This window comes from Mesoplodon bidens, assembly GCF_964165515.1.
Source record: "Mesoplodon bidens genome assembly, chromosome: 2".
Lineage (NCBI taxonomy): Eukaryota > Metazoa > Chordata > Mammalia > Artiodactyla > Ziphiidae > Mesoplodon > Mesoplodon bidens.
In genome coordinates, this window is record NC_138177.1 from 167,518,779 (window position 1) to 167,589,389 (window position 70,611).

At 53.1% G+C, this 70,611-nt stretch overlaps 1 protein-coding gene across 1 annotated transcript; it reads left to right on the forward strand.

Moving 5' to 3' along the window:
* Positions 1–23,312: 23,312 nt before the first annotated feature.
* On the forward strand, positions 23,313–53,618 carry RUNX3 (RUNX family transcription factor 3). The gene is made up of 5 exons (XM_081225855.1): positions 23,313–23,665; positions 25,551–25,707; positions 33,730–33,834; positions 45,364–45,522; positions 50,519–53,618. Exons 1-5 carry the CDS (start codon positions 23,381–23,383, stop codon positions 51,061–51,063), a joined length of 1,251 nt encoding a protein of 416 aa, XP_081081981.1. The 5' UTR covers positions 23,313–23,380; the 3' UTR covers positions 51,064–53,618.
* Positions 53,619–70,611: the final 16,993 nt, after the last annotated feature.

Sequence of the window (70,611 nt, forward strand, 5' to 3'; positions counted from 1 at the left end):
AAACTCTGTAATCTCAACACCCAGAGAAAACCACTAACATTCAGTGTATTTCTGTCTAGACTGTTTTTCCCTGTGTCTGGTTTTTGCCTCTAGAGGGTCTCTTCCCTTTATGGGTGAGGCCATACGGAGACTTATGACATATCCAGGAACTTCACCAAAAATATTAACAATCATTATGCATATATGTCGGGATATGTCTTGGGAGAGTCTGGAGCAATGTTGTCCAATAGAACTTTCTGTGACAATGAAAATGTTCCGTCTCTACTGCCCGATACTGTAGCCACTCACTGCGTGTGAACACTGAGTACTTGAAATGTGCCCACCCAGGTCCACAACGAGTGTGACTGAGAGACTGAATTTTTAATATTATTTTATTTTAATTATTTTAATTTAAATAGCACATGTTGGACCATCCAGATCTAGAAGAGTGTATGTCCCACTGTTAACCCAGGTTATCTCTTGAGGTGAGGTTATGGAGTTTTTCATCTTCCAACTCAAAATGTTCGAAAAGTTTTATACCCAACCATCATGGATTGCTTTTGTAAGCAGAAGAAAGCTGCTGAAGATTTAAGTTTGTAATATATTCCATGCTATAGGGGGAAAAAAGGCTTTAGATATTTAAAAGCATATCAACCAGGGAAGATTGATCCTGGCAGAATGAGATCTATTTTTATTGTTCTTATCAACGTACAGAAGAAAGAATGTGGGGTTTAGAATCAGAAGTTGTGGGTTTGCCTCCTGTATCTGCCACTTACTGGCTGTGTGGCCACTTAACCTCGTGACCTCAGTTTCCTCACCTGTGAGATGGGGATATTGACGCTACTGACCTCGCCAGGATGCTGTGGGGACTGAATCAGACAGTGGCAATGAGAACACAGGGAACCAGCTGAGCAATGGAAGCAAGTTACTGGAGATGATTTCTGTAGAGGTGGAGCCACTCGTCTCTGTGAGGGGCGCTGCTCACAGCTCTGTCATTTCCTAGAAACCAGGAAATGAGTGGGGCATCTCCCAACGTGTGTTCAGCAGATGTTATCAGGTGTTGAGCAGAGATAAAGGGGGCTCATAAAAAAGAATGAAATAATGCCATTTGCAGCGACACGGATAGACCTAGAGATTGTCATATAGAGTGAAGTAGTCAGAAAGAGAGAGAGACAAATATCGTATAATATCACTTATATGTGGAATCTAGAAAAATGGAACAGATGAACTTATTTGCAAAGCAGAAATAGAGTCACAGATGTAGAAAACAAACTTATGGTTACCAAGGGGGGAAGGGAAAGTGGAATGAATTGGGAGATTGGGATTGACATATACACACTACTATATATAAAATGGATAACTAATGAGAATCTACTGTATAGCACAGAGAACTCTACTCAGTGCTCTGTGGTGTGACCTAAATGGGAAGGGAACCTAAAAAACAGTGGATATATGTATATGTATAACTGATTCACTTTGCTGCACAGCAGAAACTAACACAACACTGTAAAGTAGCTCTACTCCAATAAAAATTAATTTGAAAAAAAGAAATAAAGGGGGCTTTGTGACCAAATAAGGTCAGGAATGACTGTATCAAGCAGTGTTCCACAGAGGGTTTTACTGCAGGACTTTTCAGAGCCTTTGATATGCTAACGAACACTGGCTTCTTGAAGGAGCTGGTGTGTTGAGAGCCCACTTTGGGAAAATCTACTCTAGGGAAAGCTATTAAATCCACCATAGCTGCAGGCCTGGGGGAGCAGAAATTGTATGAAACTTGAAAGGGAAATTTGCTGGATCCTAAATGCAAAAGGAAAAGTACAAAATTGGAACTAATAAATGCATAATTATCTAGAAAATATAAATTATGACAATTCAACTCTTAAATAGTCACATTGGCAGTCAACACTTACATGGCTCTTACTGTATGCCAGGCACTAAGTGCTTTACAGATCTTTGCTCACTCGATCCTCACAACCCTACAAAATAAGTGCTGTTATTAAGCCTGCTTTATCCATGAGAAAACTGAAGCCCAGAGAGGTTAAACCACCTGCCCAGGATCACCCACCTGAGGTTCAAACCTGCATCCGGAGCCTGTGCAGCTCACCGCAGCACATTAGCTCTGAGTTAATTGAGGTTTTCCCAGATAAAGGAACATCTCTTGGCTTCCACTGGCCTCCTTCCTGGGAAGGTCTGGTGGCACTTCCATGAGCCTGGCCAATCAGGATCAGCTCTGCTGCTTTCTTGCTGGGTGAGTCATTGTCATTTCTGGGCTTCAGTTTCCTCCTCTGAGAAATGGGCCAGTAATCATTTGAAGACCAAGAGAGGGAGGTTTGTAAAACACAGTGCACGGTCTACTTAGAAAGCACTTGATGTATGGTGGTCCTCTCCTTCCTCAGTGCACAGTTGGGGAAACTGAGGCATGGAGCAGTGGGAACGGGGAGGGGCATGGCGGGGGGAAGTTGAGCCAAAGTTGAGCTCAGAGAGTACTCCAAGGAACTAAGCCCAAATCCCATAGTTGGCCCAGTCCACGCATGGCACAAGCAAAGGGCTCCTTCCTCATTTGGCAGGGAGGGTCCCCTGCTATCTCTCTCATAACAGCACTTTGAGCACTTTGGTGGGGGCCTCTCCCTCTGGGCTCCTCTCCCTGGGATGCCCAGCTTTCCCAGGGGTCCCTCCCACCTAGTGTAGGTTCTGTGTGATCCAGCACCATGCCCCAAGCCTACTGCCTGGGCATCCTGCAGCAGTCCTCTGGAATTCCCCTCTTGGGTCCTCCAGGAGTGAGGGGCACACACAGACATGCCTCTGCCCCTATTCCTGGACCCCCCTGCTTACCGGGGGGTATATTCCTCTGCCCTGGGTCACCTCTGAAATTGACTTGTGCCAGTACTGGGCTCAGCACTTGATATAATCACTACTAACTCTGACAAACCCAAGCAGTTGGTACTTTTGTCCCCATTTTGCAGAGGAGGAAAGTGAGGCCCAGAGAGGTGAAGTCACTTGCCTAAGTTCCCAAAGTTTGTAGGTGGTGGAGCTGGGGTTCAATCCCAGTCTCTGCTCACCACTGCCACGGTGTCCCCCATGGGCACAGCCTAGTGCACAAAAGGCAGCTCCTGAGTACACATGCTGGACACACACCCCCACACTCCCCCTGCACCCCTGCATGTCAGGGGCTTTGTTGCTGGGGTGGAAGTTGGGTGACTGACCCTCCCATCTGAGCTGGGTCCCTCCCTCAGGCAGGGTCAGCTTCGTGAGCTGTAACCCATGGGGTGCTGCAGGGCTCCAAGCTCAGAAGGTCCCCACACTTGCGTTTAATGCTCTGCGGTTGCCTCTCAACATTCTTAATACCTTTATCTTTGGCTAAAAAGGGGCTGCAGCGGGGTGCACACCAGCTCAGACTCCGGGGTGGCCCCATGCTCTGAGTGGAGGCTTGCCCTTTGGCCAAGGCAAGAGGGGAGCTGGGCTTCTCTGCCCCCTGCCCGGGCAGGCCCCAGGCCAGCACACAGCCCCCCTACCCCAAGGAGGCTTGGCCTAGTGTGGTGGACCTGGGGTGGTGAGTGGGCTCCTGATGGCCTCCTTGCCCGAGCAGACAATGGACTGGTGAGGCAGGCACCCGCCTTGGCTTTTGAACACATCGTGGCCCATGAAAAGCTTGTAAAGGCCCCTGCTGACTGGGGGAGGCGGGACTACAGCTCGTAGGGGGTCAAGCTGTGGTCAGGGTTGGGGCTCAGTCTGTGACCATTTGGGGGCTCCGATCAGGGCCTGTCTGTCTTGTTCAAGGCCAAGTCCCCAGTGCTGAGCTAGATCTGATTCCTCGGAGTGCTCAGAAAATACCGCTGGAGGAATGAATGAATGAACACAGTTTTCCCGGGGGAGCTGAGCCCTGGACCCCGGGAGGATCTGCACTTGCAAATTAGCCAGACCTGGGTTCGAATCTTAGCTCCACCACTTACTCCCCGAGGGTCATATTTAAGCTCCCTTTCCCTCAGTTTCCTCATCTGTACAAGGGAGAGAACAACAGTTCAGACAATTAACTAAGACAGTATTTCAAGCGCTTAGCTCCACCCCCGGCCCCAGTGAAATGCTCAGGGTATGAGAATTAAGATGATTTATATCAAGAGGCTCTAGAGACACCTTCCTCCTCAAAGATGCATGGTATTCACTCTGGCTCTAAGGTTTCAGGCTTCAACATTTTTAAGGTGTTTTTCTGTATTTGTACAAGTTTTTTCATTGTGCTTATTCTACTTGTATCACGGGGCCAGGGGTATGTTATGTGAGACCCTCAATTAATGTTATTTATTAACAGTGGTGTTTTAAACAGACTAAATAAAAAGGAGGCAAGTCAGAGTCAGCTCCCCTCAGGCCTTCACTGGGGTCCCAGCTCCTGGAGGCCCCGACAGTATCGGGGCGCTGGGCCCAGCGTGCCCCCCGACCACATGATCCCCTCCCCCACATGCAAACCTTCCCCATATATACCCCCTCGTCACATGTGCCCCTCCCCACCGTACGCCTGCCCTGCATGCACCCCTCCCCCACGTGCATTCCACCTTCAGGTTAGACCAGCCCCAGCCAAGGGGTTCTGGGTGGGACCTGTGGTTGTGGTAGGGCCTGACACAAGCTGCCCCTGTTCAGCAACCAAAGTCTGGTCCCCCCAGGCCCGTGTGCCCACTGGCCCCCATGTTCCTCCCACCCCCACCATGTTCGTGTGAACACACATACACTCACAGAGGCAAACACACATCAGCGGCTGCACCCACTGTGGCAGACACCCGACTTTTCAGGAACCCCTGTCTGTGGGGACCAGGGACACCTGGTGGTGTGGTCTGAGGGAGGCCACAAGGGAAGCGGCTTTGCCCCTACCCAGGCTGGTCCCCGCTTCTCCAGCCAGGAATTTCCTCCTCTTCCTGGGGGGCCCCCAGACACCTGCCACTGGCCCCTGTCCACAGGGCTGATGCTTCTCGAGCCTCACGGGAAACCCAGGGCTGATGGGACACAGTGGAGGCCCCAGCTCAGAAGGAGGTTCTCCAGCTGGGAGACGCTTCAGAGATGCCCAGAGGGGACTCATGATCTGACAAGTGGGAAAACTGAGGCCGAGACAGGAGGGTCTTGCTTGCCCTGGGTCACCCTAGGAAGGTGGAGGCAGAGGAGGTGGAAACACACAGCAGAGGGGGCGGTGAGGAAGGCAGGCCTGGTCCAACCTCTCTGGGCCTCGGTTTCCCTGCCTATCACACGGGGACCACTCAGGGACCTTCCAGCTCCAACAGTCTGATCTGCTGGGAGTTCTGGAAGGCTCCAGGGAGCTCCAGGTGAAGTCCACTCAGCTCCCTGGCTGGTTGGGGAAAGAGGATGCAAATAGGAGGGGCCCCCAGGGACCTGGGTTAACCCCCTGAACTCATTTCTGGCCTCTTCTTCCTGTGGGGTTGGTTAAAAAATAGCCTCCCATCTGCCGGGGCTGGGGGTGTGTGGTGGGTAGGCTTCATCTGGGGCTGTCAGGTCTAGGACTGAGACTTGCCCACTCCAACCCCGCAAGACCCAGGCTTGGCTGCCTCTGATGACGTGGCCCGTCTGACAAGAGTTCTCTCTTCCTTTGACTCAGCGGTGAGTATCACCACGGCTGTGCTCAGAGAAGCTGCATGCCCAGGAGGCTGTCATCTGAGTCCCTGCTCTCCCGTTTTACAGATGGAGAGGGTGAGGGCACACACAGCATCAGGACAACAGACAGAATCTGGCCCACCCAGCTTGTAGGCCAAAGCTCTCTCCTTACTTCCCAGTGATGCTGGGACTCTGCCCCGTCAGGTAGCAGGCAGCAGGGGCAGGGGGGCTAGGTCTTTGCACCCCCAGATTACAAGGCTCACAGCTCTTCAGGGTAGAATCAGTGGTCTACACAGGTGCAGCCCCTGGAGGGCAGAAGACTCAGCTTTACACTGAGTCGGGCAAACCTAGGGTGAGTCCCAGATGTCCTATTTCCCTCCTCTGTGAGCTCGGCCAAGCAACTTCGTTCTCAGACCCTCAGTGTTCTCATCTGTAAGATGGGAGATAGTCACCCCTACTTCCAAGGGTGATTGTGGGGATGCACAGAGATGCACAGGGCCTGGTATGAGGTAAGTTCAGTCATTGAATTATTAACACACATGATGTCTATGCAGGCCTGAGGTCGTGAGCACCCTCAGAGATGTCTGAAGCTGTTTCAGTTGGAACCAAGTGTTTGAGATGGAAATCATGAGCCTTAGACCATAAAGCGGACAAATGGCTAAATAAATGGGTATCTTCAGCCTGGATGGAACCAGTGGGGCCTTGGATGTAGAGGGGGTTTCTCTTCCGAGTAGGTCAAATAACTCCCACAATTTCCTGCCAAGGCGAATGGTAGGAGTGGGACTGGGGAGCAGCAGGCAGGTGGTGTCGAGAGCCCGAGTGTCCACACGGGGCTCCCCATCCTGGAACACGTTCCAAGGGAGGAGCCAGGGACGAGGCTAAGACATCCACACTGGGGTGTTCTAGCAGTGCCTTCATAACTGAGATCCAGAAACACCCCAAAGGACTCACCACGAGGAAATACCACGGTGGTCCAGCTGGAACTGGGGGGGTCTCTCCACACACTTACTCCCACCATGCCCGATCAGTGTAGTTTTGTCACCTGCCGTCAGGGAGAGGATTAATATCAAGGGGAAATGCACACTGTATGTTGGTGAGTTTCAAAAGCAGGTTCAAAACATGGACTACAGGTTCCCACTGTTAGAAAAGAAAAGAAGGAAAGACAGAGGGAGGGGGGAGGGAGAGAAGAAAAAAATCTATACATATAGTAAGAACACCAGAAGGCTGAAAACCAAAACATTAACAATTGTTCTGGGTGGCAGGATTATGGGTGGTTTTAAGTTTCTTCTGCATAATTTTATTATTTTCCAATTTTTCTTTAATGAATGCGTATTATTCTCATTATCAGCAAAAAATGTGTTTTGTTTCAAGAGATGAGGGGGTAGGGATTAGAGATTGTTCTTCCCCTTTCATAGACTCTAAAACTGAGGCCCAGAGTGGGAAAGATGTTTGTTCATTCCCTCGTTCATTCATTCACCGCTCATTCATTCATTCATTCATTGGTCCTTAAAGGCTTCTGGAAAGCCCCTTAGAGCCATGCTCAGTTCTAAGTTTCTCGGCCAAAGAGCTGAAAATGACTCAGTTCTGTCGTCAGGGAGGTCACAGTCTGGGGGAGTAAAGGACAAAACAGCCAGTCCTTACATACAGTGCATTCAGACAAGGGGCCAAGTCCTCCTGGGAGCATCAGAGACAGTATCACAATGAAGGGGAATTAGGACATGGCTTTGGTGTATGAGCAGGAGTTCTGCAGTCAGAGAAAAGGGGGAAGCCACCCCTCAGAGAGGCACCATGGTCTATTAGAGAGAAAGAATCCACTATGTGTAGGGAAGTGAATTAGGAGATAAAGCTAGAATGTTCTGTGAGCCAGGGTCTTCGAGGGCCCTGCACTGCCTGGCTCTGCCACTCGTGGGCCTCAGTTTCCTCGTCTGGGCCTCAGTTTCCTCATCTGTAAAGTGGGTTAATGACCCCATTCGGTTACTGCAAGAACTGAGTAAGTTAGTAATTGTAATGCACTCAGAATGCTACCTGGTATATAGGAAGGGCCATGAAACTGTTTGCTTTCATTTTTTGCTGTTATTTATCCTGTAGGAATTCTGGAAGCCAAAAGGATTTTTAAGCTAGAATTTAATGTTCATTCGTTCATTTATTTATTTCACTCATTCAACAGATATTTATTGAGATCCTAGTATGATCCCAAGCACTTTTTTAGGCACTGGGAATAGAGTTGCCAGACAAAATACAGGACACCCAAATTAGTTGAATTTCAGATAAACAATGAATGACTGCAATCGTTGGGACAACTTTACACTAAAAACAGTATTTGTTGTTTATCTGAAATTCAATTTAACTTGGTGTTCTGTATTTTTATTTGCTAAATATGGCAACTCTAACTGGGACTGTGAAACCAAATGAAAAAAAAAAATACCCTTCCCTCCTGGAGTTGGCATTCTGGTGCTGGGGGAGGGAAAAGACAATTCGTGAGTGAAAGTGTAATTTATCATGCAATGATAACCGTGCTAAATAAGTATAAATCAGGGAAGAAGGATGTATTAGTTTCCTATTGCCGCTGTAACAAATCACCACAAATGCAGTAGCTTAAAGCAACATACATTTATTATCTTACAGATCTGGGGGGTCAGAAGGCCTACGTGAGTCTCACTAAGAGCAAGGTGCTGGCAGGGCTGTGTTTCTTTCTGGAGGCCACTGGAGAATCCATTTCCTTGTCTTGTCCGGCTTCTAAAGGCCATCTGCTTTCCTCAGTTAGGGGCCCCTTCCTCTGTCTTCACAACCAGCAACACTGGGCCAAGTCCTTCTCATGCTGCCATCTCTCTGGCTCCCCAATCAGTTTTCCATCTCACGTCTCCCTCTGACTGTCCTCTTCTGCCTCCCTCTACCACTTGTAAGGACCCTTGTGATGTATTAGGTCCACCCAGGTAATCCAGAGTAATCTCCCCATCTCAAAGTCCTTAACCTTCATCATATCTGCAAAGTCCCTTTTGCCATGTGAGGTGACATATTCAGTTTCAGTGGTTGGGATGTGGGCATTTTGGGAGCCATTACTCTGCCTATTGTTGGGGCTCCAAGAGGGCCTCTCACTGGGGTGTCAGGGACCTGACTGAGGTGGGGAGTTGAGCCATGCAGACTGAATGTAAAGACTTTCCAGGCAGAGGGAACAGCATGTGCAAAGGCACTGTGGTGGGGGTATAACTGTGTGTTTGAGGACCAGCGAGGAGGCCAGTGTGGCTGGAGTGGGATGAGGGAAGGAACGAGTAGAAAGAGATGAAGACAGACAGATGGAGGAGTGGGGGGCCGTCGTACAGAACCCCATAGGGCTGATTGGAAGGGGAGAATCAGTGATGCCCCTTCCTACTCCTGGCCCTCAACTGCCCTCAACCCCTGCCCCCAGTACCATCCTGTTCTGCTAAGCTGACACCCACGCACATCAAAGGCCAAACTCCCCTCAGAAGTATTGCAAGATGAGAAGGAAAAGGGATTCAAGGGAGTTGGACTCAAGGATCTTCAAGGTCTTCCCAATATCAACCAGCTGTGATTTCCACACTCCAAGACCCTCTGATTCTAGGGATCTTATATTCTAGGACAAAAGCCTCATAACTCTGTGACCTTAGGTAGGTTACTTAACTCTGATGAGACTCAGTCTCCCCACCTGTAAGTGGGGGGATCATAGAACCCAGGATGCATGGAGTTAAACCGTATAACGTGCTCAGCACTGTGCCTGGCACACAGTGAACACTCAGTAAATGTGAGCTCCGATGACAAAGATTCCACCATTCTCGCAGTGTCTCAGAGCCTGGAGTCTGTGACCCTGTCTCCGGGAGCCTGACATTGGCCGGCTGTGGGGTTCCAAGTCTCCGGAAGGCCCCTACACTGCCAGCATGCCCCCGATGCCCTGGCCTCCCCCACGTGCTGGGTGGCATGCTTACCCCACAGCCACATGAAAGGCCATTCCCCCAGGGTGTTCCCACACCTGGGAAAACCGGCAGCCTGCCCGGTGCTGGCCCCACCCGGTGGCTAGAACACCAGGCAAGATCAGTGAAGCCCGGCTGGGCTCCCAGGCCCGCCACCTTGTTCCAATCAGGGCCGGGAGCACAGCCCCCAGCGCCGTCCCTCCCAGGCCCTGCCCAGCGGCCCACGTTTCTAGCCCCGTGACCCCTGAGGAGCGGTGCCCATGGCCTGACTCCACTCTGGCTGCCGCCTGCCCGGACTTGGAGGTTGAAGAACATGCTGGACAGTGGGGCCGTCCTGAGGAGCACCAGGCCGGGTATGGGGCCTGGTGGGGTCCTGGCATTGGGGCACAAAGGAATGCAGTACGAGCCCCTCTCATCTCCAGCCTCAGTGTCCTCATCTCTAGGTCAGGCTACTTCAATTCACCCCATCTGGTTCTCAGGGCTATTGTGGGAGAAGCAAAAAGGGATAAAAGGGGAAACAAGTTTTAGATTCATGGACATGCCCGGTGCAGAGGAGGTGGGAGAAGGCAGGTGGGAGAAGCTGCTTCCTGCCGTGCTGTGGGCCCTCCCACCATCTCCCCTCTCCCTTCCTCCACCTGAGTCTCCTCAACCTTCAGGTCTCGGCGCAGATGTCACCTCCTCCGAGAGACCTTCACTGACCCGCCTGTCTAAGGAATGAGTGACCACCCACTGTCTATCTTCATGTTTAGGTATTTGCCTCCTTGTTTATCTTGTGCCTTCCCTGCTGGAGTCAAAGCTATCGTGTCCATTGCTGTATCCTCAGCACCTAAAATAACCCCTGGCACATAGTAGGTGCTCAAAAAATGTTTGTTGACTGAATGAATCTAGCTAGAGCCTCCTCCTTCCTTTGCTTATTTCTCCTTGTCCTTTCCATCCCAGCTCTTCCCCCATCAAGCGCAGGGCTCCCCGAGGATAGGACTGGGAACATTTCCCCCTGCGCTTCTAGGATGGGACCAGGCCTCTGTGAGCTAAGGACTTTCAGAGCATCAAGCCCACCCCTGATTTGACTGAGGTTCAGAGATGGGGCAGTAAGAGGGTGCGGCCCCCACCCAGGGTCTGAGCACATTTTATGATCCCATTCCAGAAGTCACTCAGGGGCACCCAGAGATGCACAGGTGACGAACGTCACATTCTTGCCAGGGACAAACTCATGCCAGCAGCAAATGACAAAGAGTGCCTGGTGTCTGAGCCTGTGGCCCAGACATGCCAGGCAGGGATTTATGAGCTTGCTCTGGCCTCTGTTTGTCTCTGCCCACATTCTCAGCACCTCCCCAAGGGCCACAGGCCTGTTAGGCGAAGAGGGACAGGCACAGCTCGTTGCATAGGGCTGGTGTCACTCTGGGAACAGATCTCCCTACTGCGTGCCCCAACCCCAGCCATCCATTCCTGCTGGCCTTTGGTTCCTGGGGGTCATCTGTGGACCCCGGGCCACAGCTCTGTCTTGTGTCCATGATGTCTGTACTCCCCATGGGCCTGGCAGGGCAGCACAGGCTGCCTAGGTTCAAAGCTCACCTCTGACATTCACCCGAGGTGTGAACCGGGGCAACTTATTAAGCTTTCTGTGCCTCAGTTTTCCTAGTGCTATAATGGAAGTAATAATACGGGCACTTAACACATAAGGTGGCTGTGAGGATAAATGAAGTAATACACGTGAAGTGTGGATATCATCAGTTATTATATTGAAGGGCCTGGCCCCTGGGGTGAGGCTGCTGCGTACAACAGGGCACAATTTCAGCATCAATAGATCTTGATTCAAATCCCAGCTCTGTCCCTTCCTAGCTGGGTCCAGGAGACTTACTCAATGAACTTCAGTCCCTCGCCTGTAAAGCAGGCCCGATGACATGTACCTAGAAAGCTGTTGGTAAGATTTAAGGAGCTCAGTAGGGAGCATGCTCAGCAGGGGCTGGGTACCCCAAAATGCTCCACATGGGGGGGCTGCCATGATGAGGATGGCTTCAAGGCCACCAGGTGATTCAGCTGAGTGAGCTGGTGGATGGGACAATCTGGTCGAAACAGTGATTTGGCCAAGAATACACACTCTCCAACTTTGATGCACCATGGGCAGTTTTGCAACTCTATGCAAATTTCAGCATTTTTGTCAATCATTTTTTCAGAGGTTTCGGGGAGGGATGGCTTTTTCGGGGAGGGAGGGCTTTTTTACCTTTTGCTTTTCTCCTAAAATACTTTATTGTAAAATATAGTAACAGGGAGTGTATATAAATATTGTTTAAATGATAATAATAAAACAGACATCCATAAACCCACCACCTAGCTTTTAAAAAACCCCACTAAGTGAGGTGGATGGACCTAGAGTCTGTTATACAGAGTGAAGTAAGTCAGATAGAGAAAAACAAATACTGTATGGTAACACATAGATATGGAATCTAAAAAAAATGGTTCTGATGAACCTAGGGGCAGGGCAGGAATAAAGACACAGATGTAGAGAATGGACCTGAGGACACAGGGAGGGGGAAGGGTAAGCTGGGACGAAGTGAGAGAGTGGCATGGACATATATACACTGCCAAGTGTAAAACAGAGAGCTAGTGGGAAGCAGCTGCATTGCAACCACCTAGAGGGGTGGGATAAGGAGGGTGGGAGGGAGACGCAAGAGGGAGGGGATATGGGGATATATGTATGCATATGGCTGATTCGCTTTGTTGTACTGCAGGAACTAACACAACACTGTGAAGCAATTATACTCCAATAAAGGTGTTAAAAAAAAACCAAAACCCCACTAAGTGGACCTTAGGGCTCCCACCAGTGTCCCCTTCCCAATCACATCCCTCCTTCTCCCTCTCCCTGCCACGGCAGGGCAGGGGAACCACTCTCCTGGTCTTTGTGTTAACCATCATCTTGCTTGTCTGTATGCTTTCTGCTTTCAGTGTCATTTTCTATTTATAAGAGCAGTCATTTTGGAATGAACTGAAAGGCAGCAATAAAAGATGTGAGCTATTGAAACTACTAAAGTTTACTTGGAGGGAAGAGCATGGAAGGTGGTCAATTCTCCCCATTTTACAGATGAGGAGACTGAGGCTTGAGGAGGCCCAAGGTCACACACTAGCAGGTAAAGATGCCAGGGTGAGAACTCAGAGCTGGTAGACCCTGCATCACACACTGTCAGGTCACAGATGGAACTTTGGTTTCACTCTATCGTTTGTTCAATAAATGTTTACTGCAAGCCAAACCTAGGCTAGACACTGGTACCTGGTCCAGCCTCCAGCCCCATCCAACATTTAAATTCCCTCTACACTATCCGGGCCTCAACTTGAATACCTCCCATGACGGGGAGCTCTCTACCTCTAGAGGAATGTCTCATTGTGTCTCTGCTTCTTTTCCTCATATGGAGCCCAACAGCCACTGGCCATAGTTCCACCCCCAGCATTCGCATGGCCCCTGCCACGCATGGGCTCTTCAGAGATCTGAAACCAGAGTTCTCAGCCCCAGGCCTGCTCTTCCCCAGGACAAAGTTCCCACTTGCTTTAACAGTTCATCAAATGACATGGCTTCAATACTCTTCCCCATGCTGAGGTCCCTGGGGGTGTCACCTAGGCCCTAAAAGAGGGGGCTCAGGGTGACTCACCCTCCAGCGGTGGTCAGGCTGTGGCAGCTGCTGTTTCTGAGTTTGCATGTGAGCCAGAAGCCCCTTCACGACCCCCCTTGAGCAGCAGTACTTGCCCCGTTTTACAGGTGAGGTGGCTGAAGCTCAGGAAGGTGATGTGTCATGTCCAGGGCCTCTCAACCTGAACCTGACCCCAGGGCTTTGGGGCCCCAGGCTCATGCTCTGCCCTCCAGCCCAGGCTGCCTCGGGGACCCTCCCTGCAACCCTCATATAACAGCTACCTTTTTCTGGACCAAGAGGGCAGGCTCCCCTCACCTCCATGGAACATTTGGGAAGGAAGGAGTTAACAGTTAGGTACTGGGGAAGTGAAAGCCCTGGGCTCACAAACCACCTAGAGAGTCAATGCCCCTGAACTAAGAAGAAGCAGAAACTTCCACAGCCAGGGTTCAACTCCTCCCAGAGCTGAGCTAGAGAACAAATTCAAGCTCTGAGCCCTTACTCCACACCTGCCTCAAAGTTTGCATGTAGCTCTGTCCACAGCATGGTCTGTGTCTACATGCACTTGACGTGTGCCTATGGAGGCCTATCTGCGTCTACACTAATGGGTCTGTGAGTGTTGACACAGACAGATGTGTCTCCTTGTGAGCGTCTTTGCACACACATACACTTAACTGTTTACATGTGTGGCTGTGACCTAGCAGTGTTGGCCTCCATGAGGACTTGTCCACATAGATGTGTGAGTGTGAGCTGCCAGTGAGTGTGTGTGAGAGTGTGCCCCTGAGCATGTGTGCTGTGAGTGTGCCCATGAGAAGAGGGGTGTGTGTGTGTGTGTGCGTGCACACACGTACCCTGTGTGCCTTGGGTCCAGTAAGATCTTTCTTCTCCTGGCTTTCCAGCGCTCTATCCCTCACCTGCCCCTTGGGTCCTAGAGTTTGACCCTTCCTCCCCATTTTCTAGCCAAATTATAACACCTGGAATAGAGGTCTTTATTATGGAAACAATGACACAACCTAAATGTGAGTGGGAAAAAAAGGACATTACCATCACCAGGCACGTTTTTTCCTAAAGAGGACCCTTAGCTGAGGCTTCCAGACCTGGGCACTTAAGGTGCCTGACAGGCCATGGTGGCCTGTGGAGCAGGGGAAGGAGGACAAGACCAGAGTTGGTCCCTTCAAAGGTTTGCGCAGAGAAAAGCTAGGTTATCAGGCAGGAGCCTCAGAGTTGGGTCCGGCTGCCAGTGAGCATCCTGTGTGAACTTGAGCAAGCCTATGACCTTGCCTGGGCCTCAGTTTCCCCAGTCATAGATTAACATGGAATTCTAGAACATTGAAGATGGACAGTCCTCCTGAGGATCAAGTGTGGGCTAATACATTTCTCTCCCTGATGGGGTGTCTGAGGCCCAGAGAGGGAAGGGGCTTGCCTGAGGTTATCCAGCAAGGAATAAGGGGATGGCTCCCCTGGGGCCAGCAGCCAGGTCATAAGTCATGACCACCTTTAGGCTCCATTCAGCCCCAACTTTCTATGATTCATAGAGGATTGGAAGCCCTTTGAGTTTATCAAGGTATAAGGCACAATTGCTTCCCCAACCAATGAGGGTAGCAGAGGAAAACTGGAGCATGAAAGAGTGGAGGAAGTCACAAAGAAGGACTTCTAGATGTTTAGGATGGAGAGCTGGGGAGGGGGGCCAGGACTCCCACTACATCCAAGGCCAGACTCAAGGCAATGACCCACACAGAAGAGCTAAAAGTTTACAAGTGCAACAAACAACTATAAAACTGGGACACCCCTCCCCCTCAGCCCTATGGGTCCGGGCCCAGGTCCACTGTTGCCCAGTCCAGGACCGAGGGACCCATTCCCCACTGACTGGGTATGACCATGAGTACCTTCACTTGTCAGGCCTCAATTATCCCTTCTGTTATTTGGGAATAAAAAAGCCTGACCATGTGCATCACCAATCCCACTGGGCATGATGAACATGAAAGACTGCAGAATGGGGAGTGGTTCAGACACTTGCTTTGGAGTCAGAGGGACCTGACTCCAAATCCAGGCTTCCTTGCCGCATGGAAGCCTCTTTGAGCCTCAGTTTCCACGTCTGCCCAATTCACGAGGTTGCTTTAAAGTTCACCTCAGACAATATAGGTGCTCAAAAAACACTCTCCCCAGGCCTGGGCCCATGGAAGGGGCCAGGAGACATGAGGCAATGGGCTGATGGGGTGACCTGTGGGCAGGACCAGTCATATCATTTGAGGGGCCTAGTGTAAAATGAAAATGCAGGCCCCTTGTTCAAAAAGTATTAAGAATGTCAAGGCAGTGACGGCAGAGCATGAATCCAATTGCAAGGCCCTTTTGTGCGACTGCATGGGTCACGGGCCCAGGAAGCTGGCCCTGCCTGTGGGACATCTGGGGCGGCTCAAACTCAGTTCAGGTTGAGGGGCTGAGGTCCTGCCACTGTGGCTTCTACCACCTCGCAGAGGGCTACCCCTCTCCGCCGGGGTTGCAGCTGGGATCACGACCACTGGGCCCTGCCACTCTCGGTGGCCATCGGAGCCCACATAAAAGACCAACTGTTCCCCACCTCATCCTGCCCCGTTTTTATCTCATGCCATGCATACAGCACATAGTTGATTTCTTTCCGCAAAGGGCTGCGCTTTTTTTCTTTTCCAAGGGCGACGCTGGAAAGCCATGTGGCTTTTATTGCTGGCAGGAATGTCTGAGGCGTTCCTCCACCACCACATGAAATGCAGCCGTAATCTTCATCTGCGTAAGGCCAAAGCCCCCAGTCTCCTCAGAGCCATCGGCCTCTGAGATTAATTAAGGCTTCACAAGGACTGATAGTCATTAGGACCTTTTTGGGGCGATGGAAAATCCCTAATGGGACTGGCTGGGCCCGGGAGGCACTGGGTGGGCAGACATGGGGGGAGGTGGCATGGAGAGAATGGCACCCTGGAGCACAGTCAGTGGGAGGTGGTGAGAGGGGGCTCCAGACTCTGCTCCTGGCCAAAGCTGCGACCTTGAGTGAGACCCTTCCCCTCCCTAGGCCTTGGTTCCACCATTTGATAAATAGGAGATTTGGATATGATACCTCAGAGCCCTGTGGAGTCTGACATTATAAAATTCTGAATCCTACCCACAGTTCTCATGCCAGAATTCTAATTCTATTCCATGACTGTAACTTCAAGCAACTGATTCTGGTCCATGAGAACAAGAGCGTGGTGGTTAGGAACGTGGGCTCTGGGGCCACGCTGCCTGGTTGGAATCCTAGTTCCACAGTTTCCCAGCTGTGTGTCCTTGGGCAAATTACTTAACCTCTCTGTCTTCAGTTTTCTCACCTGTAAAATGGGGGTGATAACTGTACCTCCCCCATAAAAGTATTGTGAGGCTAGATGAGGTTTAACTGTTGTCAGTAATGATTAATAAAGCTCAGCATTCTAACCCTGTGGTTCCAATCCTATTCGAAAAATTGGTTTTTGGACTACCAATTTCTTGGACTCCTATTCTTGCCACCTGATTAAGGTTTGGAGGCATTTCGAACCTGAAAGCCCTCCTGTGTTTCCTCTACTATAGGGGATGCAAGAGGCAACAGCCACTCAGAAGAGCCCTTTCCTTAACTGCCAGAGCGGAACCTCCATCCTGGGCCTGGGGAAAGGCCACACCCTTCCCTGAAGCCCCCTTGGGCTCCAAGATATCCAGGTCCCTCTCACCATTCTCCTGCTCTTCCCTGCCCCCCAACAGAAGAGTCCTCTGATTTGATGGCTCTGCCAGCAAGGAGCTTGGCACCCACCCAGTGCTGTGGATGGAGGCCCTGTGACCAGCCAGCAGAGCAGAGACAGAGCCCTGCTCTGTGGCGAGGAGTCATGTTAAAAGAAGGGCCCTCGAGGGACTTCCCTGGTGGTCCAGTGATTAGGACTCAGCTGTGGCCCCAGGTTCAATCCCTGGTGGGGGAATTACGATCCTGCAAAAAAAAAAAAGAAGAAGAAGAAGAGCCCTCGAGACTCTTGTTTGAACCTCTCAGGTTCTAAGGCCCAAAGGGAAGAAGCTCTTTACTCTCTGAGCCTCAATTTTCCCACCTGTAAAGTGGAGAAAACAAAATCTCTACCCTGTGGAAGCCTCATAAGGGTTAGTGATAATTGGGGTAGCACTCCCAGCACACAGCAGGAGTCCAATAAATTAGGGCAACTGCTAGTCATAGACCACAGCGCTCTGCCAAAATTATTTCCGTTTTATAGATGACCAAAGTGAGGAACAGGGAGAGTGGTAGGAAGGCCAGACCCAGTGGTGGGAGCCAAAGCCAGAATCCACTTCCCTGGCTACTGATGGGGCCACCTCCTCTCCCCTGGTCAGGCTTGTGCTGAGACCACCCCTCTGCCCTACATCCTCCCTCTCGCATTCCCAAAGCTGGGCACCCTCTCTCAGGGGAGCTACAGCAGGGTGGAAGTGGGAGTGGGGGGCTCCGCGGCTGCAGGGACAAGGGGGGAGCCGGCACCTCCTGAAGCTCCAACCTGGGGTCACAGTGAAAATCATCTGGGGTACTGCGGGGAGCAGGCCCAAAGCCTAGAAGGCTGGTGAAAGTGAGGCCTGCAGCGAGACGGGGCACTTCCCCTGGAGCGATGGGTCGCACCTGGCCGGGAGGGGGCGCTGGAGGGACGCCCTGTAGCCCTGGCTCGCGGCTCCATCTGCGGGCTCCAGCAGGGTGGGCGGAGGTCAGGCCGCCCGGCTGTGGTGCTGCCCCCTGGACTTGCAGGAGCTCCGTCCAAGTCTCCCTTCTTCCTTGGTGACTCAGGTCAAGTCTCTCCGCGTTCTGGACCTCAGTGTTCCTATCTGTAAACTGGGGACTACAGCTGAGTCAGCCTCCTCACAGGAGAGTCGGTTCCAAGGTGAAGAGAGAGCAGGCTGTGGGAGCGGACAACCCCAGCACCCGCTTCCTAGAGTCTGAAGGGTCTGCTGATTTCCAAGTCCACCACTGTTTAACAAATTTTATTGCCTCTAGCTCCCCTACCATCATCACAGCTAACCGTACTGAGCTCTTTCAATATCTGTACACTGGGCTCTTCCATTTCTTCATTTAACCACTGGTGGGGGGAGGGGGGAGGAACGTATATAACCATTTGAGGTGCCTCCTCCCCGAATTTTGAGTCAGATTGAGTTTTTAATCTGGTGCTTGTCCTCCTTGGCCCAGAAAACCCTGAGCAATGTTTCTTTTCATTTAAATGGGTGTAACACCTACCACGTACACATGAGGATTGAAAGACGCACTTAAAGCCCAAACACAGTGCCTGGACATGATAACACCTCAGCCAACATGGCTGTTACTGCTCTTCCTACTTTATTGTCCAGGGGACCAAGGCTCAGAGAGGTGCAGACCCTGGGCAAAAGTTACAGCCAGTTAACGGCAGAGGCTGTAGCTGTGTCCTATTCACCATGCTCTCCCCAGCTCCCTTTCCCGCCCCTCAGAGTCTGGTCCTTTCCAAAAGAGAAAAAAAAAAAAAAATCCTGCAATTTGAGAAGCCACTTGTCCTCCTCCTCCAGCCCCATCAGCAGGAGCCTTCCTGAGAGGCTGCCCAGGAGGGACGGCCTCAGAGATGGATTCTTGGGGGTGAAGGCTCCCAACTCCGAAGGCAGCAGCCCCTCAACCATATTACTGTTTTTCATGACCCTTTCTCACTAATTATATATGTATATTTTAATATATGATATATAGGTAGCATATATAATAAAACTTACATATGTATAAATACGTATCTGAAATAAGGATACAGACAAATCCTAGTTTAATTAGCAGCATTCTCTTTCTTTTTCTTTCACATGGAACAATTGATGGTATTTTTGATATGGTGAAACACAATGCCCCTCCCCTCCAGATTGTGAAATGGAGCAATTAGAATGACCTCCATTCACAGAAGAGGAAACTGAGGCTCAGTGAGGGACAGGAATGTTCCACCTTGGGTTCCAGGGCACTAGGAAAGAAACAGGTTTCACCATGGGTCTCTCTGGAGTGGGTGTGGAGGTCGGGCTGGGAGAAACCATTAGCTTCTGGATGACTGTCCTCTGTCTATTCACTGGACTAGGGCTCCCATGAGACTCAGGATAAAGGGAACAGCCGCCTCCTGGGGAGGGCGTGAGGGCTGACAGTGCTGGCTGAGGCCAGTTTCTACTTGGGAAAGTGTCTGTGGGGAGGTAGGGGGTGAGGCGAGTGGGTTTCCAGAGTGAGGGTCTGAGAGCCCTGGGGAAGGTGAGTCCTCAAGATCCAGGCACCGGCAGCCCTATGATGGTTGCTGGAAAACCCTCCTGCAAGCTGTCTCTGCCTGGACATTCCTTAGTTCCCCCAGGCCACCCCCAGGAGAACCAAGGGGGACAGGATTGCCAAGGACTAGGTTCCAAGTCTGGGGAAGCTTTGAATTTGGGAACTGGGTATTTCACAAATGGGAAAGGTGAGGCCCAGAGAGGGGAAGGGACTTGCCAAAGGCCCCGGACAAGGGGTGATCAGGACTTATATTTTAGTATAAACAACAGTGCCAGCTCGAATGCATGGAGCACCACCTATGTGCCAGGCCTGTGCTAAGCACTTTACACACAGTTCTATGAGGAGGCCACTGTTATTACCCCCACTATACAGACAAAACAGATGAGGCTCAGAGAGGTTTTAAGCAATTTTCCCTAGATCACGGTAGGTGGTGGAAGAACTCAGGCAGTGGAACCGCAGACCAAAGCTCCTTCCACAGCCAATGGACCTCTTAGAAGATTTTCCAGAGCATATACGTCCACTATCTGGCACAGCTGGGGGGTCCTCACCCCTCCCCAAGCACTGGGACTCCCTAGGAATCAGACCTGCCCTCAGAAGCGCTCTCTCTGGTGGGAGGGGAGAGACGTGCAGGCACCTCACTACCGGAGTGCACTAGGAGCGCACTCTTAGACATTCTCCTGCAGCAGGACGAGGGTGCCCGACACAGGGTCATTCTGACCCCATGGATCCCCTTCCAGGTGTGGAGGACACTGGCGGGAGGAGTGGCTCCCACAACCCAGACTCTGCAGGCTCCAGGTTGTGTCCCTGTTTACCCAGCTCTGGGCCAAGGTAGGTCCAGACCTCCTGGCTTCCTCGCCCTGCTGCGGACAACTTGGCGTTCCCTTAGGTGGGCTGTTTGTCCATCGGTCCCAGAGAAGAAGGAGAGGAGATGACTGTCCACATAAGATGGGGAAGGGACAGGGTGACTGGGTGTCCCAGCTTGGGGACTGGGAGCTTTCCAACTGTAACTGCCCTTCGAAAAATGGGGAGAGAGGGGGTGGGAAGAGAAGGAGAGAGAGAGGTGTGACCCTAGGTCTGTCAGTCTGGGGTGGGGACAAAGTAGGTTTGCCTTAGGTTGAAATTGGGAAAGAGCTGGTCTCTTCCTCTGTGAATGCTCCTCGACCCCGGTGCTCCGGAACAGGACAGGAAGGTACTGTGCATTTCTGCCAGAGGGAACGTTCTGCAGCGGGTCGGAGGGCGCAGGAGCCCTCCGGTGTCCGAGATGCGAAGGCAGAGAGCGTCCTTGTCCATAGGGGGCGGAGAGGGCAGCCTCTGGTCTACCACAAGGCCATTGGTTTGTCCGATACGTAGCCGCACAGATGGTGAGGAATCGGGCGGGAGGTCTGTCCAGAAGGGGCAACTTGCAGGAGGCAGCCGGCGGCGCCTGAACGCGGGACCGCAGCTGGCGCACATCTGTGCGCAGAGCCTGTCGGGGCACCTCCACGGCTGGCAGAGTGCAGGCGTCAACTAGCGGTGGATCTCGGAACTGCTCCTCCCCCGGCGGCCCCGGCGACCTCCTACGTCTACAACCCAGGTTCCCTGGTTCTGGCGCCCACTGGCAGCGAGCGCCTTCCTTAGGGCTTGAGCCATGACGGGTCCTGTGCCAGGTGCCAAGATCCACAGGAGTCCTATTCTCAGGAAACCCATTTGTAAACCCGCCGTAGGATGAGAGGGAGAAATCAGGCGGAGAGACAAGTAAGGGCATGGCTGCAAACCAAAACCACTCGACAAATCGAATTTACGAACCCCAGATGCAGCGGGTCCTGGCCCCAAAGCCGCTCCAGGGCAGTGCGGCGTCGCCCGTCCTCCCTGGCCCCGGGCCCTACCTGGCAGGAAGCTCCCAGAGGTTGGATGCGCCAAGGTCCCGGTTCCTCACTTTCTTCTAGTTCTGCGGCTAGTGTCAGAGCTCACGTGAGCGAGCGGGCCTGAGCCCCGGCGATCTGCACCTCCGACGTGTGGGCTCTATAAAAAGGTCCAGTGAGGGACCTTCGTCGTCCCTGCTCTCTAAATGGCCCGAGGGACTGACGTGAGGCTCCGACAGGGGTGGGGATCAGCTCTCCAGGTGGTCGAGGTTGGGCCAGAGCCGGTCCTCCCTGGAGCGGACGCAGGGCTTGATTTCGTTTGGCAATGACGAAGTGGCGCGCGATGGGCCGGGGTCAGATCCAGGGCGAGATCTTGCAGCCACCTTCAGATCCTATGCTTCTTTGCTCCCGAGTTTTGGAATCGGTCGTTTTGCACCTGTCGAGTGCCGGAAACAACGAATATCCAACCCGATCTGCAAAACGGCGGGGAGACTCTGCACGCGTTCGTTCCCCAGACTCCAAGGAGCGCATCTGGGGGCGATAATCCAGTGTGAATGGCGGCTTGATCTTTCCAGTTCCCCTCGTCGATGTAGCCTGTCCCTACGCCCGCTCACCCGGCCTAGGAGGCAGGAGAGGGATTGTTTGCCTGCTTGCCGCCGGGGAATGGTTGGGCCACGCGGCCGGGAGTGGGCGCGAGGACCCAGGGCTGGCGAGCAGTGCCTCGGCAGAGCTGTCTTTGGTCCCTGCCCGCGCGGCCCTGGCGCACCGCCCGGGAGGAGGTGGGCGTGGACCCGCGGGGGCCAGTTTGCATCCACATGGTGGATGAAAATTCCCTCCTTTGGAAGAAGGGGCCCTTAGCTTTGCAGCCATTCCTGCGTTCTCTGCACAGTTTTCCTCTCACCAGGGACTCGCGTCCTCTTCCACGATGCAGGACAGTGTTTACGTGCGCGCGGGGTCGGCGGGGGGCGGGGGTAAACACTCGCGTTTTTCAGGCCCCACCGCGTTTTTCGAAGACCCTCAGGCCGCCACAACGAAGAACGACGCAGCGAGGCCTGCGCGCTGCTGAAAGTTATTTTGAGGGGAGAGCGGAGAGGAATGGGGTTACTCGCCCCCAGGTCGATGAGGGCGCGTAAGGGACACCCTTCCCTCTGTCCCCAGGTTGGCACCGGGGCCACCGGGGCCGGGAGGAAAGTCGCGCAGAGCTGGGAGCTGCAGAGGCCTCTGGCTCGCGCGTAATCTCCTATGCGCTGGAGGCTCTTGGGTCAAAATAATTTGCGGGACAGGTAGGGGCAGTGAGAAGCCACTTTGGGGCAGCTCCCCGCTGGATGTCACCGGCCTTGAGGCCCCCACGGCCCCCAGCTGAGAGTGCAAGCTTCACAGGCCGAAAGCAGCTGGAGCTGGGGAGGCCTGGCTGCGGGCGGCCGGGAAGGGCGACAGAAGAGGAGCTGCAGCCCCCGAGTCAGGAGGCGGCGGCAAATGAGCCTCTGTAGGGACTAGACGTTTTAAACAAATTCTTAGCCTCGGCTCTGGCTCCCCAGAACTCTCAAGGAGCCCAGGGCGGTCGCGCTGGGGGCCCCCAACCGCGGGCATCCTCAGCGGGGCGGAGCCTTCCGCCCCTCCCCGTTGGGCGGCCTTCGGCGGTCCCCGTTCCTCCCCCGCGAGCGCCGCCGAGGTGCCCGCGATGGGGGCTCCGATTGGCTGCACGACGCGTCGCTCGGGCCGGCCCCGCCCCCGCGGGCCCCGGGGTACTAACCCCTCGCGGGCGGTTTCGGCACCGCCACTTGATTCTCGAGGATTTGCTCTGGGGCTGTGGCCGCGGAGTCGGTGGGGAGGCCGCTAGCGGGCTGCGGGGGCGGGAGGCGGCGGCGGTGGCTGCACAGCCCGCGCGGGCCCCGCCGCGGCCAAGGCAACCGGGATCGCCGCGAGGGCGGCCGCACGCGGGCCGCTCGCCCAGGATGCGGGACTAGCGGACAGGCTGCGCGGCCGTCGGGGCAGCGAGGCCTCGCGGCTGGCTGGCCCAGGCGAGGCGTCCCCGGGCGCCGCCCCCTGCGCCCTGAGGGCTCGGCCCGGCTGCTTCTGCTTTCCCGATTCTCGCGGCAGCGGCTGCCGAGGAGGCGCCCGCGCCAGCCGCCCCCGGGGGAGCCGCGCCGCCGCCGCCCGCCCGGTGCCCTGACGGCCGCTGTTATGCGTATTCCTGTAGACCCGAGCACCAGCCGCCGCTTCACACCTCCCTCCACGGCCTTCCCCTGCGGCGGCGGCGGCGGCGGCAAGATGGGCGAGAACAGCGGCGCGCTGGGCGTGCAGGCGGCCGTGGGGCCCGGCGGGCGCGCCCGACCCGAGGTGCGCTCGATGGTGGACGTGCTGGCGGACCACGCGGGCGAACTCGTGCGCACCGACAGCCCCAACTTCCTCTGCTCCGTGCTGCCCTCGCACTGGCGCTGTAACAAGACGCTGCCCGTCGCCTTCAAGGTGAGTGCGGGGCCCGGGGCGGGAGGACACCGGCCCTGCGCCTTCGGGCGTCTCAGCTGCTGGAGCCAGGGCCCCAGAAAGGGAGGGGAGGGGACGTGCCCGCGACCCCGCGGCGAGAGCCCCAGCAGCCGAGCCACGGGCGCTTTCGGTCTCTTTGCGCGCTCCGGCCGGGGACTTCGGCGTTCCTTCTTGGATGCACCCGACACGGACGACTTTTAGAGGATTTGGCCCCTCCACCCTTGGGGAGCCCTGCGGAGAGATGTTGATGCGAAGACGGGCGAATGGGGCTTCGCTCTTCCCCAGCCCGGATCCCTCGGACACAGCCCGGCGGGCAGCGGGGCAGAGGAGCCCCGGGACCAGGGCGAGGACACCGGAGGCGGGGTGCGGAGGGTGGAGAGGGCCTACCCTCCTCTCAGAGGAGCAGCACCCCTCCTTCTGCACTGCTTCAGAAACACTTCCTGCTCACACCGTCGACTCCCGGCTTCTGAAATTTTACACCGGGAGGCTCTAGGCCGGGATCGGGGGCCTAAACGAACCCTAAACGGTTGCGGCCGGGATCCCGAATGTCAGGCAGAGACTGGGGGCGCTCCCACCCCTGGCAACCCCCAGTCATTCAGAGGAGCATTTTCTCTTTGCTGGGGAGTAGGCGACTGTTTCATTTTCATTTTTTTTAAGGGGGCAGCGAGATGAAACGAAAACGCCTTGGTTTTCCCCTAAACCTCTCACAGCTGCCGTGAGAAAGGGCAAGGCAGGAAGGGCCAGCGGCTGGGGGTGGCGGGTGCCTGAGGTGGCTGGAAACAGCGGCTCCTGGCAGCTGAGGCCGTCCTTGGTCCCATTAAGACGACTCCAAATTGGAAAAAGGGATGAGTGGCTCTTTGAGGTCTCCCGGGTGACATCTTAAAATACCAGTGGGGAAAATCTCCCGGGGAGAAGGGGGAGGGGGGAAGCCCGTGTGACTTTAATCCTCAGATCGGAGGTTTTACTGTCACTTGGAGCTTAAAAGGAATCTTTGAAATTAAAAGAAGACAGGATGTTGACAGGAAATCTGGCCTTTTTAATCAGACCCCAAACATTTTCTCCTTGAAATTTTTACCATCTGGATCCCTAGTCCCTGCACGCGGTGGCCACGTTTAAATGGCTGTGACTGCCTTTGCAGTCTGATTCCTTTTCAAAAGGCATCTGCCTCCCCATGCTCCTTGGGATGGGGGCATGGGGGAGACTGTATTAGGGGGGCATCTCCACCCCCATCCTGCAATTCCCAGCAGGTGCATCCTCCTGCTGTCAAAAGCCCCTCTCTCACTTTAAAGGGGTTTTCTGGACAACCCCTCTGAAAACACCAGTTTGTTTTGCATTTTGCATTTTCCCTGCATAACGAATTCAGGCTCTGCAGAGGCAGATAAACTGGGCCTGGGCTGCATTTCAGGGCCAAATTTTGTACCCCAAAGGGCTCTGGCATTAATTGAATGTGGGGAGCAGTCCCGTTATTATTGATGATATTATTTTCATTTAGAGACTTGGTTGCTAGGAGCGTGTTGATTCCTCTTTTGCTCAAGCCGAAGGGAAGAGAGGAACTGCACCCCACAACATACTGCCTGCGCTCACTCACCGCGTTCACTTAGATTAAATTTCATTGAAAGGATAAATTGTTCAGGACGTGACTTAACCAGTTGATCTAGGATTTGGGTGTGGAAGGCAGAGATTTTGTCTTTTGATTTTTGTTGTATTGGGGGGCAGGTCGCTATTGTTTTTAAACCTCTTCTCCAACCCACATTTGAAAAATCTGCAGTGCGCCTGGGACCTAGGGGAGCTGCCCACCCAGCCCCTCCCCTTCTGTCCTTGGCCTCCCCTACCTTCCTGAGCTGTCCCCCTGCCCCCATGCCCTCAGGTGGTGGCTCTGGGGGACGTGCCAGATGGAACGGTGGTGACAGTGATGGCGGGCAACGATGAGAACTACTCTGCTGAGCTGCGCAACGCCTCGGCTGTCATGAAGAACCAGGTGGCCAGGTTCAACGACCTCCGCTTCGTGGGCCGCAGTGGGCGAGGTGAGCGGGAGGGAGACCGCGCCAGCCCAACTTTGACAATGGCAAAGGCGGGGAGAAGGAAGCTGAGAGCGAGGCCTTGGGGGTCCCTGTGGCAGCCCCAGAAACAGGTCTTCAGGGCCAGCTCTGTAGAAAACAGCGGTTTGGAACCCCTTAGGGTGTTACAGACCCTTTTGAGGATGTGAAGAAAGTTAGGGTCTTTTGCCGGAAAAGACACAATTTTCTTCCCATTTCTGGGGTTTACTAACTTGTGAAGTCTTCCACACCTCCCCCTCTTTCCCGATTAAGCACCCTTGTCTCACAAAAGATGCCGGGAGAAGATAGTGGACTATCACTGTCTTCAAAATGGGGCCTCGTCAGTCTTTTTTGACAGGGTGCTTCGAGGCTGATTTAGACAAATCCTTGGTCTTTAGGTCCCCAGCACCCCAGCCACTCTCCCCACTGGGGTGGAATCTCCCCCACATTTTGAGGCTGCCTCTCCCCAGCTGCGGTCTCCTGAAGCCACAGTTTCACCAGTTCTTCGAGCCTTAAGGTGGTTTAGAAAAGAAACGAATGCAGTGCAGGATGCTGAATGTTGGAAAGCATAGCTTGAAGGCTGCCGTCTCCCACCCTAGAATCATGGCTGGTGGGCCACCCTGCCTGTCTGATCTTCCTCAGGCAGTATGAAGGAAGGCAGGACCAGACGCCGCTGTGGCTGCTGCCAGGGGCTGTTGAGTGGGAGGCTGCTGGGACCTGAAACCCATCATCACTTCTGGGTGGAGAAGTTCTAGAACCCCTGCCGGGGGCGAAATGGAGACCTGAGGGCTCTCTGGCCCTTTAAGACCAGCCTGCCGAAACGTGGGGAGTGTTCTTCCCAAGCACCAGCCAGCCTCTCCCGCTTAAGAAAGTAAGCTAGGTTCCCTCTGCTTCCAGTTGCGACAGAGGCTGAGGCAGAATGGTACTTTTCATCACCAATAAACAAGACCTGCTTAAGGTTTTAGTTCCCTCTGAGCCGCCAGTCCTGCTCGGGAAAAGGGCATCTGGGCACCATTTTTTCCTCTCCAGCCGCTCAGTGTATACATACAAATGTCAAACATATTTTGACTTTTCAGCATTAATTAAAACCAGGGCATTATTTGCATGTAATAACTGTTTACTTGTTACTTTTTATGAAACTGAAATAGTTTACATTCTTTCAAACATTTCCTGTTCCTGTTGGCTCCCTTCCCCACGCCCAGATTTCTTTCAGACGTTGCCCTTAACTGGTTGCAGGTTGATGGATGGAAAATGTTTGCTTTTATGAATTAAGCTTTCATTGCTGCTCCTAATTAGTCTCCAAGCCCCTTTTGTCATCCCCAATCTCTCGAGCCTTTTGCAACTTAATCCCAGCCCCAGCCCCGAGTGGAGAGTCGCTCGCCACTGGTTGGTGGTAGCTTGCTTGGATGCAGTTGGGCCGTGGGGTGGTGGCCAGGTCCGCAGGCCCAGATGGCGGTGGCGAGGGAGGCCCCCTACAGCTGCAGCAGAAGGGGAGGTCGGTCTTTGGAGCCCAGTAAAGCACCTACACCCTCTTCTGGGAGGTGAACTCCAGAAAGCGAAGAGACGGTGATTCTCTGTGTTACTGAGACCTTGCCTGGCCCTTCTGCTGCTGAAAACGATTTCTTCGTGGTATTTATACCCACAGACCTGCACCCACCCTGCAAGGCCCGCCAGGAGGGAGATAGGTTTCCAAAGCATTGTGTAGCCACGTGTTCTTGGAGCAGGCCAGGCCGAGGCTGGGGTCATGGCTCTGGGAGACGCAGGAGGCTGGGTTTATGAGACATCCTCACAGCCATTCTCTCGCCAGCCTCAGTGGTCCTGGGAGGCAGAAGAGGCCTGAGTGGGCGCTCCGATGCCCGTGGAACTCGACGGGACTTTCAGATCTTGGAGGCTCATGGGCTTCAACAGCCTGGGCTCTACAACCAGCCGACCTGGATTCCAGTCCCAGCTCTGCCAGTGACTTGCTGGATGATATTGGGCAAATGGCTTAGCCTCTCTGTGTCTCCGTTTCATCGTCTGTAACGTGGGGATAAGAATGTTACCTACCTCGTGGGATGTTATGAGCATTAAGGAGCCGGGTACTAGCATATCAGGTGGCACATGCTGAGAGCTGGCACAGGTCAGAGATTTTGTTACTTCAAATGCCTGGGACTGCAGGAGATCTTTGCAGTCCCTTTGAATGGTGACAGTCACTGATTTTCTGATTACGGTGTGGTTTGGGCGGGGGTGGGGGAAACCCAGAAAGTGCGAAGTGTCGAGTGGGAGAAGTGGAGGCGGCTGGCAGTGAGGAAGGAGGACACAGGGGTCCTGTGGCCTGCAGCTCTGCATCTGCTGTGCCCCTCCTGCCCACCGGGAAATTCCCTCTGAGGAACAGATCGGTGGTTGACACAGACAGTTTGGGCCACTTTAGGAGTCAGGACAGGCTGAGGTTTTGGACTCAGAGCCTTTCCCTGGCTCTCTGACTTCTGCCAGAACTAAGAAATCAGATGGAAACTTCTGCTTGTTTCCTTGCATTTTATTCCTTGAATCTGTCTTAATTGCAAGAAGATAGCTTTCTGTACAAGGCACACACACACAATACCACCACAGAGCTCTCATGATAAGCCTGAAGGTGTAAACCAAGAGAAGGAAGGGAAGGAAACCAAGTCATTCTCCTGCAGTGATTAGGGCCAAGGTTCCCGCCCTGCGGATGCAGTGCCCCTTCTTACGACAAATTTTTGCAGCGCGCCCTCTACCATCCTACAATTGAAACGCACAAGATAACTTAATCTATCCACCTATGTGCGTTTTCAAAATCTAGATAATTCCATAGCTATAATGGAGAGAAAAAGGAAAAGTAACTTATAATAATGTATCTATTTGAATATGTAAATGTTGGGGCGAGATGACAGACACTGTGAGGTGGATGGGTGTTTGCACCTCTAGCGGAAGCCCCGTGACCCCTGCGGCCGGCCCGACAGGCCAGGTGTACGTGACTCAAAGTCTGAACGTGGCACTGCCGTCAATGACATGATTTGCTGAAGCTGTGAGCAATTCTAGGCAACATTCTGAGCAAAATTAAAAAAAAAAAAAAGAATTGTCTTCCCTCCCAGAAAATTCAGTAGATATCAAAAGAGTGTAAAAACTTTTTCCTTGTTTTATGTAAAACTGAGTTAGGCTCATGGCTCAGAGAATCTACATAAGCAAGTTTTTCCCACACAGGAAGAGTGAATAGTTGATTGCCCTGTGCAGTGCTAGACATGTGCATCCCCCCGCCTTCCACATCCCACCTCTTGAGGACCACGGAGCACACATCCCCAAAATGCTGTCTAGGAGGGGGCCACTGGCCTAGGTGAAGATGAAAACAGCATGACTTCCTGAACTGTCATGACCTGCTGAAAAAGAAACCGTAGTGTGTGGAGACAGATTTGGGAGCCAACGTGTAGGTGCAGGCTTCGGGGGACCACTGGTGGGGGAGGAGTGGATGGCTTCCTGGTTGACACTGAACAAATCCAGAGGCCCCCAGAGATGTCCCCTCCCGCTGTCCATGAAGCCCCAGTGAGTGGGGCTTGTCCCACAGGAACCCAGGCAAAGAGAGACAGGGACTTGCCCAAGGGCGCACTGCCAGACCCCGCTGTGCCTGCTGCTCCATCCAGGGACCCAGGTCCTGCAGGGACGCCTAGGGCCACTCTCAGCCCCAAGGAGCAGCTATTTCCAGACGAGGACTTCTCCCCCTCCTACCAGGGCCGGTGGGAGCACCTTGATTTGCAATTCCTGGGCTCCCTGCTGATTGCGAGTTTGCACGGGGCTCCTGCACAGTTGTCTACCTCCTTTGTCCTCTCAGCTTCCTGCTCTAAGAGAGTGGAGAGGTGGGCGATGGGTTTGCTGCCAGGCGGAGAGAGAGGTGACGGGCGCTCAGGGAGACAGCTTTCCCCACCTGTGGTTCGTGGGACCCCTGCCCCTTGTGGCACCTGACACCTGCCCCTCCCTCCCACTCCTGCTCCCAAGTGCCAGCCCCTCCCTTCCTCCCTCCCTGGTCTCTGTGGGTACCTGGGAGGGGTGGTGTCAGGCCTGGAAACTGGGAGGAAGCTGTTAAGGTGGGCTGGTGACCTCAGGGCTAGCCTGTGGTTTGCTGCCTGGTGGGGTGGAGGCTCCTCACTCCCCAGGAGTAGGTGCTTAGGGTCGGTGCGGAGGGGCAGGCTCCAGTACATTCTAACCTTCCTGGGCGCTCTGCCTGGATACTGTGTGACCTGGTCAACTCATTGCCCCTCTGCGAGTCTCAGTTTTCTCATCTGTAAAATGGGAGCAGTAACCTCTGCCCTTAATTCATTTAACAAACATTTATTGAGCACCTATTATATGCCAGATGCTGTCCTAGGGGACACAGCAGTGAACAAGACAGAAGTTCTGGCCCCCAGGGAGCTTATAATCTAGTAAAGGGAGACAAAATAAAATAAATAAGTAGGTAGATTATTAGAAGTAATGAGCATTAGGAGGAAAGTCAAGCAGATTGAGTGGGAGTGGGTAGGTCTGTGATGCTTCAGAGTGAGCTTCTTAACCTTTCATCACCCCATGGACCCCTTTGACAGTCTCAGAATAGTGCTTTTTAAAGAATGAAATAAAATACAAAGGATGGCAATGAAAACCAATTATATTAAAACATAGCAAAACATTTTTAAAAATTGTGATAAATGCGCTGCCTTGTTAGCTTGTTAAATAACAAGATCTAGCAACGGGTTTGATGACGACCGTGACTTTGAAGTTGTGACGAGCATGAAAGATATTTAAAGACATCTGCAACGTCTGTAATGTGATATGTAAATATCTGTGACGTCTGTTGGTGACAAGGTCACAGGGACTGCTGTAATGCCTTTGTGGTTTGTTGTCTACGTTCATACTTAAGAGAGATGCTAAATTTCAGCTAGAGGCTAGGGACAATACAGTTGTCATTTTTTTCTTTTCCTGTCCCAGTTTCCGAGCCCGCTCAATTCTAAGAGGGATGCCAAGTTAAAAATGCCTCCTTTAGATAAAGTGACCGGAGAGGGCCTCACTGGAAAGGTGACTTTTCAGTGATGACCTGAAGGAAGTAGGTGAGAAATAGAGCACTTCAGGGAGCTGGCAAGTGTGGGGCACAGGGGCCCACCCGGCTCTCAACCTCCACTACCCATCGGCTTGGCACCCTGCGGTACCAAGGAGGTGACCGAATGGTCAGAGGCCCAGGGACCCCTGGAGAGGGCCTGACTGGTTGGGGGAAGGATCCAGGAGGGAAAAGACCTCAGAGTGAGGGGAAGCAGTAGGGGGTAAGGAGGGTCCCGGGAGGGGTGGGGCCTGGAGCCCTGGAGCGGGAGGCCTCTGCACTTCCTGTTTCCAGAAAGCATGGAAAGCGCCCCTGTGGTCTGAGTGAGGGCCAGGTGGGTGTCTGGCCCAGAGCTCCAGGTCGGGAGTGGGTTGCATTTCCACCCCTGCCTCCAGCTGGCAGCTCTGGCAAATCCCTCCAGAGAGGCCCCACTCTTCCCCAGTTCGAGTCACACCTCAGTTTAAACCCCTTCTGTCCCCCTACCCCCCTACATCCCCCCCAGTCTCAGAAGCCCTTGGGTTCTTGGGTGTGGCCCCGGCAGCCTGGCTGGGTTTTTTTTGTGCTGGGTTGTCCTCTTTCTGAGGCTGGAGTTTTCCCTCCATCACCGGATCACCAAGTAGCAGCCATGCTAAGCTATCGTTTCTCACACCCCACCCCACCCCCAAAGCTTTCGTCTCCTACTTGGGAAGTGGGAATATGGACTCAGGCCTGCCTGCCCTGGAGAGGTGTTGGGAGGATGAGGACAGCCTTGGGGGGACACCGGTGCACAGGGCCATCAGCCCCTGCCCTCGGGGAGTCCCCAGGCCTGTAACTGGGGACCAGAGATAGGGGAGCTCAGAGGCAGAGCAGGAGGAGGCCAGTTTGACTTGAGGATCAGCGAAGCTCCCCCCACACCCCTCCCCAGCCTCACACGCATGGAGGCTTTGATGCTGGTAGAGAACAGGGTGGGAGAGGGGGCTCTCACTTCAGTAAAGGTGCTGGGAAAATTGGGGTGCCCTTTGAAGGAAAACCCAACCAGTAAACCCCCAGAAGAATCAAAGAATTCAACGTGGAAGGTAGAGAGGATGGTGTTTATTGAAGGTAACCTTTCTAAACATAAAATGACAGGAGAACTCACGAGCAAGAGGTAGAACTGAAAATGCAAATCAGCTTGGTGTCAGAAAGCGAAATGTAATGGCCAGTAAAGTGGGAAACCAACGGCCACAAACAGGACAAGGGAAGTGTTAACAAGCTTGATAGGGTGATTTTTCCTTAAGGCATTGAAACCTTAATAGAAAAGTATGAAAGACCATGAAGCAATGATTTGTGTTGGATTAGGACAGATGATAAACATATAAAAATGTTCAGTCTCACTAGTAATAGAACAAAGGCGACAAAGTCAAGAGTGTTTAAGAGATCTTCCACCTTGATAGATGAGGTCACGAAGGTGCTGCAGCATTACGGTAGACTCGGGCCTACACCAATCACGATGATCCTCTCCAGGGAGCCATCTCACCGGAGAGGTTAATGTCCCTGAATCCGTCCCAACCCTCTGATGCGATGAAATCACTCACCGCTTCTTGGAATCTATTCTAAGGAAATAAGCGGAGATGTAGACGAAGATTTTTATAAACAGAAGGCCATTTTCGTTTTATTTTAAATGGTAAAACAAAAATGATGATTTTAAAAGTTTTCTCCTCTCTCAGGAATTTTGAATGGAGACTTTGGAGCCAAATGTCTATCGAAAAATAGAACAGGGCTTCCCTGGTGGCGCAGTGGTTGAGAGTCCGCCTGCCGATGCAGGGGACACGGGTTCGTGCCCTGGTCCAGGAGGATCCCACGTGCCGCGGAGCGGCTGGGCCTGTGAGCCATGGCCGCTGAGCCTGCGCGTCCGGAGCCTGTGCTCTGCAACAGGAGAGGCCACAACAGTGAGAGGCCCGCGTACCGCAAAAAAAAAAATAAAATAAAAATAAAAATAAAAATAGAACAGAGCTCTGGAAATAACAGTTGTGTCTACAGATGAAATGTCTGCAGTTCCCAAATTAGTCCTTTTTCAGCCCCAGCTGCACACACCAATAAGAAATTAGCAGCAAGGTAACACCCAAGAGTAAGGAGGTGGATAAGTAAAAGATGAGGCTTCCATGAGTTGAAATGTTTTGCAGCCATTAAAAATGAAGTTTATGAAGAATTTTTAATGACATAAGTGCTTATGATGTGATGTTAAGTGAACAAAAAAGAGGATACGGAAATACTTATTTTAGTGTCATTGCAACTATGTAAAAACACACACTCGCCCAAAAAGGGTTGCAGGAAAGAACACCCAAATAAATGTTAATAGCGTTTATCTCTGGCTAGTGGAACTGTGGGTGATGGTTTTTTTCTTCTTCTTTTTTTTTTTTTTTTTTTTGGCGTTTCGTGGGCCACTCACTGTTGTGGCCTCTCCCGTTGCGGAGCACAGGCTCCGGACACGCAGGCCCAGCGGCCATGGCTCACGGGCCCAGCCGTGTGGGATCTTCCCGGACCGGGGCACGAACCCGCGTCCCTGCATCGGCAGGCGGACTCTCAACCACTGTGCCACCAGGGAAGCCCTTCTTCTTTTTTATATGTTCTGTGTTCTCAAAGTCTTCTGTAAAGATCACTAATTATTTTCATGAAAAAAAGAATGTACTCATCTGAGCTCCCCACCCCAAAATCGCAAGGGTCTCTAGATAGAAGGAACAGCACAAACAAAGGCCAAGAAGCAGGGAGGAAGCAAGCCAGGGTGGCCGGAGCGTGGGGCAGGGGAATGTGATAAAGTTGGTGCCAGACCTCCCGGGGCCTTGAATGCCAACCCCAGCAGCTTGAATTTTACACAGAACCCTATCTTCTGCCCAGGTTCAAAGTAGAGAGACCTGCTCCTTCTGGAAGATGAGGGCTTCAGGGTGTTGTGAATAGCTCCAGGTGCCAACCTCTTCTTTATTCCCCACTCCCCCCAGGGAAGAGTTTCACACTGACCATCACCGTGTTCACCAACCCCACGCAAGTGGCCACCTACCACCGAGCCATCAAGGTGACCGTGGATGGACCCCGGGAGCCCAGACGTAAGTGCCAGAGCCACTGAGCCCTCTGGGTCGGGGAGGAGGGCCCAGCGGGGGAAGGGCAGCCGCCGAAGTCAGACAGATGGCACTGGATCCTGGGAGCTGTGGCGGACTGCAGTCCTCCGCGCCACACCCCCGCCCTGACTGTGTGCCTGTGCTTAGCCCCGGGCTGTAGGAAGCCAAGCTGGGAAGAGGAGATGACTGAATCAACTTGACCTACCCTTGGCTCCCCATACCCCAAGGGATGACTGCCCACTGGGGGCCGGCTGGGGGAGTATGGATTCGCAACCTTTAAGGAAAGGAAAAGGATGGGTGTGTGTTGTGTGTGTGTGTCTGTGTGGTGTGTGTGTGTGTATGTGTGGTATGTGTGTGGTGTGTGTAGTGTGTGTGTGTGGTGTGTGTGTATGTGTGGTATGTGTGTGGTGTGTGGTGTGTGTGGTGTGTGTATGTGTGTATGTGTGGTGTGTGTGGTGTGTGTGGTTTGTGTGGTGTGTGTGTGGGGTATGTGTGTGTGGTATGTGTGTGTGTGTGTATGTGTGGTATGTGTGGTGTGTGGTGTGTGTGTGTGGTGTGTGTGTGGTATGTGTGTGTGGTGTGTGTGTGGTGTGTGTGTGTGTGTGGTTTGTGTGGTGTGTGTGGTATGTGTGTGTGTGGTGTGTGTGGTGTGTGTATGTGTATGTGTGGTGTGTGTGGTGTGTGTGTGGTGTGTGTGGTATGTGTGTGCGTGGTGTGTGTGTGTGGTGTGTGTGTGGTGTGTGTGGTATGTGTGTGTGTGTGGTGTGTGTGTGGTGTGTGTGTGGTGTGTGTGGTGTGTGTATGTGTATATGTGGTGTGTGTGGTGTGTGTGGTATGTGTGTGTGTGTGGTGTGTGTGTGTGTGGTTTGTGTGGTGTGTGGTATGTGTGTGTGTGGTGTGTGTGTGTGTGTGGTGTGTGTGGTGTGTGTGGTATGTGTGTGTGGTGTGTACGTGTGTATGTGTGGTGTGTGTGGTGTGTGTGTGTGGTGTGTGTGTGGTGTGTGTGGTTTGTGTGTGTGTGTGTGTGTGTGTGTGTGTTTGGGGGTAGAGGTTGGGCCAGGTTTGCCTACTCCACCCCGGCTTCCTCTGCCAGTGGCGGAGGGAGGGACCCATCAGAAGTAGGGGCTGCTCGGGCTGCAAGGCCAGATCCCCTCCTTGGAAACGTTCTTTGAGTCTTAGCATGTGACTTAAGTCACACAGAGCCCGGACACTCTGACCCCAGGACCCACATCTTGAGATCAGGAATGCAAATTTGATTCTGCAAATATTTATTGAGCACATATTCTGTGCAGGGAGCCCTGATCCGTGCACTTTAGCATCAAAGAAAGTTTGTGTTTCATTGCTTCTGCCTGCTGAATGACCTGGAGTTTACAGATTCAGACTGGGGAAACTGGAGGGGCAGCTGCCACAGTGGGCCTGAGGCCTGTGTTCCCTGAATGAATGAGTGAAACAAAGAAGCAACTGGTCATCGCTGGACTGGCTGCTTCCTGAGCTCTGAGCAGAGCTCTTGTGTGGACTGGGCCCCACTCATGACATGCTCATGCCTGGTGTATTGAGAGCTGCCATGTCCTTCTCTTTGTAACTGTGGCCCTTTACAGTTTAGAAAACCCTCTCACATTTATTGTCTTATGGGATCCTGAACCAAAGGGTCACTAGTTCCAGGGAGGAGAGAATCCAGCCCTGGGGATGTTGAGAACCTGACTGGAGCCTCACACTGTCTCAGGTGCAGGGAGGCGCCAGTCTTCCCAGAAGCAGCCTTCAATTCCAGTTCCAGGGCTAAGTGGGCCTGAGGCAGGAGGCTGAGAATGGGTGTGGCTGTACCAGGGCAGCGCCAGTGAGGGCCACCCGGGCCTGGCTCCCCATCTGTCCAGTTCCTGGGTGCACTCCAGTACCTGGCCACTTGGGAAAGGCTCGGAGCTGGGCCCGGTGGCCCTGGGAGAGTTTCCCTGTAGGCCTCTCAGAGCCACACCTCCTCCAACCTGCCTCGGGTTCCTGAGCCTGGTGATCAGGCCTAAGTTACTCACCTCCCAGCTGGCACCTGCCCTGGCCAGATTCCTGCTGAGTCCTTCCTGCTGGCATTGGATGTGGATGGGTCCATGCCTCTGGCCTTGGACTTTGTGGCTCTGGACAATCATGGCTCCCTTTGGGCCTCAGTTTTGTCATCCGTGAACCGGGTCAGTGACCCCAAGAGTCTCAAGGTGGTGATGGCTGGGAAGCCCTTGTGAGCCATAAGCCCTTGGTACAGAGAGCAGATTCTGAGCCAGCTTGCCTGGCTGGGAGACCTTGGGCAAGGTCTGATCTCTGTGGGCCTCAGCTGCCTCCTCCAGGAAGTGGGATGATACCACCCAGCCTGCAGGCCTGGAGATCAGTGATGGCTTGTGGATAGCATCTGGCTGTAGCAGAGGGAGGGTCCTTGTGAGTCTCTGTATCTGTGGTATTCTCTTATCCCTGGTACCTGGCATCCCCTCTGTACTCCCACCACTAGCACCATTAGCAAATGGTGCTGGTGTCCCTCAGAGTCACCGGAGGCTGGTAAAGAAGCAGTGGAGCAGGATCCAATATACGGGGCAGCAGGGTGGCTGCTGAGAAACCCAGGCCATAGTAATAGAGGTATCAAGTCTCCGTTGAGGGAGGTGGTATCGTACTCTAAGTCTCCAGGGGCAGAATCAGGATGAATGGGAGCCACAGTTGGGCCCAACATGATGATGAGCTGTTAGGAGCCACTCCACAAAACAGTGAGCACACGCCGTGTAGAGGCATGTGAGCAGAGGGCACTGGGAGCTTGGTGGGAAGGCTCTCAGGGACCGGCCAATGCCTGGAATCCCTCAGAACCCTCCACGTTCAGCCCTGCCCAGCCCAGAGCAGCTGCCCACCCTCCCCAGCCGAGGCCACTGGATGAGGGTGGAGGCTCAGCCCTGCCCTTGGAAGCCCCCAGTCAAGTCCTTGCCTGCTCGTCTCTCCTGAGGTCCCCCAGACATGAGACAGCCCCTTCTCGGGGTGAGCTGGTAGGGGAGGGGGTGGCATAGGTTGAGGCACCAAGAGGAAGGGAAAGAAATCAGGAGCGGAGAGAAGCTGGAGTCAGAAGCAAGGCGGTATGGGCCAGATCAGTGGTGTTAGAGTGACTTGAAACAAAATCTTAGCAGAGGCTCATTTATAGAAAAGAGCAGATGTGGGAGGTGGCACATCTCCCAGTCTCCCATCTGCTCTTCCCCCTGCCCGGCCCTCAGGGCAGGTCTCACCTGCACCCTGGGTTCCAGCCCCAACCTGCCCTTCACTCTGCGACCTTGGACAAATCCTCCTCCTTTCCCAACTTCCGTTTCCCCACCTATAAGTGGTCAGAGGGCAGCTCAGCTGCTGCTGGTCAACGAGCACTCCCTGTGTGCCAGGCCCTGTGCAGGGTCTCTTGTTTTTTTTGGCCGTGCTGCACGGCATGTGGGATCTTAGTTCCCCAACCAGGGATAGAACCTGCGTCCCCTGCATTGGAAGCGCAGAGTCTTAACCACTGGACCACCAGGGAAGTCCCCCAGAGTCTCTTAATTGATCCTCGACAGCCCCAGGAGGAGACAGGCCAGGAGGCCAAGCCACTTGCCCAAGGGTGAGCTTCGGTGCACCCCAGGGACTCCAGCCTGGGGCTCAGGGCAACAAGGGCCACTCAGAAGGGCCTTCCTAGCTCAGTGTGCTCATCTGTAAGATGGGGATGATATTAGCTTCTGCTCCGGGGAGTTATGAATTTTACATGAATTACAGCTTCCTGGCCTGCAGGAGGTACCCAACAACCCTGATGGATTATCACAGGGTCTCCCTTCGGGGCTTTTCTCCTGCTTTGTGACCCCCGACTCCGTGTGAGGGCTGAGCCTTCTGTGGGGAGGGGTGGGAGTAGAGGCTGGTCCCGGGAGCCAGGGAGGGGCGCCTGCAGATCCCCGAGGCCCGGCTGTGGGTTCTGTGGCCAGGTCGTTCCCCTCCGCTGCCCTGCAGAGCGTGCCCAGTCTGCAGCCAGGTGGCCGGCTGGGTTTGAAGGCTGGCTTGGTGGCTTCCTGCCTGTGCGGCCTTGGTTTCTGAGGTTCTCGGTGCTGGTGTCCCTCAGAGTCACCGGGGGCTGGTAAAGAAGCAGTGGAGCAGGATCCAATATACGGGGCAGCAGGCGGTGTAGCGCCTGGCAAGCCTGGGGTAGACTGCAGTTTGGGAACTGCTCACCCTGTCTCCCAGGCTTAGCAGGTGCTGTAGCTGAGAGGGCAGGACGCAGGTTCTCCATGCTGCCTGAGGCCATGGGCTGGGGGCGGTTCTGACATCTTGCATGGGGGCCCTTTCTTCCCCAAAGTGTACATGGGATGATTTCAACAGATATTTTTCGGGGTACCGACCATGTGTCAGGCACTATTCTAGAAGCTAGGGACACTCCAGTGAACCCAACAGATTGGCTCTGGCCCTCTTGGGTCCCACCCACTAGGGGTGGGGAGACATGGTGAACCATGCTGTTGTCACCATGGCCCACGAGGCCCAACCTGATCTGTGCCCATTACCCCTCGCCTTCCTCTCTGACACCCTTCTCCTCACTTACCCAACTCTGGCCACCTTGGCCTCCTGACTAGTCTTCAAACTGGGCAGCTTCACACTTCTGCCTCAGGGCCTTTGCACTGCCGTTCCCTCTACCTGGGGCACGACTCCCCCAACAACCCCAGATGTGTGGCTCGCTGCTTCCCACCTTGAAGTCTTTACTCACACTTCTCAGTGAGCCCTCCCCTGACCACGCTGTTTCAATCAAACACACAGGCATCCCCCTCTCGCCCTTACACTTCCCGGCTTTCATTTTACTTATCACCTCCTAAGATGCTATATAGTTCACTCATTTATTTCACGTATTTTTCATCTCCCCTGACTACTATGTATGCTCCATGGGGTGGGGGTTCTTCGCTTTGCCAGACACTGATGTAGACCCTGGAACACAGACGTGAGCACTTAGTAAGTGCTCAGTAAATGTTTGTTGAATGAATAAACGAGGTAAACAGATGATTAGCTAGTTTAATTTCAGGTAGTGAGAAGTCCTGCAAAGAAAATCTAAGCTGGGGGTGGGGGGGAGCAGTGGAGAGTGCAGAGCTGGGACCCACAGCGGGAGGGGGACAGGGGAGGCCTCCTGAAGAGGTGACATTTGAGCAGAGGCCTGAAGGAGGTGAGCAGACAGCCACTGGGGCTGCTGGGGGCAGGAGACGACGTGGGCAAGAAAAGTGACCCTGAGCCTGCAACTTTAGGACTGTGGCCGTCCTAAAGTTACCACAGTTCTGTTCTCAGCTCCAGGTGGGATTGGAGGGATGCCCGGCTTGAGGAGAGGCAACTGCTCCCGGCCCCTAGCTCCCAGGACCCCACGCCCCCAGGGGGAATGCACCCAGCAGGGGGGAAGGGGTTAACCTTGGACCTCCCCCGTTCCCCTAATCAACCCCAGGCCACTGGAAGCCCCAGTTGTGCCCCTGGGAGAGCCACTGGCTCCCCACCCGCCTGGTTCCTTGCCCAGCCACCGACTGGCTTTCATCTGCTCACAGGGGGCCGATTTACAGCAGACCACCTGGGGCTCAGTCCCCGCCTGCGACTCTGCTCGGCTGTTAGGAACCGGGGGTAAATCTCCTGACAGGCCACAGAGCAGGCCTTGGGCCCGGGTGCCCCACCCCACGGCTGGACAGACAGTGGCTGCTGTGTATGGGATGTGGCCGCACCAGGGCCAGGTTGGGCAGCCGAGGAGGTGGCTGAGTGGCTTCAGATGGGAGAAGGGCCCCATGGCTGGGGCCCACATTGTTGCCTGCAGACCACGCTGCTCCTGGGGCCCCGCCCAGCTCTGCGTCTCCCCGCTCCCTGCTCCCGCTGGCCTCCTGCCCCCCTCACCCCACTGTGGCAGGACACTGAGCTGGCCTCCTGCCAGTTGGGCCTCACTGCCAGCTCTGGAGCCAGCTCTGCTCTCTTGGAGGTCTTGGGACGTCAAGACCTTAGCAGCTGAGCTCCATGCAACATGCTGACCAGTCCAGGTTTGACCTTGACCACGTGCCTCCACTTTCCCATCTGTACAATGGTTGTGATGATAGCGGCCTCTCAGAGGATCGTGGCCCTTGTAGACGACACGCGTGGCCTGCCTGGCACAGTACTTGGCAAGTCGTAAATGTCTGCTCAAGCGGTTGCCACTCTCATCACGGGGCCTTGTGTCGGGCCAGTGTGAAGGCAGGGGCATGGCCCTGATGGCCCCTGGGTTTCCCCCTGAAGCACCAGGTACCTGGCAGGTGTGGGGACCCAGTGCTGGCCCAGTGCTGAGAGATGCCCCGGGAATGGAAGGAAGGGAGCCCCCCCTGGAATCCAGCCCTCAGCCTCAGCCTCCTGCCGCTGGACCCCGGGTGAGTCACCCGCCTGGCTGGGCCCCAGTGTTCCTCCCCCAACTTTGATCCTTCTCACACACCTGCAGGGCTGGGCCCTCCCACTGTCCAGATCCCTTGAGGAGGGGTTGTGAACCCAGAGTGCCTTCCTCGAGCGCCAAGGCCCGGCGGGCTGTTTAATTCTCCTGGCCTGTCCACACCATCAGGAGTTAGAGTGTGAGCTCTGCTTCACAGGTGACACAACCGTGGCCCAGTGGGTAAGAGCTGCCTGGGACAGGCCTGGGCCACTGGGCCCTGGAGGGTCATAAATGAGGGTCGGAGCACTCATCAAGGTGATGTCGGACGGGCTGTCAGTGAGTTGAGCCCAGGTGCTGCAGGCGGACAGGCAGCCCAAGCGAGATCCAGGGGGCCAAAGTGGGGCCGTCCCAGGCAGTCCCCCTCCTCTGCACAAAGTGCTGTATCTTGAGACACTTGGGGCCTGTCCTCCAGCTCATCCTCAACTCAGGGGTTAGACACTATGATAACCACTTGACAGCTGTGGAAACTGAGGCCCAGAGGAGCAGAGGGACTTGGTGGGTTAGAGCAGGTGTGATTAGAGGGTTGGACGCTCAGCGCTGAGCTTCCGAGCAGGGCAGGGCTCCTGGTGGAGTCCACTGAGACCCTCTCATCTTCCTCTTTCCAGGCCTGTCCTCCTGCATCTGCTCTGGGCCCTGGGCCTGGGTTGGGCCCTAACACCCACTGTTTGGAGCCCCTGACTTTCCAAACCCAGGCTCCTTTCCTACAAGATGGGCTCTGGGAAGACAAGGTGGCCAGGTGCCTCTTTGTGACCTCGAGCATGTCCCTGACCTTCACTGAGCCTCAGTTTTCTCACCTGTGAACTAGGGACAGTGGTAGACCCCCTCATGGGGATAATGCAGGTGAAACAAGGCAGAGCGTGTCAACTGATTAGACAGGGGAGTGGAGGAAGCACTAAGTGTCAGCCGCTGTTTTTCTTGCCGTTCTGCTAGCTACTGCTCTTAGCCTGCAGAGGCGCTGGGAGAAGGGGGCTTCCTGGAAGAGGCAGAGAATAAATACTAGAGAAACCCTGGGAGCAGCAGCCACAGCAGGAGGCGGTGATGGGGGGCCCTGGGAGCAAGCAACCCTGCCTCCCTTCCTTCTGGGGGCCTCATCCTGGCCAGTGGCTGAGTCTTGCCGTCTTAAGTCAGGGACTTTCAAAGCTAGAGGGGCCTCAGTGAGCAGTGTGTGCAGATGGGAAACTGAGTCCCAGCGTGAAAGGGCTGGGCCCCTGGTGACCTAGTGAGCTGGGCCAGGGCTCCCCACCCAGCTCTCACTGTGGGCAGCTGAATGAAAGAGGTCTATTCTGAAGGCACATCTTCTTTCCTCAGGCACAGGGAGTTCCGTTCTGTTCCCAGTGTGAAGGCCCAGGCCCCGTGGCTCTGAGACTCTCTGGCGCCCTGGCCACGTGGAGCCCCCTCAGCTCCCCTTTGCCCCTCCTGGGCCGTGGCTCCGGCATTCCACAGCAACAAGGAAGCAGTTCCCCAAGTGCTGTTAAAACTCCTCCTCCAGGAAGTCTGCCCTACGTGAAGGCAGAGCAGCATGTGGTGGGAGTGTGGGCTCTGGGACCACATTACCTGATTTATATCCCAGACCAACCGCTTAGTGTAGGGCTCATCTTGAAGCCTCAGTGGCCCCATCTGTACAATGGGACCAAAAGGGAAGTGTCAGGAGAAAGAGCACTGGACTTGGAGTCGGGGTCTGGGTGCCGACGCCAGCTCCGCTGTCCTGGCTTTGTGTCCCGGACAGGACTTACCATCCTGGCCTCCGTGTCCTGGTCTCTATGTGGGGATGATAATCCTGCGTCTCTTGGCACGGGCTGGGGTAGAAGTGACCGTGCAGGTGGTGGGGACCCAGGTGGGTGGAGAGCGTCCGGTTACCTTGTTTGGCCAGCACCACGACCTGCGAGGGCACCACGATGCAGACACCGTGGCTTGGGGTGGGTGGGGGAAAGGGGTTGAGGCTACCAGGCGGCAGAGCCCATCCTCGGACCCAGGCTGGCTGCGAACCCCTCGCTCCTTCCGCTGTGAACCCCTCGTTCCTTCCACTGGCCCACAGGAGTATCTCTAGATACTTAGTGCACGGTGTGACTCAGAAACGGGACTTTATTAGCCAGTGGCGATAACAACAAGGCCTGAGGTTTTGCACCAGCTTTCGTGTAACCCCGCTGGCTCACTTCAAGCTTGTGGTTGACCCTTTGCACCCGAGCTGCTGTCAGGTTCGTCTGCGGTCTCCAGATCTATCCAGCCGGCTTCCTGCCTGTTGAGATTGTTCTGACTTCATTCATGCCCCAGCTCATCCACATTACCTTGCCATTTTCAGTGGCCTCAGCAGCAAGGGCAACAGCATTTCCTCCAAGGCCAATCAGGACTGAGGCCAAGCCGTCCGGCACTTCCCTAGAGACCACGTCCTGAGGGGTATCCATTAGCCGGTCCTTGATGGCTAAGGTTAGACAACCAACCAGCAAATGAAATCCCAAACTTGGAGGATGCAAACTGGCAGCCCCTGAACAGGACAGGTTCTACAAAGTGGTTGAGTTATTTTGTTGTTGTTTTCAGTATTTGAATTAATTGCCACCACATAAAATATGGGAGGTTTCACATAAAAGCAGGTTTATGGCTTCTGGTAAACTGGAAGCTCTGGCAACACTGGGTCCACCCCCATCAGGGCACCAGTCAGCTGGACTGGATGGCAACTGCCCCTTCTACAAGGCCCACCCGCTCCAGTCTGCCCCAGGCCCTACGCATCCCATGTGCCTCATTTATGTGATTTGCCCAGCCCCCATAGTCATCTAACTTAGTGGCCCCAGCTCCAGCCAAACTAACCCCAGCCCACGTTTTTCCTGTTGCCAGGGGTCCTGGGAGGCAGCAGTGGGGGGCCCGGCTGGGAGCCAGGTGGTCTCATTTTGGCTGCTGAGTGTCCCGTGGGCTCGGGCCTGGGGCCTCTCGGAGGAGAAAGTGGGTCCCTGGTTCTTGGTGACTTGCTGAGCCCATTGAGGCTCCCAGGACAACCTGTTCCATTTCTAAGGGCTCTCAGATGCCTATTTGAGCTTGTGACAGGGGGGTGTAGCGAGACTAGGGGCCTGTGGGTACCAGAATCCATTGCATCCCCCTTTTGAAAATCAGGCCCATTCTGAAGCCTCCACCTCTGTCCGCTCACTCCCAGTGGCAGTGAAGAGTCATCTCACACCTTCCAGGCCCCTAGGACGCCATTTTCCAAGCCTCAGCAAGCATGGTGGGCAGTTTTGTTTTACCTCCCACTACCTCTCTCTCCTTCTTCTTTCTCTGTCAATCTAGAAAATTCCTCGTGTCACTGAAGACCCCAGGACTCAGGCAAGCCTTCCCCTCTCCCTTAGCCACCCCCCCGCCGCCACACTTCTTTTCCAAGGATCCCAAGTCTAAGACATCCTCCCTCTTTCCTCGCTGTGTGACCTCGGGCAAGCCTCTTTACCTCTCTGAACTGCAGTTCTCTTGTCTGTAAAAAGAGGACCAGGCCCACCTGTCTGCCTGGCCTCCTCCCTCAGGGTCAGGTGGAGCCGAATGGGCCAACCTCGGCTGACAGGCTGATCAGGAATGCCCAGGAATATCCGGTCCTCTCTGTGAGGAGTCTGTTATAACAGAGTGTCTGCCCTGGAGAAACCCCCCGACACAAGGAGGTGTGTGAACCGAGATATTCCTGGGAGTCCTGTGTGCAGGGGGATCATTTGGAAGCGAGCTAAGTGTCCATCTGAGAGGAACGGCTGAGGGGATTGCAGCCTCCAGGGGATGTGACGAGCTGGAACGAGGGACATCCACAGGCTTAGTGAGGCCGCCCCGCCCCCACCTGTTGCCCCTCACTGCACCCCAGGGTGGGGTCCCGAGGTTTTGCGGGAACGCTGTTGTTTCTCTGGGGCTGGGTTACTCTCTCCATCTATCAGATAAGGAAACTGAGGTGGCCCCCCAGGTGTGCTACTGAAAGAGCAAGTTAGAGAATGATACAGCCAGGCTGAGACCATTCAAGAAAGTTCTGTGAGAAACTTGCTCTGTGTTTTGCATGCACGTGAAACCAAAAAAAAGCTGGAAAGAAAGACCTCCAAATGGATCACGTGGGGATTTCTGGGCAGGGATTTAGGGTGGGTCAGAGGGGCCATTAGCCTTACCTGTAATGCTTTTATTTTTGTAGCTATTCATATTTTGCTTGTGAAATGTAAAATGAGTCATTGAAAAAGTGGGGTGTGTGTGTGTGTGTGTGTGTGTGTGAGAGAGAGAGAGAGAGAGAGAGGTGGTGGTCCCTGCAAGCCTGATGTCATTCAAGAAGCCTTGAGGGTGGCCTCGGCTGGCTGCTTAAAGGCAGGGGCATGGCCATCTTGACCTTGCCAGCTCCTCCAGGGTCTCGGAGACGAGGCTGGCGTCCTTCCTGTGTGGACCCTGGCAGAGGGATACTGGGAAATGCTGGCAGTTTCTCCAAGTGTGATGCCCAAGCCAGGTGCACTGGTCCCCTGTCCCCAGCTTCAGGACAGAGATGGGAGTCCAGCCCCTCACACAGCGCCCCACTCCACTTCCCAGCATCGTGGTGAATTTCCCCTCCTGTCTGAGCCCCAGAGGGGAGAAGGCATGTGCTGGGGGTCCCAGGGTAGCTCTGGGCTGGAGGAGCCAGCATTCCCATTCCGGGGCCATCTCCCATTCCTCTTGCAGATGCGAATAGCAGGCAGGATGGATGCTGGGGGACAGACAGCGGCAGCATCCCTGGGTTCTCTCCCTGCCTCCCATGGGAGCCTGCTTAAGTCCCTTTCCCGTGCCTGTTGCCTCAGATTCCCCTTCTGCCAAAAAGCGTAACGTAGAGGTGTAGGTCGCAGGCTTTGATTTGAACCCTGAGTTCAAATCTTGACTCCACAACTTACTGGCTCTGTGGCCTGGAACCTCTTTGAGCCTCACCTATGGCATAAGAAGGTAGGAGTGCGATGGTGGCAGCCCCAGGGCAGCATGTCTCAGAAGAGACATCAGTGGTGGCCTGTGGGTTCTCCCTGCAGAGGCGTAAGTTTAGACCTCAGGGAGAACTTCCCAGCAGAGCAAGGCATTTCTGCCCCCCAGAGACTCTCGGGGACCAGCTTCTCACGGGCTCTCATGCTCTGCAGGGCATCGACAGAAGCTGGAGGACCAGACCAAGGCGTTCCCTGACCGCTTCGGGGACCTGGAGCGCCTGCGCATGCGGGTGACGCCGAGCACGCCCAGCCCCCGAGGCTCGCTCAGCACCACCAGCCACTTCAGCAGCCAGGCCCAGACCCCCATCCAAGGTACGGCACCGGGAGGTGGGGGCTGCGGTGGGAGAAGGGGACGGGGGCCTGGAAGTGGTCTCTCTGCTCCAGACCAAAAGCTCATCCCAGGGTCGCTGGCTGCACCACCCTGGTGTTTGTTATAAAGGAGCACCAGTGCTCCTACACGCGGCCTGCTCTGAGGGCCCGCTCCGCCCGGTCCTGGGCTCAACCCTTCCTTCATTCATTCAGCAAACATTTATTGCCACTCACCCTGTGCCGCTGTGGTGCCTGGCCCCAGGGATGAATAGACAGGCACAGTCCCCGCTCTCCAGGAGCTCCCTGTCCCCTGCGGGAAATGGGTATGAGTCCCCCAGTGCACCCGTTAAAGTTGGGCAGGCCTCGCCCAAGGAGCCTGAGACAGACATATGTCTGCCAAGGACACCACAGCCCCCCAGGCCTCAGCTTTCTCATCTGAAAGCGGGGTGGTGGTGGATGCCTCTGCCTGGGCCTCGGCTGACATTCAAATCACATCACTGCACTCAAACTTTGTAAACTGTGAAGTGAAGTTGTCCCTGGAGAGAGACAGAGCCTCTCCTGAGAAAGGTCCCCACCTGCCCGGAGACTCTTCCCAAACAGGAGGGAGGAGGGAGGCCTCTGGGCAGAGGCCCAGGATGGAGTCTTTACCCCTTGGCCAGATGGACACGGCAGGCACGTGTGAGCCTAAGTCTCGGGCAGGCCGTCCAGGTGTACAGGGCCTGGCACGTAGCAGGTGCTCAGTAGGTGGTCAGATGGTGAATATCTACCCTGCTCTCTGGGTTCTCTTGGCCAGTGGGTTGGGGTGCAGGAGGCTGAGTGCACAGCTGACCCTCAGGCCAGGCAGGGACGGAGAGTGCTTGTCACCAGTGCTGGACGTGGCCGGGAGGGCTGGCTGCTGCTGTCATGCACCGTGGGTGTCTGTTCTTTCTTGGTCCTCCAGGCCCTGGTTAGAACCCATTTGGCAGATAAGTGAATTGAGGCTTAAGAGGTTAAGGGCCACTCTTGGGTCACACAGCGCATCAATGACCAGGTTCAAAGTGTCCACAGCACCTGCCCCCAGGAACTTCCTGTACTTCTGAGGGCACAAGCAAGGGGGTCCCTACTGGGTCTCTCCATTAAGGGAGGCCCTGCCCCCAGCCCTGGCCATGTGTGCCAGGCACAATGCCATAACAGGGGGACTTGATGCAGCCCCCTGGTGTGAAGAGATGGTACCTCCCTTCTGGCCTGGGAAGCTGGGCCTTGGCCCTGCTGAGCCCCCAAGGTAGGGAGAGGCCCCAGGTCCAGGCTCTTAGCCACGAGCTGTCAAGTTTGAGACACTCAGCAACTCTTGAGCCAGGGGGGCTGCAGGGTGGAGGGGTCTGAGCTCAAGAGGCAGTAAGAGGTCCTCTGGGCCATGCCCACCCCTGCCCAGAAGCTGTCTGCGCTCCCGTTCCCGGCAGGCCAGCCTTTGTGCAGGTACAGTGGTCTAACACTCCAGGCCTTTCCCTGACATGGGCAGTGCTGGGGCCCAGCCAGGGGGCCCTGGAACCCAGCAGGTGGGGGCTAACAGTGGCGTCCTGTCCAGCAGCTCCCGTGGAAGGAGAACCCACCTCTCTTTCCACTTGTGTGGACATGGCTTGGGAATCAGCACCTGCTGGAGCCTGAGGCCGGCCTACCCACCCTCTGTCCAGCCCCAGAGGGCCAGGCCTAGCCCAGCAGCAGGCAGAGCCCCTGCCTCCCCCGAGGCTGGGAGGAGAGGAGGTCGGGCCTGTGTGGGATAGTGGCTGACCCAGTCCTTCCCCTTCTGCTGTATCCTGAGGCAGGGTGCTCGCTAGCCACCCACAGCACTGGACTTCAGGCAGCCTCTGTGGCCCTTCACACCAGCCAGGCCTCCCCGTCCTCAGGCCTGTCCCCTTTGGAGTAAGAGGAAGGGCTTTTGACAACCAAGACCAAGGAAGGAACATGAACTTTGCAGTCAGGTGGACCTGGCTAGGAATTCGGGCTCTGCCAGGCACTGGCTGTGTGATCTTAGGCAAGTCGCTTCACCTCTCTGAGCCTCAGTTTTCTCATCTGTAAAGTGGGAAGAAGGAGGTATCTGTCACGGGTGTTGGCAGGGCAAGGCTTGGGGAGTCCCTCTCACTGGCCCTCCCCTCCTGGTGGGACAAGCCTCTACTTTCAGACTCCATCCTGGGGGTCCCCCTAAGGATACCCCACCACCACTTCTCTTGGTTCCTGTTAATAGCTTTGACCCCCCAGCTTTGGTGACTGGCAAGCAGTGCCAAGGCCCCAACCCCTCCGTACCCCAGCCCCCAGCCCCCCGCCCCCTGGCTGTGACTGCCCACAATGGGGGCTTCTCACAGCTCAAAGGCCTCATTCAGCCACCACACAGCAGCTGGGGCAATTTGGAGAAGAAAATAAACATTTCCTTCCAGTGTTGGGATTGGCTGCTCGACAGCGGCCTGGCCAGCTCGGGTTTCTTGGGGCTACTGGGCTGGAGGGGGCGGGGCTGGGGGCAGACGCTGCCCCCACCCCAGGAGGGAGGCAGGTGAGGACGGTGGCAGGGCCGGGCAGGCCTGCCCGCAGCCCACATGACCCCGAGGGCCACACGCACCCAGGCCCACCTGGCATGGCCTTGTTTCCCCGGGCTACAGCCCTGCCATCGCATCCTGGGCTCCCTGTTTGGGATCCCTTTGTTTTGCAAAAGGGGTTCCTGTCAGGCGGCGGCGCTCGCTTCCCTGGGCTCAGAGCAAGGTGTTAGCCTCATGCTTGGCTGTGCTTGGGGTGCCAGGCACTGCCAACAAGGATCCTCCCCTGGGGTTCAGAGATGAGGGCAGGAGCCAGGGTCCTCTGACCCCCTAGGCTTCAGGGCAGCACTGACCAGCCAAGGGATCTGTTAGGGAGGGTCCAGATGTGCCAGAAGGCCACCGTCTCCCAGCCCCTAGCCCCCACATCTCCCCACCTGGAGCCTGGAGCCTCATCCCGTATCATCCACATCCGGGACCAGAGCCTGCTGCTGAGGAAACACCTCCCCAGCTGAGCTGGGAAGATCCCAAAGTCCAGAGAAGTTACAAGTCTTATCTGAGGTCACACAGCACCTCAAGCAGATCTGGGGAAGTGAGGCCTGAGGGCATCTGCAGCTCTAGCCTCAGCCACACCTCAGGCACGGCAGGCAGTGCACACCTGGAGCTGGCCAGGGGCAGAGGCTGACCTCCTCCTGAGCCCTCTCTGGCCCCTGGTCTTTGGTGGAAAGAGGGCTTGGGGACAGACAGACTTTAGACTGCTGCTGGGGGCTCATCCACCTCCCCACTGCTGCCCAGAGTCACCCCTTTGGCCAGGGTATAAGGAAGGCCCAGGGTCAGGGGCTCATCTTTGCAGGGCCCTGAATGAGCCGGTTCTCCTGAGTGCCCAGAACAGGAGGTGTCACAGCTGCAGTGGCAGCACAAACCCTCATCAGGCCCCTGCTCTGTGCCCAGTGTAGGCACTTTACGTGTATTAACTAATTTAATCTCTAGGAACTGTTACTGTCTCCATTTTTCATGTGGGACAACTTGATGCACAGAGAGGTTTAGTGACTTGCCCAAGGACACACAGCTAGTAAGTGTCAGAACTAAGATAAGTATCCAGCCTCAGAGACCACACAGTTCACCTTCAGTCTGTGCTGCCTCAAAGATGGGACAGTTACCCTTCAGGCACGTGTCAGAACTCAGGACTGAGAGTCCTAGGGTTCTGTGTAGGTCCAGTGTGCTGTGTGACACTTAGGCAAGTGCCCCACCCTCTCTGAGTCTCAGTCTTCCTACCAAGGGGTTTAGACTCAATCCTGAAGCCCCTTTGAGTGTTGAGGTTTGGGGGGCTCTGTGATTACAAAAGCACGGGGCAGAGGCTGGGATACTTTTGTCTTGGAGCCAACTCCTGGGGGAGCCAGGGTGGGGCCTGGGCTGGACACTGGGTCTCTCTGTGACAAGGGCAGGGTCCAGGCCACCAAGCCCCTCTGGCTGCCATCTGTCTCACTTTGCTGTGGAGGCAGGCGAGGGTGGCATCTGATCCCTGTCTGGCCACCAGTCAGCTCCAGCCTGCAGGGCAGCCCTGGAGACACAGGCCCAGGCTGAGGCCGGGGTTGGGTGGGGTGGGGGGATGGACAGAGCTGCCGTGGACCCAGCTCCCACAGCACAGGCAGAAGCTCCCGTAACCTAACTGAGCCCCACCTGGGCAGGAGAGGTGCAGGCGCACGCACACGTCCACCCTAGCCGGAGCAGAAAGCAGAGGCCTCGTGATGAGTTCCAGTCCTTTCTGTGCAGCATCAGGAGAAGCCATCTTTCTCTCTCTGCCTGGTCCCTCGTCTGGGAGAGCAGGGCCTGACCCCCAGCCTCACGGGACCGTTGGGGACCCTCTTTACCGAGAGCGAGAGAGGCAGGGCGAACCTGCCGGGCGGCCTGTGCTGGCCCCGCCCTTGGCTCCCCACAAACCCACAGCCCAGCGGGGAGCCCACCTGCCCCCTCGACAGGCCTCTGCACGGCTAGGCTGGGAAGAGGATGCTGGGAGGAGAGCAAAGCCCTCCCCCTCCTCCGCCTGCCCCGGCAGCGCCCGGGGCCACCCACAGCCCAGACCCCTGCTCGCACCTTCTTCCCAGGTGGGGCCGGATTGGGAATCAACAGGCTCCAGCCCCCGAGCAGCTCAGGGCGGTGGAAGCAGAGCCACATGTAGCACCAGGGATCCCCCTGGATGGGCCTGTAAACCAGAGCCCGAGGTCATTCGTTTTTCTGTTTTTATTTTATTTGTTTGTTTGTTTGTTTGTTTGTTTTTACATCTTTATTGGAGTATAATTGCTTTACAGTGGTGTGTTAGTTTCTGCTTTATAACAAAGTGAATCAGTTATACATATACATATGTTCCCATATCTCTTCCCTCTTGCGTCTCCCTCCCTAGTTAGTGGGAAGCAGCCGCATAGCTGAGGTCATTCTTGAAGAAAGGCTGCCGGGGTGGTGTCGGGCAGTGACTGACCATCCTCCTTGCTGTCCCCCAGGCACCTCCGACCTGAACCCTTTCTCCGACCCCCGCCAGTTTGACCGCTCCTTCGCAGCGCTGCCGACCCTCCCAGAGAGCCGCTTCCCCGACCCCCGGATGCATTACCCAGGGGCCATGTCGGCCGCCTTCCCCTACAGCGCCACACCCTCGGGCACGAGTATCAGCAGCCTCAGCGTGGCCAGCATGCCGGCCACCGGCCGCTTCCACCACACCTACCTCCCACCGCCCTACCCGGGGGCCCCGCAGAACCAGAGCGGGCCCTTCCAGGCCAGCCCTTCCCCCTACCACCTATACTACGGTGCGTCCTCCAGCTCCTACCAGTTCTCCATGGTGGCCGGCAGCAGCAGCGCTGGCGACCGCTCTCCCACCCGCATGCTGGCCTCCTGCCCCAGCAGCGCCACCTCTGTCGCCACCGGCAACCTCATGAACCCCAGCCTGGGTGGCCAGAGCGACGGCGTGGAGGCCGATGGCAGCCACAGCAACTCGCCTACCGCCCTGAGCACGCCCGGCCGCATGGACGAGGCCGTGTGGCGGCCCTACTGACCGCCCGGGTCCAAGTGGACTGCTCCCGCCGGTGGCGGGGACCCCAAGAACCTTCCAGACAAGTGGCGGGCCCAGCTCCAAGGCTCAGGGCACTCATGGGACTTAACGCTTCACGGCAGCTGTGGGCCCAGGGTCCATGGTCCTGGGGCCCAGAGCTGGTAGCTGGCTCTGAGAGCATCTGGTCCAGCCACGTCTTTGTACAGAGGGGTCGGGACCTCCCCCAGGACCCCGCCCCCAGCCCAGATCCTACTCATCTCATCCCACGTCCCTGTGGGAGAAGTAGCCTCCTCCTGCCACCTCCTCTGGAATGACCTGGCTGTCCCCAGCTATGCCCACTGCTGTCACAAGGCCCAGGCCTCCTGGGACAGAGACCATCTCTGTTCTAGAGCGAGGCGGCATTTGCCCACGTGGTTTGGCCTCTTATCCTCGGGACCCTAGAAAGACCTCCCCACCCTTACCTTCCTCAGAGACCCCGCACCCTTGGGCCCAGCCCTCCCTCTGCATCTACACAAGTTGAGTCACAACTGGAAGGTCCCCCAGCCCTGAGAGGGGCTCACTTGTGGTTTGGATGGGGAAGGAACCCCTCCAGAGGCCCCAGGGAATCACTAGCAGAGATGGAATGAGGATACCCCCAGGCCCGAGCTCTGTTTCCCTACAACTCCTGGCGGCAGCTAAGGGCCCCGACCCCATCCCAGCCGTCCGTGGGTCCCAGGCCCCAGAGCAGACCGGCCTGCAGCAGCAGGCCCCTAAAACCGGGGAAGACACCTGCGGACAGGTCTTCCATGCACTTTACCAGTCCAAGGCATTCGTCCTCTGTTCTCTCAGTGGGGGCTGGGAAGGGTCCCTTTCCTGCTAGGCTGGTCTCAAAATTGCCATTTTTGGAGAGAGCACCAGGACCAGACAGGTCCTACCAGAAAGCCTTGGGGTAAGGGGTCATGGGGTCAGATGTCAGCATCCCTGGCCCACCTAGGTCCAGCCAAGCTGTGCACAGCCAAGCTGTGCCCCAGACCCGCAGCCTCGTGGGAAGGCCCAGCCAAACCTTCCAGTCTCTGACGCACAACTCTCCGTCTTTAACCAGTCTGCTCCCAAAGCAGTCTTGAAAAAAAAAACAGTTTTTAAAGCTGATTTTAGAGAAAGAAGCTTGTCAAACATTTTCAGACACACGATCTCTTACAGGAAAAGCCCCCATGATAGTTAATGATATCCCTCCCCCTCTGAGAGTGTGGAATTGTTAGGATCCCAAAACCTCCTCAAGAGGTCACAGTCCTTTAGCAGCAGCCCACCAGCTTGCACCAAAGGCCAGCCTGGTGCAGAACAAAGGGAGCACTGGTGAGATGCTGGAATCTCAAGTCTGTGGCTCTCGGGCATTTGTCCGAGAGGACGTGTGGGTGTCCCGGTAGAGGTGGGAGGGGTGTGGGGGAGTACGGTGGCTGCATGATGGCAGAACACAAGAGCTGTGAGGGGCTTGGCAGCCTCAGCTCAGCCCCTGCTGTGCTCACAGGGGAAGTATTACAGTTTACAAATGGGAAAGCAGGCCTTGCCCAAGGGTTTAAGCATGTCCAAGTTTTTTCATTCTAGAAAGGCATAAAAAACCCATGTCTGAATTTTTTAGTTCTCAAAAGGCGTAAGTGGAAAAAGACAAAACTTACAAGCATTGGGCAGCCTGTGGCTTTTAGCCACTGTTTCAGCCCCATCCTCTGTGGATGTGGAAATCTCCCCTACAAAATGCTCCTTAGCGGTTGTCTCTGTAATAGCACGTGACCTGCCTGCCACCGCACCCTGTAACAACCGCCAGATAAGCACATGGGATGCACACAGACAGGTCAGGAGGTCCTTCTGGTGATCTTATTCACACCCCTCTTGCTACAGCTTCTCTTGTCCTGCCCTCACTGGAAAAAGCAGTCCCCTGCTTTTATCTGTTCAAAATAGCTGCTGGGGGGATCCTGCTGACTCCCTTCAGCCGGGGGAGGGGCGCGGGGATATCTCCACCCCTTCTCAGGAAGCAGCTACAAATCCATTGCCCTCGTGTCTCCTCCTCTCCTATTCTCTTTGGTTGTAGACTGGCCCCAGGCCCCAGTGGGAGGCACCCTTGGGTTCCCAGTGCCCAGCACTTTGTAGCCCCTCCCCAGATCACTACCCCTTCCTGACATCCAAGCCCCAGTGAGGGCAGGGACAGGAAATAAATTGACCCCCTCCCCGCAACTCCCTGACTCAAAGTGATGGCAGCCGTGCTGAGTCTTTTTTAAGGCCCATAGTGGGTACAGACAGCTTGGGCTGGTAAAAATGGGTCCTTATTTACAAGGCTGCTTTGAAGTTGTACTAGGCAAACACACTGATTTAGAAAGTACAAGGAAATGAAAGGGTTTGGGCACCATATTACTGTAAGCCTCTTGATGGTGGGTACGGGTTCGTTGTGACATATTGTCATGCTGAGGAGTTAATACCTGCTATACTCATATCTTCCCTAAAACGGACCCAGGGCTGGGAAGAAGGTGGGGAGGGATGGAAACTGCTTTGCACTATAATTTGCTTAGTGTGTTTGTTTTTAATGCACAACTTCCGTGTACAGTAAACTGTCTTCTATACTATTTAACAGTAAAATGGAATTTTGACTGATTTGTTAACAATAATATAACTCTGCGATGTGTTGAAGGATCTCAATGCCAGACTTCTAGAGCTGTATGCATGGGGATGGGAGAGGATGGGAGTCCTTCCACCATGGCCAGGGAGGAATGGGGCAGGGCCTGGGGACAGGAGCAGGACTGACCACACTGCTTTGGAGATCCCCAGCGCCTTGGCCTCCCTGCATCCAGCTCCATCTGGGAGGGCCACAGAGACCACCCTGGGTAAGTGCAGCTGGCGAGGGCTCTCCCATGTGTGGCTGGAACCCCAGAGCAATATCAGGTCTTCAAGGTGCCACCATCCCTTGTCCCTTCGCGCATGGCCCATGACTTTTCACAAGTCAACAGAACAGGCAGAACACCTGTTCCAGCTCATCCCCTAGGCTCTGAGTTGGGAAGGGGGCATAGGCAGGTGGACCGTGAAGCAGCCTTGGTGAGAGCCCATCTCTGGGAACTGTTCGCTGCAAAACTGATAAATTAGCAGCAATCAGAACTGCAAAGCAATCAGCCACGTCAGCTCCCCCATTTTGCAGATGAGGCGACTAAGGTGTAAAGAGGGGGTGTCACCTGGCCCCACAGCTCCGCAGAGGAGTTTGTGGCTGATGGTGAGGGCGGCGGGTGTGAGGGTGTGGGCCCCCGGCTTGACAGCCTCCCCAAGCCTGCTAGCAAGGAGGCCCACCGTGCCTGTCCAGCTGGGGCTTGGGGAGGGGAAATTTCATAAAACACCTTATTTTTGAGTGAAAATACTTCAAAAGCTAATCCCAAGACTTTGCCCTGTTCAGTTAGGTTGGTCTGCCTGAAACCCAACACCCGACAGGAAGTTCCCCTTTCCCCAGCCCAAACCCTGATCCCCACCCCTCTGCGCTGAAGCACGGCTTCTGCCCCAGGGCCAGCAGAGTCTTCTCTGAGCAGGATCCCAGCCAGAGCTGCAGAACTGCTCTGTGGGTGTGCTCTGAGTGCCATCTGCCCGGATGAGCAGGAATAATCCTGAAGCAGCATCTATAAGTCAACACTCTGCTTCCATAATATGTGTTTATTTGGGGGCCCTTTGTAGGGAATGATGGAGGTTATGAGGGAGCCACAGTTCAAGCTCCTCCCTGCTGGCCACACTTTGGTGCCACAGCTGATACAAGAGGAGGTGTGGCCTCCAGAGCCTCTGACTCAAAGCTCCATCACCTTAACCCTAGCAAGCACAGACCAGCACACCCAGGTTCCCAACGGGAAACTGAGGCCCAGAGAAGTCCAGGACTTGCCTGAGGTCACACAGGCTGCTGGGGGAAGAGCTGCAGTAACCATATCAGCCTGCAGGTGGCAGCAGGTGGGGAGAGTGAACATGCCCCTCCAGAGAAAGGGGAAAAGGGACTTGCCTCAGTTATGGCCAGAATTCAGGTTAGGTGTTGGAAAGAAATTCCTAACCTCAGGAGGTTCATCCCAGAAGGGCCTGGAAAATATCTTGATATGGAGGAAGGGTTTTCTTTCCTTCTTTAGCTATGTGCCTGTGGGAGGTCCCTGTCCCTCTCTGAGCTTCCCTTTTTATTCAGATATTACACGAGCACCTACTGTATGCCAGGTATGTAGTAGAAGTATCATATGCCAGGTATGTAGTATCAAGTCTCATGATCCCCAGAGGCCCTGCTTTGGGACAGGGGTTTACTCGGCTTGAAGGAAAAGTTGACATCCCTGGCCCAGCATCCCCAGCCTGCTGGAGCCCAGGCCCGAGCCCCCCACCTCCTGCACCTCCCGTCAAGGGTAAAGGGGCCATTTTGTTCCAGAGTCTGGGAGCCCCTGGACTCTAGAATTCCATTTTGAGGCTCAAGGAGCTGGTCCAGTTTGGGCAGTGCCTACGGGTTCACCAGCCGTGTCAGGCCACAGCCTGTGTCCGGCCTGGCCAGAGGCTGAGAGAAGTGGTCCAGGCCTTGGGACTCCCAGGGGTGGTCTCCCTGGGCACTGGACTGATCTTGGCACCTCCTGAGGGGTGAAGTGGTCCCAGACAGACTTGAAAGTGCTGGGCTTCTGGCCACGGGAATGGCTTTGGCTTTTGTAGTGAGAGGTGGATGTCCCAGCAGGGGTCTGCGGGCCCCAGGTGATGATGTGTGCCCAAGGGAAGAGCTGTGAGGGCCGGAGGAGGCTGCTGTGAGGGGCTGCCCGGTGCGGGGCCAGCACCGGTGCTCTGGGGAAGCTCTGCCTTACTCCCCCCTTTCCGCAGACTGCACCCCACAAACACAGCCAGCCAGGCCCCCCAGCATGGCCCTGGGGGCAGCTCTCAGCTGCACCAGACACGCAGCTTGGCCACAGGGGAATGCACCTCAGTGGGTCGGTTCATTCTGGGGTCGTAAATGAAATGAGCTGTCCAAAGGACAGGGGTGGGGGGGCACCAGAGTGAAAGAATGAACTGTTCCTTGTGGAAACTCAGGGTGCCCCCCGTTCCTCCCCACGAGGGCTGGGGAGCTGGGAGGGGGTGAGGGGCCGCATCCCCCCAACACCCACATCCACACCGATGTGGTCCAGCAGCTAGAGGAGCCCGGGGAGCCGGATTCCAGGCTTCCTATTTTTAGTTTTGCAGTTAACGGCACGCTGTTTGTTTTATATATTTATACTCACCCGCAGAGGGAGGCTGCCCTGAGCCAGCCCGGAGGAAGCCCTTGAGCGAAGGGGAGAGGAGCAGCCCCAGAGCTGGCCTTCTGGAGCCACCCTTCCTTTGTACCCATGCCAACTGCTGGAAACAGTTGTGACCTCGTTGTTGTTCTAATGGGTGGCAGCTGTTTGGGCCACATACCCAACTCTGCTCTTTGGGCCTGGTGTCTGCGAGGCCTTGGACAGAGTTCATTCACTCATTCAGCAAACAGACCCAGGCCTCGATCCACCCTCATGTGCCAGACAGCAAGAAAAAGGACCAATAAGACACGCTGTGCTCCCGGGGAGCTCACAGGACAGACAGGAAGACAGGAGGGCTAACCCGTGGGATACACAGTGCGGATGAGACAAGATGGAACGATGAGTAGAAGTTCACCAGCAGAACTTCTACTCAGAGAAGCAGCAGGAGGGCCTCTAGGTGGAGGGAACCACACGTGCAGAGGCCTGGAGGACAGGAGTGTGTCTAAGCTGGGAGGACAGTGGGGAAGGTGGAGGAATGGCAAGGGGATATGGGAGACAAGCAGGCCAGGGGGTCACAGGGGCTGAAGGTCAAGCTTGGATTTGGTCCTGCAGGCACTGTGGAGTGGGGGCAGGTTCAGATGGTTGTGCCTCTGTTGGGGGGAGTCGCCATGGCAGCCTGGAATATGAACTGAATAGGGGTGCAGAGAAAAGACCTGCTCACAGGCTACTGCAGTAGTCCAGGCAAAGGAGGGTGAAGCCTGTGCAAAATGGTCGGAGGAGGAGCTAAGTGTTCCCTAAGGCATCTTTAGCACAAAAGTCATAGGAAGTATCCAGTGCCCCAAACCTCAGGTTCAAGTGTCTCTCAATTTCTTGGGTTCATGGCATTTGATGGAGCCACCGGGGACAAGGTCTTGATAATAGTTTTTGTTATGCCAAGTGTGTAATAACAGCAACCCTGCCCTCTCCCTGATCCCTACCCCCCACACATGTTTTAGTGAAGCCTTATCTTATGTCCTGGCTCGTGACAACCCCCTCACCACCCCTGAGGCCACATGGAGCCTCTCAGACATGTCCAGGGCTCAGAGTCTGGTCCTGCCACCCCACTCTCCTCCGTGGCCCAAAGATGTAATGGTTGTAAGATCCTGAGTCTGAGGTTCCCAAATTCTATGTATTAAATTTTAAAATCAAATATTTTAAATTGAAGTATAGTTGATTTACTCTATTATATTAGTTTCAGGTGTACAGCATAGTAATGCAGTATTTTTGCTGATGATACTCCATTAAAAGTTATTACAAGATAAAGGCTATGTTTCCCTGTGCTATATAATATATCCTTGTTGCTTACTTATTTTTTACACAATTACACAATATATACACAATTACACGCAATTACACAATATATCCTTGTTGCTTACTTATTTTTTAAATCTACATTAAAATCTACATTAATATCTGTCAATTCCATACCCTTAATTTGTCCATCCCCCTTCCCTCTCCCCTTTGGTAACCACTAGTTTGTTAGAGAATATTATGCTTAGTGAAATAGACAGAGAACGACAAATACTGTATGATATCACTTATATGTGGAATCTTAAAAAATAATACAAATGAATGTATGTGCAAAACAGAAACAGACTCACAGATATAAAATCACATTTTAAAATTACACCAAATAATACTAGTGTAATTAGTAGTAATTACAGAGAAAAAGTAGATTATACAGATTACCAAAAAGAGGACAAGAAAAATTACCCATAATCCCACCTCTCCAAAGATAACCATTGTTAATACTTTCAGGGATTTTCCCCCATCCGGATCTTTATTTTCTATAAATATATAAATATTTTTCCTGGAATAATTTTTTTCTAGCCAGGTACACACTGTATATACAGTATATCAATTAATGTAATTAAAAAAATAGAAATAAAAGGAATCTAGAGTGAACTCACTGGATGGTTGTGGGTTATAGCTGTTTTCTGTTTTCTTCTTTATATTTTTCAGTGTTTTTTCAAGTTTTCTAAAGTGAGCACATTTGTTAGGGGTATAGTGTATTAAACTTCTAGACCTTGATGAATATCCAAGCAGAGGAGTTCAAAATCATGCTTAGACCAACTCCTTTGACATTAGCTGAGGTGTCACCTCTTCCAGGTAGTCTTCCCTGATAACCTCATGCTGGGTTTGGTGCCTTCTCCATGAGTTTATCTTCGGAATAATAATAATAGCTAACACTGCATGCCAGGCACTATTACAAATATTTTGCCGTGTTAAATCAGCTCTTTGAGGTCTCTACTATCATTATCCCCATTTTACAGATAAGAAAACTGAAGAACAAGGAAATAATTCCCTCCCATTTCTAACAAGGACAGAGCAACACCTGAAAAAGTTGAGCTTAAGTTTCCCATTAGCTAAACGTATTGGGGGCTCAAAGTAAGAATTAAGTTCACTTTAGGAAAAAGGTGTAATTTCTTGCACACCTGAGTTTGTGCCCCATGACTCATCTTGGCCATAAAGATTGCCCATCAAAGGGAAAAAGAAAGGAAAAAGCCATGAGAAAATGTCTTTAAAAAAAAAAAAATAAGTAGAAGCAGGAAGGACACAGGCGTTACAGCCCTTTCTTCTCATCTGAGAGCGATGTGTCCGCCTTTCTGAGTTGTGAACCTAAGATTTCACAGAAGTGTGAAGTCGAAAGACAGAAATCACCGTCTCTGGACCCTCTGGCGACCCCCAGCCTGTCCTGCATACTCAAGGGGACAGACGCCCTTCGAATGAGGCCTCCCTGGGGGGACCCGGGCCCTTGGTGGCAGGGTTCCCTCGCCCTGGACAGGCACACACAGTGGGACCACCAACCAAGGGGGCAGTCTTCCCTGCCTCAAACAAGTGCTATTTCTTTTTCCATGAAAACAACCCAGTTCTAAACCACCGACACCCGAAATTAGAAAAATACGTGGCTGGTGTTATCATAAAACTATTTTAACACGGTGGGGCCCTCTGGGTGGCAGGAGGGGTGGCCAAGAGCCCACGGCAGCCCCTTCCAGTTGCAGCCCCTGGAAATGCTCAGGGGGACGAGAAATTTGGTTTTCATTAGCGGCGAATGTGAGCGGTTCTGTCACTCTGAATGGACCTTTGATTCTGGCTGGCGGTGGAATCTTTCCAGGACAAGTGAGTTTTGTTTTGTTTTGGTTTTTTCATAGAAAATGGGCCAGGCCCTTCTAGCTTACGTCTCCCCGAACTACACGGGAACTGGGCGACTCCCCATCCTCTTGACTTCTAACGTCAACAGCTGGGGCACCCGAGACCATTTGGCTTTATTGACCCTGAGGTTTTATTAAAAATGTTACGTTTCCTTGAGGTCTGCCCCAGACCCGACAAGAAGCCCAGCCAGGGAGGGGCTCAGCAGACCAAGGGGATTTTCACCACCTGGAAGACAGCCCACCTTGACCTGCTTTCTCCCACCCCGGTGACCCCCCAGAAGTGGCCTCCACTTTAAAACCTCCATAGAAAACCCCATCGCTTGACTTCTGTCGGCTTCAAGCGAAAGAACACAGGCCCGCTCTTTTATTCATTCGACACATACTGGTTCAGCACCTACTACCATGATGGGGACTTGGGATGCAGCTGTGAATAAGCCAAAATCCTCAGGCCCATGGAGCATACGCCCTTAGTAGGAGAGAAAGACTGTAAACAAACGAATAAATATATGCCATGATTTCAGAAAGGAATAAGGGCTACAAAAAATAAAATGGGAGAATATGATGGAGGAAGACGGAGTGTTAGAAGACAACGTAGTCAGGGAAGGGCCCTCTGAGGAGGGGACGCAGTCTGCCAGGAGCTCGGCCAGGTGTGGCTGAATCTCCACTACAGGTGGCATCTTCACTGGGGCAGGTCAGCGTGTCTGGAGTCCGGCAGACAGCTACTGAGCTGGCAAACTCTCTTCATGATGTCCCACGGCAGAGAGGAGACAAAGCAGTTTGCCTTTACACGGCAGGGACCGCAGAACCCCCTTCCTGGCCCTGCCCGAGCCCCATCATAATAACACTGCCAGGGGCTGTCTTAGCTCAGGTTCCCTAGAAGCAGATCCAGAGGTAGGGATTTTTGTGGGGTGGGCTTTCAGAAGTGGAATGAAGGAAGTAGGACAGAGCAGGGGAAGAAAGCTAATCCATGATGTCTTTGGGCTGGAGACTGGCCTCCTTCTGATCTCACGAGGCCCTCTGAAGTGTGAATTGCACCACTGAGTTGCCTCCCAGGCAGCAGGTGTGGCTGACCTGCCCCCGCCAGAGGGGAGTAACCCCCTTGGTAAGATCCCTGCTATTGGGAGGAGAGCAATTCTTCAGGGAAGGAGGCATCTGTAAGCTGCTAGAGCCAACCTGGTGGCCCAGGGTTGTGTCTGGAATGTTTAGAGGATCAGGCACACCATAGTCGATGCTGCCAGAACATTACCCATACCCCCCTCCCTGGGCCAGTGCCCCATTCCCCTGCTGCTGTGAACCTGAGGAGCAGGAAGTGGCAAGAACATGGGTGGGGCTTCCCTGGTGGCACAGTGGTTGAGAATCCGCCTGCCAATGCAGGGGACATGGGTTCGAGCCCTGGTCCGGGAAGATCCCACATGCCGCGGAGCAACTAAGCCCGTGCACCACAACTACTGAGCCTGTGCTCTAGAGCCCGTGAGTCACAACTACTGAGCCTACGTGCCGCAACTACTGAAGCCCATGCGCCTAGAGCCCTTGCTCTGCAACAAGAGAAGCCACTGCAATGAGCAGCCCGCACACTGCAACGGAGTAGCCCCCGCTCATCGCAACTAGAGAAAGCCCACGTGCAGCAACCGAAGACCCAACACAGCCAAAAATAAAGAAAGAAAGAAAGAAAGAAAGAACATGGGTGCCAGAGGGTGGAAGATAAACCCCATGAAGATTCAGGGGTCCGACATGTTAATGAAGACAGTACGGATCAGGGAGCTGAGGCATGCCACGCCTTCACCTCTAAGAGAAGTCGCTGCACTCCACACCTTCTACCACGCAGCAGGCAAAACGGTCCCCCCACCGAAAGATGCGTCCATGTCTTTATCCCTGAAACCTGCGACTATTACCTTATTTGGAAAACGGGTCTTTACAGATGTAATTAAGTTAAGGATCTCAAGGTGAGAAGATAATCTTGGGTTATCCGAGCAGATCCTAAATCCAATGACAAATGTCCTTATAAGTGACACACAGAGGAGGAAGCAATGTGACCACAGAGGAAGAGATTGGAGTAAAGAAGCCACAGGCCAAGGCATGTCTGGAACCACCAGAGGCCGGAGGAAGCAAAGAATGGTTCGTCCCCTGGAGCCTTCAGAGGGAGCAAGGCCCTGACAACACTTTGATTTCAGGCTTCTGACCTCCAGAACTTTGAGAGAGTAAATTCTTATTGTTTTAAGCCACCATCTTTGGCCTCTAAATTTTGAAGAAGCATATTCCACACTTGGCAATACTACTCTGACCTATTTATTAGGTGATCAGAAAGCTACCAGCTTTGTGTGTATGTGTGTGTGCGTGTTAAGATACATATAACATAAATTTACCATCTTTACCATTTTAAGCATACGGTTCAATTGTATTAAATGTATTCACATTGTTGTGTAATCATCACCATCATCCATCCCCATAACTCTTTTCATCTTGCATAATAGAAACTCTATATCTATTAAATGATAACCCCCAAGCCCCTGACAACCACCACTCTACTTTCTGTCCCTATGATTTTTGACTACTCTAAGTATCTCATATACATGGAATCATACAGTATTTGTCTTTTTATGACGGCTGATTTCACTTAGCATTAGGTCCTCAAGGTTCACCCATGTTGCAGCATATGACAGGATTTCCTTCTTTTTTAAGGTTGAATATTGTTCCATTGTGTGGATATACTATGTTTTGCTTATCCATTCATCCATCGATGGATACTTGAATTGCTCCCATGTTTTAGCTATTGTGAATAATGCTGCTATAAACATGGGTGTAGACTATATCTTCAAAACGCCGCTTTTTATTCTTTTGAGTATACTCCCAGAAGTGGAATTGCTGGATCATATAGTAATTCTATTATTAATTCTTTGAGAAGCCGCCATAGTGGGGATGGGGGGGTGGTGGATATTTTTTAAGTTGATTTACAATATTATATTAGTTTTAGATGTACAAAATAGTGCTTCAAAATTTTTATAGACTATATTTCATTTAAAGTTATTATAAAATATTGGCTATATTCCCTATGTTGTACAATATATCCTTGTAGCTAACTTATTTCACTAAGCATGATACTCTCCAGGTCCATCCATGTGGTTGTAAATGGCAAAATTTCATTCTTTTTTATGCCTGAGTAGTATTCCATTGTATATATACACCAAGCCTTCTTTATCCATTCATCCGTTGGTGGGCACTTAAGTTGCTTCCATATCTTGGCTGTTGTAAATAATGCTGCTATGAACATTGGGGTGCATGTATCTTTTCGAATTAATGTTTTCATTTTCTTCAGATGTATGTCCAGGAGTGGAATTGCTGCATCATATGGTAACTCTATTTTTAGTTTTTTGAGGGACCTCCATAATGTTTTACATAATGGGTGCACCAATTTACATTCCCACCAACAGTGTCCAAGGGTTCGCTTTTCTTCACATCCTTGCCAATATTTGTTATCTGTGGTCTTTTTGATTATAGCCATTCTGACATCTGTCAGGTGATATCTCATTGTGGTTTTGATTTGCATTTCCCTGATGGTTACCATGTTGAGCATTTTCTCATATTCCTGTTGGCCATCTGTATGTCTTCTTTGGGAAAATGTCTAGTCAGGTCTTCTGCCCATTTTTCAATCGGGTTTTTTTTTTAATTGAATTGTGTGAGTTGTTTATATGTTTTAGGTATTAACCCCTTAGCAGTCACATCATGTGCAAATATGTTCCTCCATTCAGAAGGATGTCTTTTCGTTTTGTCGACGGTTTCCTTTGCTGTTCAAAAGCTTTTAAGTTTAATTAGGTCCCATTTGTTTATTTTTGCTTTTGTTTTCTTTGCCTTAGGAGACAGATCCAAAAAAATATTGCTACAATTTATGTCAAAGAGTGTTATGCCTATGTTTTCTTCCAGGAGTTTTATGTCTTACAGTGAGGCCTTTAATCCATTTTTAGTTTATTTTTGTATATGGTGTGAGAAAATGTTCTAATTTCATTCTTTTACGTGTAGCTGTCCAGTTTTCCCAGCACCACTTATAGAAGAGACTATCTTTCTCCATTGTATATTCTTGCCTCCTTTGTTGTAGATTAGTTGACCGTAACTGTGTGGGTTTATTTCTGGACTGTCTAGTCTGTTCCATTGATCTATATGTCAATTTTTGTGACGGTACCATTTATTTTGGTTACTGTAGCTTTGTAGTAGAGTCTGAAATCAGGGAATGTGATACCTCCATCTCTGTTCTCCTTTCTCAAGATTGTTTTGTTCTGCCATACTGTTTTTCACAGTGGCTGTACCATTTTGCATTCTCACCAACAGTGAACAAAGTTTCCAATTTCTTCACATCCTCACCAACATTTGTTATTAAAAAAAAAATAAGACTATCATTTTTTTTTTTTTTTTTTTTTTTTTTTTTTCTTTTTGTGGTACGCGGGCCTCTCACTGTTGTGGCCTCTCCCGTTGCGGAGCACAGGCTCCGGACGCGCAGGCCCAGCGGCCACGGCTCACGGGCCCAGCCGCTCCGCGGCATGTGGGATCCTCCCAGACCGGGGCACGAACCCGTGTCCCCTGCATCGGCAGGCGGACTCTCAACCACTGCGCCACCAGGGAGGCCCAAGACTATCATTTTTGAGACAAAAAAAAGACATAACTCTGCAGAGGTTCAGGCTGCAATGCAAGCTACCCTGTTATTTAAGCCATGTGACTAAGAAGATTCCACGGTGCTAGATAAGGATATTGGGCAGAGTCTTTGGCAAACCCCAGTAGAAGAGTGCTGGTGCACACTCCTTGGGTTTTCTGCAGAAGAGAACTACTCTTTTTTTGTGATAATTTCTGGCATTCTCCTGGATCCTAAGAGAGACTGCATGCCTGACCATGAGACACCCAGCAACTATACCAGCTGAGCTTCCCTTGTGAGCTGGGTATTATCAAATCCACCAAGTCATAATATTAGGAGGGCTCAGCATCAATCCATTATAGAATGGAAATGATATATTTGGAATTGAGACTGAGCAGGTCCCGAAGATCCAAGCAGGTTCCCTGAAGAGGTGTGCCAGGCCCCATGCTGCCCACTTGTGTTGCATCTATACCTGTCCCTCCACACACTCCTGTGGCCTCATGGTCATAGTTCCCTATGGTCAACTGTCAGAGGAGTCAAGGACTCAGGTCTGGGTCATGGGCTGGCACACAGCGATGAGCAATCCATGTGGTCGTCCCCTTCATGCGGAGGAAGAAGGACTACCCGTTGGCACTAACTCCCGAGCTGGTTGGCCAGCAGCCTGAAACTGCAAAATTAGAAGATCTCAGATGGCACGGCTGGGAAGACTGGCCTGAGCAGGATGTGTGGAAGGCTCCTCAGGGCCCCCAGTGGGTGAATCCATTTACAAAGCGTCACCAGCCACAAATCACTGAATCTTGGGACCCTGTGAGGTGGGTCCCTTCATGGCTCCCCTGGGCTGGGTTCCTGCATCAGTCCTGGTCACAGCAGGCTCAAGGTATGGGTACCTGTCTCAGGTTGGGCTGCCCAGAGTAGACTTTTAGAAGAGGTTCTATGTGAAAGTGAATTTCTTAAGGAAGTGCTCCCAGGATAAGCCCTGAACAGAGTGGGGGGTATCTGGACATGGAAAATGAACTAGTCAGCTCAACCCTGACCTATGGAGGCCTCTGAAGTGTCAGCTGCACCTCAGAGTTTGTTCCCAACTGGAGGCCAGTGAACTGGGCTTTCATACTCCTGCATGAGGACCAGCCAGTCATTATCATGCTAAGGTCACCCTGGGGACAAAAATGCCCAGGCACTTCTGGGTCTGTGTGTGTGTGTGTGTGTGTGTGTGTACGTGTGTGTCAGCAAAGCAGCTCTAGTAGCTCAAGGGGAGGCCCCTGAAGAGAGCCACAGGTGCAGGCTATTAGAAGCAAAGGCACCCAGGGTGGGTCACAGAAACAGAATGTCAACTGCAGCCTCCTTCCCTGTGTCAGCTCCAGCCAGCTTCCCAAGAGCGACAACTCCTCACCTCAAGCCTTGGGTTTCACGGTGCCCCTTCCAAAATTCATGTCCTTCCTGGAACCTCAGACCTTATTTGGAAACAGGATCACTGCAGATGTAATTAGTTAAGATGAGATGGTAAGACCGTCATCAGATGAGTAGGGTGAGCTTTTCATCTACTATGACCGGTGCCCTTATAAGAGGAGAAGAGACACAGAGACAGCGACACAGGAAGAAGATCAGGTGAAGATGAAGGCGGAAATTGGAATGATGCATCTGCAAGTCAAGGGACACCGAGGATCGCCAGCAGCCACCAGCAGCTAGAAGAGAAGCGTGGAACAGATTCTCCCTCAGAGCCTCCAGAAGGAACGAACTCTGCCAACAACTTGATTTCGAATTTTTAGTCTTCGAAACTGTGAGAGAACACAGTTCTGCTGTTTTAAGCTACCCAGTTTGTGGCCCTTTGTTACGGTGGCCCTAGGAAATGAATGCACCTGGAAGCGTCTGGGTGACGGGCAGCAGGGGCAGCACATGGAAGCCCAGGGCTTTGAGGAGGAGGCTGGCGGGCCTGCACTGTCATCATCTGGCCAGAGAGACTTGGAAAGAGACTTACATTCCAAAAGCGAAACGAGCAAAGGAAAAACCTAAGTGTCCATCATCAGATGAATGGATAAAGAAGATGTGGCACATATATACAATGGAATATTACTCAGCCATAAAAAGAAACGAAATTGAGCTATTTGTAATGAGGTGGATGGACCTAGAGTCTGTCATACAGAGTGAAGTAAGTCAGAAAGAGAAAAACAAATACCGTATGCTAACACATATATATGGAATTTAAGGGAAAAAGTGTCATGAAGAACCTAGGGGTAAGACAGGAATAAAGACACAGACCTACTAGAGAATGGACTTGAGGACACGGGGAGGGGGAAAGGTAAGCTGTGACAAAGCGAGAGAGTGGCATGGACATATATACACTACCAAACGTAAAATAAATAGCTAGCGGGAAGCAGCCACATAGCACAGGGAGATCAGCTCGGTGCTTTGTGACCACCTAGAGGGGTGGGATAGGGAGGGTGGGAGGGAGGGAGACGCAAGAGGGAAGAGATATGGGAACGTATGTATATGTATAACTGATTCACTTTGTTATAAAGCAGAAATTAGCACACCATTGTAAAGCAATTATACTCCAATAAAGATGTAAAAAAAACCACACGCTTCCATCACCTTCCAGGAGGTGAGGAACTGCCACCCCACCCGACAGGAACCTGGGTCTGGGCTGTGGACAGGAGCACCATTAGTCGGGGCTGGAAACACATCCAAATGCTCCTGAGGTTGTTTTTGGAGCCACATTGGCCAGATGGGAGAGGTGCTGGGCCTGGCAGCTGGACCAAGGCCCAGTCGGGGGAAGAGGAGGGAGCAGGCGGGCACCAGATGAGCAAGCGAGAGGGATGGCTCTTCTTTGCTCCTGGAGACCCCTTGTCCATGAATGCAGGTCTAGGAAGAGCAGGGGAGGTGAAACCTGGCTGGGACCTTGCCAAGTTGTCCCTCTGGGTGGGAGACCAACAGCCATATCACCTCAGTCCTGGCATCTTTCACTAAACAGAGCATCTCCCCAGGCCAGAGGAAATCTTCAAGGAACAAAATTCCACTAGAAACAGCATCTCCCAAACTTCACTCACTCAAGTATCGTCTCTCCACTTTTTCCCATATCTGGCCCATATCAGCTACACAGGTGTTTTACTTAACATTTTTCTTTAACATATTGCCTCTTTCTAGTCTCTTCAACACATGGTGCTGGGACAACTGGATATCCGTATGCAAAAGAATGAAGTTGTACCCCTACCTCACATCATATACAAAAACCAGCTCAAAATGGATCAAAGACCTAAATGTAAGCACTAAAGCTTATAGAGGTTAAATCTTCATGACCTTGAATTTAGCAATGACTTCTTAGACATATGACACCAAAGCACAAGCAGCAAAAGAAAAAAGTAGATAAATTGGACTTCTTCAAAATAAAAAATGTTGTGTATCAAAAGACACTACTAGGAGAGTAAAAAAGCAACCCACACAATGAGAGAAAATATTTGCAAATCACATATCTCATAAGGGATTAATATCCAGAATATATAAAGAACTCCTAAAACTCAACAACAAAAAGACAAACAAACCAAATCAAAACTGGACAAAGGACTTAAAAGACATTCTTCCAAGAAGATATACAGATGGCCAACCAGCACATGAAAAGATGCTCAACATCAAAAATCATTAGGGAAATGCAAATTAAAACCACAGTGAGATACTACTTTACATCCACTAGAATGAATGCCAAAATGTTTAAAAAAGAAAGAAAATGGCAAGTGTTGACAAAAATGTGAAGAAATTGGAACCCTCATACATTACTGGTGAGAATGTAGAATGGTGCAGCCACTTTGAAAAAACAGACTGGCATTTCCTCTAAAAGTTGTACATAGAGTTACCACATGACCCAGCATTTCTGTTCCTAGATGTATACCTCAAAGAATTGAAAATAGGTATTCAAACAAGTACATGAATGTTCATAGTAACACTATTCACATTAGCTAAAAGGTGGAAACAACCCTAATGTCCATCAGCGGGTGAATGGGTAAACAAAATGTGGTCTATCCATACAACAAACTATTATTCAGCCATAAAAAAGAGTGAAGGACTGGTACATGCTACAACATGGATGAACCTTGAAAACGTTATGTTAAGTCAAATAAGTCCGACACAGAAGATCGCATATTATATAATTCCTTTTATATGAAATATCCATAATAGTTAAATCCATAGAGACAGAAAGCAGATGAGTGGTTGCCAGGGCTTGGGCGGGGAGGACTGAGGAGTGACCGCTTAGTGGGTACAGGGTCTCCTTAGGGGGTGATTAAATGTTTGGAACTAGATAGAGGTGACGGTTGCACAACCTTGTAAATGAACTAAATGTCACTGAATTGTACATTCAGTGTACAAGGAAATTAACAAGAAATGGAAACAACCCAACCGTCCATCAGTGGTTGAAAGGATAAACAAAATGTGGTGTATCCATACAGTGGAGTATTATTTGGCCATGAAAATGAATCAAGTACAACACGGAAGAAGCTTGAAAACATTATGCGCTAAGTAAAACAAAAGAGCACCTACTATACGATTCCATTTATCTGAAATGTCCAGAATAGACATTAACATTAACATTGTCTATTGTTCACAATGTTCAGAAATGTCTATCCATAGAAACAGAATAGATTAGTGGTTGCTAAGGGCTAAGAAGAAAGGGGGATGGGGAGTGACTGCTAAAAGGTACATCATTTCTATGGGGGGCAATGAAAATATTCTGGAATTAGTGGTAATGGCTGCATGACTGTGTGACTATCCTAAAAACCACTGAACTGTACACTTTGTAAAAGGGTTAATTGTATGATATATGAATCATATCTTTTTTCAGAAAAATGCTTTTGAGTCTGGAAAAATTGGGGACAATCTGGTATGACCGAGGCTTCTACTCTCCATGACAACAGCACCTACCTCACAGGCGGGATGAGCAGGCTAAAAAGCTAAAGCCGTGATTCTCGAATTTTAGATTTCAGCAGAATCTCCTGGAGATGTTGTTAAAATACCAACTGCTGGCCACCTTCCCAGGGTTTCAGATTCCGAAGGAGCCCAATAATTTGATTTCTAACAAGTTCTTAAACGATGCTGATGCTGCTGGTCCCTGGACCACACTTGGAGAAGCACTGAATTAATTCTTGTAAAGTGCTCTGGGTCTGGCCTCTGAGCAAGGACTCACTATCACGTAAACACATTTTAATTATTCCCATAACCCTAACTGGGAGGTTTGCAAGACCAGGGTTATTATCTTGGTGGTGAAATTGAGGCTTAGAGAAAGCAGTAACCACCTGGAGTCCTGAGGACTGGAGGTGGCAGGACTGGGACTCGAGCCCGGATATCCTGGTGCATGTACTTCCCTCTGAATTCCCCACAGTTCCTGAAGCACATGCTAGGTCCGTTCCAGACTCCCAGTGCTCCAATCCACTCACTCCATCTTCAGCAAACTCACTGCAATCTCCCTGCTATTCTGGGGTTTTGTCTAAACCCTCTGCTCTGAATCCGCTTCACTCTGGATGCTGCTTCCGGCCACCCCCTCCGCCAGCTCCAGAGCAGGTCTCAGCCTTATCCTCCCTGCCACTCCCTGCCCCACCCACCAGAGACCCAGTCCTTGGTCCCAACAGGCAGGATTGGGGTAGGGCAGCCTGAACCAAGTCACAGAAGGAAGGGGTGGTCCTGAGGTCTCCAAAGGGGTCACATAACGTTCTCAGCAAACCCCTCAGAGTTCCTGCGAAGCCACGTTACATGCCATCCTAGTTGCTCCTGTCAGTTTCACAAAAAGGGACTTTCTCAAGGGCAGGGAGTCAGGCAGGCTGCAGGCTGCAGGATGATGTCTCTCCACCAGGGTCTGTCATTGGCTCATTCATTTAAATATTTCCGGGGCACTGCTCCGTGTCAGGGGTGTGCCAGGTTTTGAGGGAACACAAAGTTGCAGAAGGTCACAGCCAGGTTGGGAAGACGACACTGACCCTGAAACAGTCATTAGACGGGTTTGTCTGAGGGGAGACCCCATAAAGAACACCTTGAACCATCCCCAGAGAGCACAAGCCCCACCTTCGTCTGCACCCAGAAAAGATGGTCCAGAAGCAGCCTGGTGTCAGAGCCATGGTTTCTCTCTCTTTCCAGATCGGAGCCAGAGGTAGTAACACCCTGGAGACATGGGCAGATGCCACCTGTTTAGGGATGGGATGACCAGTGAGACTGCTGGCCGTGAGGAAACGGAGGCACATCTGCTTTACGGAGCTTAATCATCAAGACGAGCTGCTTCTCAAAGGAAACTGCTTCAGTGAGGGAAGATGTTCAAAAGTGTAACAATACACTGTAGCTCAGCCATTCTAAAAGGCATGGTATTTCACATTTTAATACCTCTGAAATCAGGGCGCGTCTCCCAGTATCTGCTGGCCAGGGGCCCTCTGGATGGGGTCATTATTGCCTGCCCAGCACTCTGGTATGGGTTTCTGCCGCTTGGAAGAAAACCCTGGAGACAATAGAAGAGTATTCTTTTAACCTCTAGGAACCAACCGGTTGTGGGTAG

What these genes read in the sequence shown, in the direction of transcription:
- RUNX3 (XM_081225855.1), top strand. Translation starts at nt 23,381, where the DNA reads ATGCGTATTCCTGTAGACCCGAGCACCAGCCGCCGCTTCACACCTCCC. An exon ending in CGTGGGCCGCAGTGGGCGAG is followed by an intron (nt 25,708 to 33,729) that starts GTGAGCGGGAGG and finishes CACTCCCCCCAG; the next exon opens with GGAAGAGTTTCACACTGACC. An exon ending in GGCCCAGACCCCCATCCAAG is followed by an intron (nt 45,523 to 50,518) that starts GTACGGCACCGG and finishes GCTGTCCCCCAG; the next exon opens with GCACCTCCGACCTGAACCCT.